Genomic DNA, 57,103 nt, shown 5'->3' on the forward strand with positions numbered 1-57,103 from the left:
TGATATGAGGATTCGAAACTGATCCCATGATGACACAACCTTCTCACCCTGAATATGGCTTTCTCTCTCTCAGAATGGCTATGGGCCTAGAGTTGCATGCATTTGTGTGTAACATGTAGTTTGGCCAGTAAGCAACAAGTAACACTGGTGGGATATTAAGCTAGAAGTATACTAACCAAGTGCTATTTTTCTAGAAAAAGAGGTGCTAGAACTCACCATGAACGCCTCCCTCATTCTCTTAGAATGGCAGTAGCACTCACCTGAGAGGTGCCGGAACTGATTTCTGGTGAGTTCTGGCTGAAAAAAAGCCCTGGCAGTATCTAAGAATAGAAGGCATTAGAACCTCAGGTCCATCCAACGTAAGAGTGCATGTATTGTGCTACTGATGTTGACTGTGATTAAGACTGGGTTATAATTGCCTGCCTTGAGGGTGACAGTAATCTGAGAAGTGTGCCTCAAAGTCAATAGGTTCACAGTAGGCATTCCTCTCCCTTTGGCAGGTAATCCAATATAGCAATAATGATCAACATTAAAATGGTTATGGGCATAAAGAAGTGCCAAATATTAGTAGCAGATCTTATTCTATGTTCATGTAGCTTCGCTTTAAGCTCTAAAACAGTTAACTTCTATGTTCTTGGGCAAAAAGCATTATTGTGAAAAATCAACAGTATCTGGGTTTGGTGGCTAAAAATAATGTTGTCTGATGTGATGAAATGCTCTTCAATCAATTTTTGTTTCCTGTGCTTTCCCAGACACAGTTTTTCTGACTCATACAGCCATGTGAAATTTCAATTTCCATTGAATCTTTGCATGCCTAGCGAAGACTGCTTTCCTGCAGCTATATTTGAAGTTGCCTCAGGCAACTGATTCTGGGGTGTTCTAAAAGGGCAAGATATTATTTATTTAATTGGCTGTATTTTTACAGGGAGGGGAGGGGTATGTGTGAGAGATTTTCTGCCTCAACTGTCAAAACATTTAGGCCAGCCTTGGGTAGTATCCACCTTGATTTGTTGTATATGTGTAGAGATTTCCTAACCTGTCTCAGGCATAAAAAATGTATTGAATTAGCCTACTGAGTAGGAGTATTTTCATGTATTTCAAGATGTGATGGCATCAGTGCAGCATTTAATCTTGCCAGAGATAGACCCATAAACTATCAAAGATATTTTATTCATAACAATGGTGAGATCAGATGTAGCTTTCTAGAAAAGTATTTTACAGCTCAGCTCTATTGATGTGCCCAGTTGTTTATCGTTCCAATTATCTGAAAGGATTTCTGTTTATTTCTTCGGACCTTGTGTCCCGTATTTATGTGATACTCAGCGGCTTGTGTAAAAATCTTGTGTAAACAGGGCATTTTATAACATCTCTGACTAATGGTTAAAGTCCAAATGTTTTCCACATCACAGAGAACATTATTTTCCAAGCTTCTGTTTGGACTTCTTGCTCGAATCATGAGCATTTTTTTTTTTGCTTTGTTTTGACCTGCACACTTGGTAGAGAACCATTCTGAAAGAGTCCTGCTCAGCGAGACCTAGCAAATCTACCATTGGGAAACAAACACCCCAGAATGGAGATCTATACCTGCCTTTTTGTTTTTTGTTGCTTTGCAGTCATGCTTTGCATGGACAGATTATATGCCTCCAAGAATAATATTCTGCTGAAAGACCATTCGACGGAAAACAGAGCCAAAAGGACACTATCCGGGGGAAGTTACTGTAGGCTACGAGGCTGCTGTCCAGGCAGAGATGATGGCTGCACGTTTCTGTACTATGCCAGGAATGCCACATGCTACTGTGATGCTTTCTGTTCCTCAGGCCCTCCTGGCTCTGTAGACTGCTGCCCTGATTTCTGGACTGCTTGCCGGGGCCACCCTATTACAGCTTCATCAGTGCTAGCGGGTGAGTGTTGAATATATCTCCAGCTGCATTTGGCGTAAAACCTATGTGTCCCCCTGAATGTATACTGGCCAAATGCTACAACGTCATTTATTTTTTTAGAAACTGTTATTGGCAAGTAAGGAAGTATGTCCTCTACTTGGGGATGACAGAGATGGAATCTGGGACCTTCTGCATCAAAACAGACGCTCTATGACTGAGCTAAGAACTTTCCCCACAGATAGAATCTGTGAACTTGCAAAATTAAGCAATACATTTGGTAGCATTGCTCATTTGAAACACATTTTAATAGAAATCAAAATGTATCGCAAATGACATTTCTCAAATTTCATCGGAAGTTATTAACAAAACATGCTCTTAGATTTCACACACTGCACTGTGACAGATACCATAAAGTAATTTAGCACGCAAAATTATGTTATGCTTTTACCACCTGTAATCGTAGAGGCTAACATAAGCTCTACTCAGATTAGACCAGTTGAAATCAATGGACTTCAGTTAGTCATAGATTTGAAGATGAATTCAAATAATGTTTGGAAAGTTGATACCTGTTTCAGAAAAAAATATTTAAAGGCATCCTCTGAGATCTAATAAGGAAAACCTCCCTGGCAAATCTGGATTCCCCCCTCTCATCTCTGAAGATGAGTCAGGGCTCTAGATCTATAGACAGAATGTACAGCAAAGCAGCAACAAACAAGTGGCTTTGCTCCTATTTAGATGGAATCTGATCCTCCTTTTTTTTCATTTGTCTTTTCGGTTCTGGACCTGGTGTTTTTGCTTCTAGATTCTAAAACCCTTGTGTAATTCATGGGAACAACAATGTAGGAAGCTGTCAGTCAGGCCATTGGTCCATCAAGTTAAGTACTGCACACACTGCATACTGCATACACTGACGTGGGTGGGGTTGTGGGCTAAACCACTGAGCCTCTTGGGCTTGCTGATCAGAAGGTCGGGGGTTCAAATCCTCACAACCGGTGAGCTCACATTGCCCTGTCCCAGCTCCTGCCAACCTAGCAGTTTGAAAGCACACCAGTGCAAGTAGGTAAATAGGTACCGCTGTGGTGGGAAGGTAAACAGCGTTTCCATGCACTCTGGCTTCCGTCATGGTGTTCCATTGCCCCAGAAGGGGTTTAGTCATGGGTCACATGACCCAGAAAGCTGTCTGTGGACAAACACCGGCTCCCTCGGCCTGAAAGCAAGATGAGCGCCGCAACCCCATAGTCACCTTTGACTGGACTTAACCATCCAGGGGTCCGTTACCTTTACCTTTTTTTTTTTACAGTGACTAGCAGAATCACTCCAAGGATTTCAGATATCTGGAGATGCTTGGAATTGAACCTGTGACCTTCTGCATGCAAAGCCGATGTTCTACCACTGAGCTAAGGCCCAAAATCACTGGTAGACTTTAAGAGAGCTATACCAATTTTACACCAGCTGCTTCTCCTCTCCTACTCCAAACCAAACCAGACTCAAATAATATTAAGGACTATAGTAGCAAGAGTATCACCAGAACATGGATTACACATGGGACCAAAGGTCTACAAATTTCTGATATTGCATGTGTTCTTCATGGAATCCATTGCCAACTAGGTTGGGAGAGGGGGAACTGATGTCCCTCTTGGTATTGCTGGACTACAACTCCCATTATCCCTGACAATTGACCACGCTGGCTGAGGCTGATGGACGTTGGAGTCCAACAACATCACTAGCCCTGAATTAAGCAAGGCTATCCACGGAAATAATGCAAGCACTAGCCTGGCTCTAGTTCCAGCAGAAAAGCATGAAAAGGAAATGCTGAAAGGGACAGGGCTCCGTTCTCGCCCTCCAATTTCCACAGAAAAGAGAATCTCTGCTGAGTACCAATAGCAAGTTGGCTCCTTTCAGTTAAATTGCCGGCAAACAATTCTTCCAGCTGATAGCCTGGCGTGGAGCTGTATTTGCCAAGGAAACCCCATGGAGGAGAATATCTATTCTCTGCTAATGATGACAGAGGCTCCCTCATTTGAGGCAGTGCAGATCAGAAGGACTTTCTGTGAAGCGGCTGTGAAGAGTGGAATTCAGTGAGGCTTGTTCCTCCAGGAAGCTGGAGGAAGAGAAAGACACTTGGCATCTTCCCATCTCAGGCAGCATTCTCTTTGCTGCAGTGAGCTGTGCACATCAGCCCATTAAAGCCTGTTACAGATACAAACATCTATCATCTATCTATCATCTATCTATCTATCTATCTATCTATCTATCTATCTATCTATCATCTATCTATCTATCTATCTATCTATCTATCATCTATCATCTATCTCTATCTATCTATCATCTATCTATCTATCTATCTATCTATCTATCATCTATCATCATCTATCTATCATCTACCTACCTATCTATTATCTATCTATCTATCTATCTATCTATCTATCTATCTATCTATCTATCATCTATCTATCTATCTATCTATCTATCTATCATCTATCATCATCTATCTATCATCTACCTACCTATCTATTATCTATCTATCTATCTATCTATCTATCTATCTATCTATCTATCATCTATCATCATCTATCTATCATCTACCTACCTATCTATCATCTATCTATCTATATCTATCTATCTATCTATCTATCTATCTATCTATCTATCTATCTATCTATCATCTATCTATCATCTATCTATCTATCTATCATCTATCATCATCTATCTATCTCTATCATCTATCATCTATCTATCACCTATCTATCACCTATCTATCATCTATCTATCATCTATCTATCTATCTATCTATCTATCTATCTATCGATCGATCTATCTATATCTATCTATCTATCTATCATCTATCTATCATCTATCTATATCTATCATCTATCTATCTATCATCTATCTATATCTATCATCTATCTATCTATCATCTATCTATCTATATCTATCATCTATCTATCTATCTATCATCTATCTATCTATCTATCTATCTATCTATCTATCTATCTATCTATCATCTACCTACCTACCTATCTATCATCTATCTATCTATCTATCATCTATCTATCTATCTATCATCTATCTATCATCTATCTATCTATCTATCTATCTATCTATCTATCTATCTATCATCTATCATCTATCTCTATTTCTGCCTCTATGAACTGAAAAATAATACTAAATCTATCTCCTACTTAGAAAAGAGAGGGGTGATTGTCTCCTGATCACAAAAAAGGTCAGTATAATATTTTCACCTGGTGGATTGGAGGCACCTTATTAACTATTAGTGGCCTCGATTCATAAATATTATCTAAAGCTGCAAGTCTCTGCAGTTCTATTGATTCAGTGTCTATCGGTTGTATATGGTACTTTAGAGAATACAAGAGGACATGTCTCTGCCCTGATGAGCTTACAATCTAAAATGAAAACTTGGGGGAACAACGGAAGAGTGGTAGAAACATGTTTTGGGGTAAACATGGGAGTTGGGGTAAACATGGTTACATGTGAGAAGGGCTGTAGCTCAGTGGCTTAGCTGATGCACCAAGCTGAACTATAAAAAGACCAGGGAGGAGCAAAATGGCCATGATCCTCTCCTCAGGAACCTGTGTATTTGTGTATTAATGCCAAGCCAAGCCCTGGTTTGGCTTAGCCTTACTTCCAAAAGTGGCCACGGAGTTAGAGAAGATGACTCTGAAATATCAGAGATATGCCACTGGGAATAAGCCCTATCAAGCAGACTTGCTCCTGAGTAAACATGCACAGGGTTGGCCTACACATTAAATAGAGGATGTTAGTTGTGACTAGCGTAAGTCTGTTGCTCTCAACAGGACTGTATCACACAATTATCTTTAGTAGGGTTTTGGCTAATATTCATGACTTCTTTTTCTTTCTTTTTTGGAGACATTCCAGCTCCATTATTTTTTCAACTATACTGTGTTCAGAATTAGCTGACAGGAAAATGCATGTTTCATTCCATGTTTATATGAATCTAATGATGCTTGTGTACTCTGCTTAAATTGAGTACACAGCATAAATTTTTCAGATGGGGAAACAAAGGAATGATCATTAAACCTTCTTAGGAATGTGAATAATTATGCTGGAAGCAGAGGGATATGTAAACAGCATTACAAGAATATATAATGAAATCTTTTCTCAATTTGTACGGGCATGATTCGCTTATTCATCGAGTTCACTGATGCAGAAAATTAAAATGTCTACTTGGCAGAAACTGGGCGGTGGGACAGAATGCTATCCTCTGTCTTTAGGCAAATTATGTACAATCAATTACCTCGCTGGCATTTGGCTAATTATGGCCTCCTTTCTCTATGTACTGCATTGGCAGGATGCTTCAAAGGTGGTCGGTACTATGAAGAAGGAGCAACGATTCAAAACAACTGCAATTCCTGGTAATTGAGAGAAACAAATGGAACATCTTCACTCTTGAGATCAGCCTTAAGAAACCAGCTCAAATCTTGTCTATCTCACAAACTCACTAGCTGGTTTTAGGCAACCCATTCATCTCCCACCTGCAATATAGACAGAATGTGTGGCAAGGATTCCAACAAGATAATGGATGTGAAACACTTCATGCATTTTAAGTCGCTGTATAGATACTGAGTCCTGCCCACCTAGCAGTTCGAAAGCACTTCAAAGTGCAAGTAGATAATTAGGTAGCACTCCGGCGGGAAGATAAACGGCGTTTCCGTGTGCTGTTCTGGTTCGCCAGAAGCAGCTTAGTCATGGTGGCCACATGACCAGCTGTACGCCGGCTCCCTCGGCCAGTAAAGCGAGATGAGCGCCGCAACCCCAGAATCGGCCACAACTGGACCTAATGGTCAGGGGTCCCTTTACCTATAGATACTGAGACTATTTGAAATAGGATTTGGTCATTATTGTACCAATGTTGTTTGGCTGATAGGTGATTCACCAAATTTATTAATTAGAGACTGTGAAGTAAGAGATCACAGACTCCAGTTGCCCTTTCAAATTCAGCTAAGGAATTTAGATGGTGTGGGGGTTTCTTTTGAAAGGGAAAAGAATACTGGAATCTCTGTCAGAAAAGCTGCTGGTGCATTAAAATCCATAATTAAAAGCTTGCTTAGTTATTAGTCATTGACCTTATACAGATCAATGTGATTGAAGAGGAGTAAAAAAGAAAGAGAACTGAAATATTGTCTCTTCCCTGCCCTTTAAATGTAATTCTTGATTACATCTTAAGTTAGGGCAACTAACAGGGTGAGCCTATCTATGTTCAGTGGGGCTTATTACCAGGCAAGTGGGTTTAGGATTGCAGCCTGAGGCAGCAGGGGCATATTTAAACTAAAATCCCACAGCATTTGCCAAGCAATACAGGAGAGAGAGAGAGCATCTACACCTTATTTTGAATGCATTAATAAGCGCATTAACCTCTCTTTCAAATGGATATTAATTGGGCAATTTTCAATGCAGGGCTGCATGCATTACAGAGAGAGCAAAGCACTAACATGACTAACATGACTAATTCTTGATTAGATAAAATGGTGTGTTGTATCTGAGGACCCAGCTGCTGGCTTGGCCAGATTCCATTCCCAAATCCATCCTAACAATTCAGCAGCAGCATTTGGACTGTGAATGGTCTGGAAAGCAGAATGTACAACCCTAGAATGAATTCCATTTCTATCTGGGGAACAGGTCTGCAGGCATGTGACAGTTTATGATTCTTCACTTTAAGGACATTGTCACAAAGGTGAAAAAGGTAAAGGCCCCTGGACAGTTAGGTCCAGTCAAATTTGACTATGGGGTGTGGCGCTCAACTCTACTTTCAGGATACCATGACAGAAACCAGAGCTCACAGAAACGCTGTTTATCTTCCTGCCACAGTGGTACCCATTTATCTACTCCTGCTGGTATGCTTTCAAACTGTTAGATTGGTAGGAACTGAGACAAAGCTACAGGAACCCACCCCTTCATGCGGATTTGAACTGCTGACCTTAGAATCAGCAAGCTCAAGAGGCTCGGTGGGTTCACACCACAGTGTCACCCATATCCCTAATTCTAACAGGTTTCCCTCAACATAGTGCTTTTCATTAAGAAGCTCTGATGAAAGTGGTGTGGAAGATTTTTCTGAGATAGGGCAGGCATCTGTTCCAAAGAACAGCTATATTCTGGGGGGCAACTGTAAATCATAAACTAGATTTAGAAGAACCCATTCTTTTGTGGGGCCCATAAGAGTTACTGAATACCCACTAATCTTGATTATTGATTAAAAAAAACAACACCTGTCACCAAGCAGATAAAACAAAGAAGGAATATACGACAGAAGCCCAAATGTTCTTCACCAGATACACACACAGAGAGGGAGAGAGGGAGAGATGAAAAGAGGATTATAAGATCATTGTTTCAGGACCACGTACTATGTGTTTGTAATTATTCTCCACAAACTTTTCCTATGTACGTCTTACTCTGTCCTTTTATTCCTTTCAGCAAATGCACGAGCAGCAAGTGGAACTGCCTAGAAGAAACGTGCCTCGTGCAGCCCAGCTTAATTAAGCAAATCAACGATGGTAACTATGGGTGAGAAAAATCCTGTTCTGCAGCACTAAGTTGGAAATAGCTCCCATTTTATTCACAGAGAAAAAGATCACTTGAGCCTTACGCAATTGCCTTGATATCTTTTTTTTTTCAAGCACCATGCCCACAGATGTGTGTGTATGCATTTATTATTACACCTCTTCTGTGAGCACAGCGCAAGATATGTGATTTTCTTCTTTCCTCTAAACAGCACAGAGAAGCAACCTCTCTCTGAAGCTCCGAACATTATTCCCCCAATGATTTACATACTGAGAGTAACGGCTTCACACACACAAACTGAATGCTGAGTGCCCCCATGAAGTTAGTTTCCATTTTCAAGAAGGAGCACATTGATTTTTATAACTTTATGATTTGATGACTCTTTATATTGAACATATAGGTCACTTATTCCACTAGGGATTTCTGCTCTGTGCAGCACGACTTGATGAGTCTGTGTCACCAAGATTTTTTCATCTTCACTGAGCCCACGGGAGACAAAATGCAGAAACAGTATTACTTTCTGCTGCGATTCCCATCTCTTGCTGCCTGGGCCTGGCAGGTCTATACATCACAAGCAGCAGATATGTCACAATTAAAAGGTGACTAAATTGAAACCTGGGTTTCACTTTGTAATAACTCCCTCTGCTCCAAAAATGTATGTTTGTATCCATGATTTTACACACACACACTATAGGAGGATAGCCATGCATAAAGTAGACCCTGTCCCATAATAACATTTTTTAATGTAAAATAACTCTGTGTTTGTTAGTGGGGCATTTTAAGTAATGTTCTTGAGCAGTCGCCGGGTGAAACCCTCAGTAAATCAGATTCTATTTCTTAAGATAGGAGGACCCCTGGATGGTTAAGTCCAGTCATAGGCAACTATGGGGTGTGGCACTCATCTTACTTCAGGTTGAGGGAGATAGCGTTTGTCCACATAAAGCTTTCCAGGTCATGTGGTCAGCATGACTAAACCACTTCTGGTACAATGGGCCATCGTGATGAATGCCAGAGCGCACGAAAACACTGTTTAGCTTCCCGCTGCAGTGGTACCTATTTATCTACTTGCACTGGTGTGCTTTCAAACTGCTAGGTTGGCAGGAGCTGGGACAGAGCAATGGGAGCTCACCACCGTTACACTGACTCGAACTGCTGACCTTCCGAACTGCTGACCCAAGGGGGTTGGTGCTTTAGACCACAGTGCCACCCGCTCCCAGTAGATAAGACAAAGAAGGGATGTGTGTGTCTCACACTATGTATGTGTAAGTACTGTTGCAGCAAAAGACGACCCCTTGCATTTCAACTGTAGGTGAGATTACCATGATCGCTGTCCCACCACCATTTTTGTGTCAGCAAAGTTTCATGTGATAAACATGAGCTTGGAAATCTAAATCATCATGGTTCCTGGAAATGGGTTTGCTGTGGGTGATACCTAGTGTTAGCTGTAGAGTAGACCCATTGAAACCCATTGATTTCAATAGGTCTACTGTGAATATGACTAGCCTTGGACATTACCACATATGGATCAGGCATTTCAACACTACAGGGGAAAAATACCTGTGGTGGATGCAAGGGGAACATTTCAAACAAACAAACAAACAAAGAAATGTGAAAGAAAACTTCAAGATAAAATCTGAGTGATAAATCTTGAGAATGGATGCACAGAAATAAATCTTGTGGTTGTGCATATCTATAGCAAAGCTCAATCTTCTGTGATTAACTCACTGCAATTTTGCACATAGTACTAGCTGATAAGCAATATGACTAAGCTATAACATGATAGTGCACTGAATGGTGTGAATTTGTGTGAATGATGAAACTCAGAATGCCATCTTTATGTTGAAAGGAGGGAAATGGCCCAGAATTATCAAAGTATTATCTTAAAAGGAATGGGCAATGTATTCCTTTTTATTGTACGAATGCAGACCCTGAATGGCAGGTTTAAATGCTACCATTTCCCACATCAGTGGAAGATCATTTTCTATGAAGGGAAATCTTATGAATGCTTCATTCAAAACTTTTTAAAAATGGCAACATCTATGATGTACTGCCCATAGAGCTAAACATGCATGACTAACACACTATTTTTTTATCACTGAGGCAGATGGAAAGCTACGAACTACAGCCAGTTCTGGGGAATGAGTTTGAAAGAAGGTTTCTATTATCGTCTTGGCACGTTTCCCCCATCTGCTGCCCTGCTGGACACAAGACAAGTCACGGTAGGTTTTCATTTTCTCTCTTCTCTTCAAACAGCAAACTTCAATGGAGCCTTTCTCCACAGTCATCCTCAAGCTACGCTTCAGATGGATTTGTCCATCATCCTGGGCATGACACTGAAATAAAGTGTCAAGCAGAGGCAATTGGCTAACCAGGTGAAAACCATGATTCTCTTATATGTGAAAATGAAATCTTCCTCTGAGGGAAAGCTGCTCACTCAGATTAGCACAAAGAATCACAGAATCAGAAAACTGTAGAATTGGAAGGAACCCTGACGATCATCTAGTCCAACCTCCTGCAATGCAGGAATCTCAACCAAAGCATCCATGACAGATGGTCATCCAACCTCTGCTTAAAAACCTCCAAGGAAGGAGAGTCCACCACCTGTCTGTTCTATTGTCGAACAACTCTTGCCATCAGAAAGTTTTTTCTGATGTTTAGTCAGAATCTCCTTTCTTGTAACCTGAATCCATTCATTCAGAACATACCCTGCAGTGCAGAAGAAAACAAGCTTGCTCCATCTTCCATGTGACCGCCCTTTAGACATCTGAAGATGGCTATCAAATCTCCTCTTTTCTAGGCTAAGCATACCAAACTCCCTCAACCATTCCTCATAAGGCTTGGTTTCCAGACCCTTGATCATTTCAGTTGCCCTCCTTTGCACAGCTTGTCAGTGTCCTTAAATTGTGGCACCCAGAACTGGACACAATATTCCAGGTGTGGTATGTCCAAGGCAGAAAAGGGTGGTCCTATGACTTCCCTTGATCTGACACTGGACTTCTGTTGATGCAGCCTAGAATAGCATTAGCCTGAAATAACATGTAACAATTAGAAAACATATAACACTTGGAAAAAGTGGTCCTTAGAAATTTACCCATGGGGTCAAATGGGGAAAGGCTGTGGCTCAGTGGCAAAGCATCTCCTTTGCTTGCAGAAGATCCCCATGTACAAATCCCCAGCATCTCTAGTTTGGCCTGGGAGATCCTGCCATCTGAAACCCTAGAGAGTCACTATTGGTCATAATATGTATGTTTGAATATAGTTATCCAGTCAAATGCCTTGGGTTTCTTGTAGGAAAACCTGATCACAGAAACAGATTTCCCCGAATTTTTTGTGGCCTCGTATGAATGGCCCGGGTGGATTCATGACCCACTGGATCAGAGAAACTGTGCAGCATCCTGGGCCTTTTCAACTGCAAGTAATGTGTCCCCCCTTTTTTTCTTGCACCCTAAAGGTATGAGAGAGGCTGTCCATACTTGCAATAGAATATTTCAGTTAGAAGTTCACTGCTTGCTAGAGGAGGTTTGTGCATCTCTTTACTTTTCCAAAAGTTTCAAAAGGGTTTACTATTTTATCTGTTTAGGGTAGTCTTTTTCCCTTTGGGATTCTCCTCTAATTGAATGCCTCCCCTCTAATGCCCCTTAAATGGGGAGGTGGATCGTAAGCTAGAATAAAAGACAGACCCAGTCTGGTCTTTGGGGTGCAGAGTAACATGCAAATGCAATCTTCCCTAACCACATCAATAGAGTAAACAGCATGTCTATAATATGCAGCCAGGCATCCTCCTTAGATGGGAACTCTCTGTGTACACAGGTGCCCATGCAAGAGATCAGCATAAGACAGAGGTCAGTCAACCCTTTAGAGGTCTGTGGACACATCTGCAACATCTGTTGTGGGCACCACACAGATGCCACAACCAAACACACACTGAAACATATTCTGTTTGAGAAAGTATGATACTTCTTTCAAGCCTAATTACAGTGGGGAGCAGGGAACCCTGTGGGTGCCAGGGAAAGGTTCTGTGGATACGTGTGACCCTTGCTGAAAGAGAATGGACTACTCTTCTGATCTACAGGAAGTTGTGGATTTTTGCAAACCAATGGACTAATGCCTGGTTGATTTGGATAACACAGCAATATAGAAATCGGTGGGAAGATAGAATTTGATGAAAAGATGCTCAGAGGTCTCTTTCCCTCATCAGCACCAGAAAGCAGAAGAGCAGCTTGGCCCTAGCCATTGGCTGGAGACCAACCATGCACTGGAGTTGTCTGCTTTTCCTTCCCATCTACTTCTCTAGGAAAAACCTATCTGTAGCCATGATTAGTTGCCCTCTGGCAGCAGGAAGGAGTGGCAGGATGTTCTGGGTGGAATCCAGTGTTGCCATTCCACTTGCTTCATGGCTTTTGAACCAGCAGATGGCTCTGGCAATATGAGAGGAGCAGAGAGGAGTGTTGACCACTTCATCTACCCTCTAGTGCCTCCTGTATCTCTCTCTCACACACACACAAAAATTGTCCCAGACCCTCCACAACACCATGGAAGTTGGCTTGGGGGCCTCCAGGACGAGGGGTGGAATTGGGGGCAATCCCATCTCCTCCTCTTCCATTAGTGGAGGAATCTGCTGGATCAAAGGTTGTTATGGGAGTGGAATAGCAGCACTAGAGTCTGCTTTTTTGCTCCAGTCACCATCCAAAGCAACATGGGCACTAACCTAGAGAAGGGCTTCTCCCACAAAGTCACCAATGGAAGCTCTGGCAGTGGTGTGATACAGAGAAGGAGAAAGGTCATAGCTCAGTGGTAGAGCATGTGCTTTGCATACAGAAGGTCCCAGGTTCAATCCCTGGCATCTCCAGGTAGGACTGGGAATGCCTCCTAACTGAAACCCTGGAATGTGGCTGCAGGTTAATGTGGGGAATCCTGAGCTAGACGGACCAATTGTCCGACTAGATATGGAGCACCTGTGTTCCTAAGGGTCTCTCAGAGTGGATGCACACGTTTGTGTGGAAAAAAATCCTAGGTCCTAAGCCATACAGGGACTTCTCAGGTATACTTTAGGTAGGATATACCCTGTAGGCAAGCAAATTGGGGCATCTTGAGTTTCTCAACTTCCCTTCCAGCTGGCCAAAGGGATTAATCGCATTTGAAGATGCAACCTATCAAAATCCATCTCCAATTGTGTGGGAATTTGAAACCTTAAAGTTGAGGGCATTCCCTCATAGCAATTTGCTAGAATTAAAGGACACTCTGTGGTTCCATATATATTCTGTGACACAGATTTATTATGTCTGGCACAGAGAAAATTCTAACCGTCCAAACAATATAGATTATTTAGTAATCCAACTGTTTCCCATAAAACAGGTGTTGCGGCAGACAGAATAGCAATTGGGTCCAAAGGCCGTTTCACAGACAACCTTTCCCCTCAGAATTTGATCTCTTGTGACACCAGAAACCAGCTTGGATGCAGAGGAGGAAGCATAAATGGGGCTTGGTCTTACCTCAAAAAATATGGGTAAATAAATCATTTACTTACTGTGCTTTTAGAGTTTAAAACAATCAACAACAATAATGTTTTAAGAAAAGCAACTTATATATGTGAACATCCTGAAGCAAAACAAAAACAAAGTCACCAAACTGACATATTTTAAATTTATGCAAAGCATAAATGCAAACCTGATAAGATTTCCCAATAACTTTCTCAGTATCCATAAGAAGTGCCATATGAATTGCAGATCTATTGTCCAGAGAGTGCAATGTTAATGTATTCACATACTTAAGCCATTCATATGCAAGGAACTGTACACAGGAGATGTGAGTGCAAATATGACTTCCCTCATTGACTCACGGATGGCCTTAGGACCCAGCTACATTAGTAAAGAAACAGAGATCTGAATGTGCTATAAACATTCAACACCAGATGGCGCCAGAGAGCAGGAAATTTTAAAACGTGATTTTCCATAGAGATTTTCCCCCTTTTGTTAAAACGAACTAATTTCTGACTTATTTATGTAATTCTTTTTCTGTGTTTAGATCCACCCACAGTTTCTTGGACCAGTTACAGTGCGCCATCTGTAACATTTAAAAAGTAGCAACCTCTTTAGATTGCTATAAAGATGAACACTATAATACTGACGTTACCCTGAGCCTTAGAAATAGGACTGGTGCAAATATAATGGGGTTGATTCCTGGGACGCGTTATGGTCATCAAGCTCTCTAATAACTGTCATAAGCAAATTTCAAAACTAATTTTGAATCAAATTTGACATTTGGCCAACAATTCCTTGATTGTCAGGGTCTGTTTATTTGAATGTGGTAGCTAAATCCAGAGGGGAAGCTGTACTGGCCTGTTGCAACAAAAACAACTTCTGGTTAGGCAAGTAGTGCACTGCATCCAGCAGTGGCAGCAAGTGATGTATTCCTTGGTGGCTGGATCTGCTGTCTCTGTAGATCCTGCTGCCCAAAGTGTTTGCCTCACCTTGCCTCATGGGTGGGGCAGTCCTGATTGTACTGTAAGTTGCTGAAACAACAGTGAGGTCTGTAGCACCTTAAAGGCAAGCAAATATATTACAACATACATTTTCATTTACTAGAGTTTACCTCAACTCTATGATTCTGTGATTCATTGGATATGTCAGCTACAGCGGTCCAACACTGAGGGCCTTTTGGCAGTTCCCTCATGGTGAGAACGGAAGCTACAGGCAGCCAGGCAGAAGGCCTTTTCAGTAGTCACACCTGCCTTGTGGAATGCCCTCCTGACAGATGTCAAAGAGTTAAACACAGCAACTCACTCTCTCTCTCTCTCTCTCTCTATATATATATATTTCAGGAAGCTTTTGTATTATTGTTGTTGTTCAAAGCTTTACTAACATCAACTTCTTCAAAAACAGTTCCAAAATGTTCAAAATGATACATCCAAATAATTCCATAAGACATATGCCTGTCCAAGACATAGGCTCACCTACTTAGAAATAAAATGACTTATAATCACAGCTGACAAGCATAGCGCGCTCTCTCTCTCTCTCTTTATTAGATGATGATTTTATTTTGACAAAGTAAGGATCATAAATAAATAAGAACAAAAATGTGCACTCCACCATCCTTTTCATTTTAACAGTACAAATTCTACAAACACCTTCCATATTTCCACAAAATCATTTCTCCTGCATGTTCCCCATTGGGAAGCTTTTAATGTTTGTTGTTTTGTTTTTCCTGTATTTTTGTTGGAAGCCACCCAGAGTGGCTGGGACAACCCAGTCAGATGAGCGTGTTGCTGTTGTTGTTGTTGTTGCTGCTGCTGCTGTTAAACAATGTATACCCTAATCCACAAAAGCTTTGTCGGAATAAATTTGTTAGTTATTTAGATGCCACTGGATTCTTTGTTTTCTTAGCAACTTAAAACACAATCCTATATACCTCGCCCCCATTCAGAAGTAAGCCCTGTGAGGTACAGTGAAACTTAATGCCCAGATTAAGTGCATCCTACACTTACTTAATTGGGAGAAAGCCCAGTTGACCTCAGCAAGACTTACTTCTGTGTAGACATGTATTGTTTCATAAATGGCTCATTGCTGATTCATACATCAAAACCAGAATGTCACACGAAAGTGACTTTTACCTGTAGCATATTCTTTTTGGAATGAAGGGTGTGATGATTCCCTCAGGGCCTACCATGAAGACTTCTTTACATTAGGTGCATCTGTCACCTCTCAGCCTACTCTGCCCAGGCATGCTCCCTTCAAGTTTGAGGTTATGCATCTCCACTCTGGAGGCAGCAGCACAGTGCAGTAATGAACTTCTCATGTTCCTAAGACACACCCTAGTCTCTTAAAGGGAAGAGCCATAGCTCCATGGCAGAGCATCTCGTTTGTACACAGAAGCTCCAGGTACAATCCCTGGTATCTCTAGGCAGGAGTAGGAGAGAGACCCTCATCTGAAACCCTGTAGGGCTGCTGTCAATCACTGTAGATGGTGCTGATCAGGATTTGGAATCCTTAAAGATGGCTAAGTAATGGCTCAAATAACATTCATTCTATGCCTTCCTTGTTCCCTAATGAGCACAAAATGACAGCCAAAAGGGTGTTGCCAGTTTTCTTAAATAAAGGATTTGCATAAGCACAAGTTCTTTGATCACTCACAGCTCAATATGAGTGGATCGTAGTCACCAAAAGTCATTCTCCTTGAGAAAATGAGAGTATGAAAGCTCAGTCTGCAGTGGATGTTTCTGAACATACAAATCATCACTTGCCATTATAGCACTTGAGGAGGGAAGAAGCTGGCATGGCTCATCTGCCCAGCAGAAGCTGGCATGACAGCTCATCTGCCCAGCAGATCCTATCTTTAGGTCCTCATAGCTCCGGCAACTCTACTTCTCTTATTTTCTCGCTTCCATCCTACTATAATAATGCTGCTAGATTCAGAGACTGTACTCCATACACAGCTATAGCAGGGCAAGACACCAACTAGTAGAGAGTGGAATGGGTGTAGAAGCCTGCATCCAGCAGCCCCCAAACAGATGTGTAGAATCATGTGTCTTGTACCACAAGTCTGTGCAAGTGATTCTGTGTCTGAGCAATTTAAGGGACATGTGCAGAGCATTCGGTTACTTCCAGATTTCTACAGATTTCGGCACATGCTCTTCTACGCTGCAGTTTTTCCTCCAAATCAGCATGGTGCCCTCCAGATCTTATTGGACACCAGCTCCCAGCAGCCCCAGACAACAAGGCCAGCATGATGGAAGCTGGAACCCGGCAACACTGGGAGGGCACCAGATTGACTATCCCTGATCTAAGGAACTTTAAAGCGAGTGCCATATTCCATTTGTAATTAAAAGCACCTTCTAGATTTCCCCTCTCTAGCTTCACTACCAGATCTCTTCCTTCTGCCATTCCTTCCTGCCACCAGTCCTTCAGAGTAGAAAATAATTCTACCTACTGAGTTAAATAATCCCCCTATAATCCTCCTTTAGAAAACTGTCAGAATGCTTAAAAGAATATTTAGAAGGAAAGTGCATTTTAAAAGAAGAAGCACGTTAGGCTTTTATCTCGGGGGGGGGGGAATGTTGTCGCTTTTGTAGGATTTAAATGTAAAGTAATCCTGTGTTGGTAACAAAGCCTAATCAGCACTAGTAATTATGCATGTTGTGGCGATGTGACAGATCTCAGAGATGAAAATTAGGACTCCCTTTCACTGGAGAAACCTAAAATTTTACCTGCTTGTTCACTGCGGTTTAAACGTCCTATTTGCTTAAATGTGACTGATGCAAGACTCATTTGTCAGTATTGCACTAACAGTAGTTATTCTATGCCAGTGGGATGCTAACTTTCTAAATTGATTTGACAAGGCTCTTAATAGGCTCTCACACAAATTTAAACATCTCAAAGCGGCTCCCTATATCAATATTTAATTATCTGTGGTGGTTATCCTATACCAATAAACCTGGAAGGGAATAAGCCTCATTGACCTCAATGCTCCTTGCTTCTGAATAGATATGTATAAGATTACGTTGTAAGTCTGCCATCCTGCAGGTACAGATTTGGCTGCAGAGCTTACAGGCTTAAGAAGCCAGAGTGGTGCCCCATCTGGCATCTTGGGACATTACCATAGCTAGTGGACCACTGTTGTGCTGAGCATTTTGGAAGGCCCATCCTACTAAATGAAAGGCATCTCTCCATGGTTTAGATTTAAGGCACCCAACAGCCCATTATTCTCCTGTTTCAGTAGCAGGGACATGGATGGGGACCTGGACAAGAACTGCCTGTTGAGAGAGACGAAGGGCCTCCAGTTAGAACAGGGATGGCTAACCTGGGGCCCTGGAGATGTTGATGGACTACAGCTCCCATCATCACTCACCACTGACCATGCTGGCTGGAGCTGATGGGAATTGGAGAGTAACACCTTGAGGACCACAGGTTCTCCACCCCTGATTTAGAAGGCAGTGAGCCTGCTGAGATGCAGACTGCTTAACACAACGTGGATGCACCTACAAAGGCTTCTTATGAGAGCATTTCCCATGCCCTGCACCATTCATTCAGCATGTAAGGTGGACTCTAAGATACCTGTTGATCCCATAGATGTCTGCTGAATTTTGGTCACAGCCCATGTGGTGTAGTGGGAAGAGTTAATAAACTAGGACCTGGGAGAAGAAGAGTACAATGCCATGTTCTCAAGGAAACTCAATGGATGACTTTGTGCTAGTCATTGTCTCTTAGCCTAACCTACCACACAGGGTTATTGTGAGGATAAAATGCATAGGGGGAAGGGGCAGAGAACCATGTGTGCCACCTTGAGCTCTTTTGAGGAATGGTATAAACAAGTACAATTTTAATGAGTGGATGAGCCACACATGGAGCTCTTTTTCTCCACCCCTTCTATGCTACCTTGTCTAGCATTATTTTCAATGGCCTCCAGTCATTGAGAACTTCTGCATAGAATGAGTTCAAGCATACAAAATCATTTCTCCTGCATGTTCCCCATTGGGAAGCTTTTAATGTTTGTTGTTTTGTTTTTCCTGTATTTTTGTTGGAAGCCACCCAGAGTGGCTGGGACAACCCAGTCAGATGAGCGTGTTGCTGTTGTTGTTGTTGTTGCTGCTGCTGCTGTTAAACAATGTATACCCTAATCCACAAAAGCTTTGTCGGAATAAATTTGTTAGTTATTTAGATGCCACTGGATTCTTTGTTTTCTTAGCAACTTAAAACACAATCCTATATACCTCGCCCCCATTCAGAAGTAAGCCCTGTGAGGTACAGTGAAACTTAATGCCCAGATTAAGTGCATCCTACACTTACTTAATTGGGAGAAAGCCCAGTTGACCTCAGCAAGACTTACTTCTGTGTAGACATGTATTGTTTCATAAATGGCTCATTGCTGATTCATACATCAAAACCAGAATGTCACACGAAAGTGACTTTTACCTGTAGCATATTCTTTTTGGAATGAAGGGTGTGATGATTCCCTCAGGGCCTACCATGAAGACTTCTTTACATTAGGTGCATCTGTCACCTCTCAGCCTACTCTGCCCAGGCATGCTCCCTTCAAGTTTGAGGTTATGCATCTCCACTCTGGAGGCAGCAGCACAGTGCAGTAATGAACTTCTCATGTTCCTAAGACACACCCTAGTCTCTTAAAGGGAAGAGCCATAGCTCCATGGCAGAGCATCTCGTTTGTACACAGAAGCTCCAGGTACAATCCCTGGTATCTCTAGGCAGGAGTAGGAGAGAGACCCTCATCTGAAACCCTGTAGGGCTGCTGTCAATCACTGTAGATGGTGCTGATCAGGATTTGGAATCCTTAAAGATGGCTAAGTAATGGCTCAAATAACATTCATTCTATGCCTTCCTTGTTCCCTAATGAGCACAAAATGACAGCCAAAAGGGTGTTGCCAGTTTTCTTAAATAAAGGATTTGCATAAGCACAAGTTCTTTGATCACTCACAGCTCAATATGAGTGGATCGTAGTCACCAAAAGTCATTCTCCTTGAGAAAATGAGAGTATGAAAGCTCAGTCTGCAGTGGATGTTTCTGAACATACAAATCATCACTTGCCATTATAGCACTTGAGGAGGGAAGAAGCTGGCATGGCTCATCTGCCCAGCAGAAGCTGGCATGACAGCTCATCTGCCCAGCAGATCCTATCTTTAGGTCCTCATAGCTCCGGCAACTCTACTTCTCTTATTTTCTCGCTTCCATCCTACTATAATAATGCTGCTAGATTCAGAGACTGTACTCCATACACAGCTATAGCAGGGCAAGACACCAACTAGTAGAGAGTGGAATGGGTGTAGAAGCCTGCATCCAGCAGCCCCCAAACAGATGTGTAGAATCATGTGTCTTGTACCACAAGTCTGTGCAAGTGATTCTGTGTCTGAGCAATTTAAGGGACATGTGCAGAGCATTCGGTTACTTCCAGATTTCTACAGATTTCGGCACATGCTCTTCTACGCTGCAGTTTTTCCTCCAAATCAGCATGGTGCCCTCCAGATCTTATTGGACACCAGCTCCCAGCAGCCCCAGACAACAAGGCCAGCATGATGGAAGCTGGAACCCGGCAACACTGGGAGGGCACCAGATTGACTATCCCTGATCTAAGGAACTTTAAAGCGAGTGCCATATTCCATTTGTAATTAAAAGCACCTTCTAGATTTCCCCTCTCTAGCTTCACTACCAGATCTCTTCCTTCTGCCATTCCTTCCTGCCACCAGTCCTTCAGAGTAGAAAATAATTCTACCTACTGAGTTAAATAATCCCCCTATAATCCTCCTTTAGAAAACTGTCAGAATGCTTAAAAGAATATTTAGAAGGAAAGTGCATTTTAAAAGAAGAAGCACGTTAGGCTTTTATCTCGGGGGGGGGGGGGGATGTTGTCGCTTTTGTAGGATTTAAATGTAAAGTAATCCTGTGTTGGTAACAAAGCCTAATCAGCACTAGTAATTATGCATGTTGTGGCGATGTGACAGATCTCAGAGATGAAAATTAGGACTCCCTTTCACTGGAGAAACCTAAAATTTTACCTGCTTGTTCACTGCGGTTTAAACGTCCTATTTGCTTAAATGTGACTGATGCAAGACTCATTTGTCAGTATTGCACTAACAGTAGTTATTCTATGCCAGTGGGATGCTAACTTTCTAAATTGATTTGACAAGGCTCTTAATAGGCTCTCACACAAATTTAAACATCTCAAAGCGGCTCCCTATATCAATATTTAATTATCTGTGGTGGTTATCCTATACCAATAAACCTGGAAGGGAATAAGCCTCATTGACCTCAATGCTCCTTGCTTCTGAATAGATATGTATAAGATTACGTTGTAAGTCTGCCATCCTGCAGGTACAGATTTGGCTGCAGAGCTTACAGGCTTAAGAAGCCAGAGTGGTGCCCCATCTGGCATCTTGGGACATTACCATAGCTAGTGGACCACTGTTGTGCTGAGCATTTTGGAAGGCCCATCCTACTAAATGAAAGGCATCTCTCCATGGTTTAGATTTAAGGCACCCAACAGCCCATTATTCTCCTGTTTCAGTAGCAGGGACATGGATGGGGACCTGGACAAGAACTGCCTGTTGAGAGAGACGAAGGGCCTCCAGTTAGAACAGGGATGGCTAACCTGGGGCCCTGGAGATGTTGATGGACTACAGCTCCCATCATCACTCACCACTGACCATGCTGGCTGGAGCTGATGGGAATTGGAGAGTAACACCTTGAGGACCACAGGTTCTCCACCCCTGATTTAGAAGGCAGTGAGCCTGCTGAGATGCAGACTGCTTAACACAACGTGGATGCACCTACAAAGGCTTCTTATGAGAGCATTTCCCATGCCCTGCACCATTCATTCAGCATGTAAGGTGGACTCTAAGATACCTGTTGATCCCATAGATGTCTGCTGAATTTTGGTCACAGCCCATGTGGTGTAGTGGGAAGAGTTAATAAACTAGGACCTGGGAGAAGAAGAGTACAATGCCATGTTCTCAAGGAAACTCAATGGATGACTTTGTGCTAGTCATTGTCTCTTAGCCTAACCTACCACACAGGGTTATTGTGAGGATAAAATGCATAGGGGGAAGGGGCAGAGAACCATGTGTGCCACCTTGAGCTCTTTTGAGGAATGGTATAAACAAGTACAATTTTAATGAGTGGATGAGCCACACATGGAGCTCTTTTTCTCCACCCCTTCTATGCTACCTTGTCTAGCATTATTTTCAATGGCCTCCAGTCATTGAGAACTTCTGCATAGAATGAGTTCAAGCATACCACTTTTCTAACTGAACAGTTGTGCTGACTAATACTTTAAAGTCTTTTAGAAGCACACTGGAAGCCTCAGAAGATATTTCAAATCCTGGAAAAGAAGAATCAGTAATTGACCTTTCTTAATGTCTGTTCTGGGCATTTGATTAATCTGTGTGAAGCACAGAGTCTTAACAGAATTATGGTTGAGCTAAGCCACTTGACTTTCACTTTTTGTGGCTTCAATTCCTGCTGGGTTAACTCTATCCATTGATTAATTCTCAGGCTCCCTTACCTGTTGATAGATTGAAAAAAACTCACAACCAGTGGTTGCACAGCACACATTAACCTTACTGGGGTAATCTGCCTTCCTCCTAGCTGGCCACTCCTCAAAAACCCTGCTCTGGATCCATTGGTATATAACTACTGTCCAGTCGCAAACACCCCCTTTGTAGGTAAGGTAATGGAGACGGTGGTGGCGGGGCAGCTGCAAGCATTCATGGATGATACTTATTATTCGAACCCATTCCAGTCTGGGTTCAGACATGGTTATGACACTGAATTGGCCTTTGTTGTTATGCTGGATGACCTTTGTTACGAAAGGGACATGGGAAATGTAGCCTAGCTCCTCCTTTTCAGGCTCCTTGCAGCTGTTTATACCATCAGCCATGGCAGGGGCACCAACTACAGGGGGTGGAAGGGGCTTCAGTCCCCTCAGTATTGGTGGGCTGAGTCCCCTCCAATATTGAGGGGATTGCCATCCCCAGTTGCTGGGCAAGGGCTCGCACACCAGGCAGGTGAAGCTCGCCCTCCACATGCCTCAGCCCCCACTGCTGCCACTGAGTGAGCGCTCACGTGCTGAGTGGGGGCAGGATGTGTCACGTGACACTGCCCCCCATGTGTATCTCTACTGACCAAGGTTAGCAGCATGAATTTGGGAGAGATTTTTAGCAGTGGTTCCCATTCTACTTGCATGGTTGAATTCAGACAGTAGTAGCAGATGCACTTTGAATCCTGGCACTTTTGCTGCAGGGTTGTTGTTTAGTCATTTAGTCGTGTCCGACTCGTGACCCCATGGCCCAGAGCACGCCAGGCACTCCTGTCTTTCACTGCCTCCCGCAGCTTGGTCAAACTCATGCTGGTAGCTTTGAGAACACTGTCCAACCACCTCGTCCTCTGTCGTCCCCGTCTCCTTGTCCCCTCCATCTTTCCCAACATCAGGGTCTTTTCCAGGGAGTCTTCTCTTCTCATGAGGTGGTCAAAGTATTGGAGCCTCAGCTTCACAATCTGTCCTTCCAGTGAGCACTCAGGGCTGATTTCCTTCAGAATGGATAGGATTGATCTTCTTGCAGTCCATGGGACTCTCAAGAGTCTCCTCCAGCAGCATAATTCAAAAGCATCAATTCTTCGGCAATCAGCCTTCTTTGTAGTCCAGTTCTCACTTCCATACATCACTACTGGGAAAACCATAGCTTTGACTATACGGACCTTTGTCGGCAAAGTGATGTCTCTGCTTTTTTTGTTGCAGGGTAGTATTTTGTTATTAGAAGTTTTGGAGCACTGCATGATTGTTGTGCTGATGATGCTCAGCTCTTTCCCCAAAATACCTAAATCAGGTGCGGCTATGAAAGTATCATGCAAGACCAGTGTCTAGATGGATGAGGGTCATCAGACTGAGCTTGACTCATGAGGCTCCAGGTTGTATACAAAGTTAGAGCTACTCAGAGTATAATGGGCATCGTTAACTTCAGTCCATTAATTTCAATGGGTCTTCTCTGAATAAGACCCAGCTGAATGCAATCTTTTCAGCCTGATTCTGGTCTTTTTTGCATTCAATAACTTGCCTTCCAGTCCCAGCTGCATTTCTAAATTGAATTAACTAGATGAAAGCCATAATACAGAAAATGATTTGGCATATTATTCGACAATCTTCTTTTGCTCTGAAAGGATCAAATGTCCTTACGGTGCCTTATTATTTGATTTAATGTATTATGCAGGTATTCTTAGGCAACTCTAAAATAATAGATGAGCCTCCCTCCTCCTGCTTTGCACCGGGCATCTTCTACCCTGCCTTTGGCACTTTAATCTTTTCTGCCGCCTTTTGCTCTCCCCACCCCACACTCATTCACCATTTATCGTCAAAGAATTAACACACAAATGCCTTGCACAGAAATAAAATGATGTGCAGTCTGTTCATGTGTCAAATGAAAAAGAAAGATACAGCTGTAGCAAAGGGTTATACAGAATAAACCTGAATTGCCAGGAGGCTGCTTGGCCTAAAAAACCCCTGTAAACCAAGATAGGGAAGATCAAAGAGGTGGATGTCCAGTAATAGATGCCCACAGGCTCCAACTGAATCTTTAAACTCACCACCACCTCCTCCTCAACCAGCATTACAGGACGCCTGCCATTACCTGCGGCAATGGGAGTCTCATGAGTTCATCTCATAGTTCTTAGTAGCATCCACTGGTGTCATCTGCTGCAAGTAGGCTGTTCATATTACAAACAGCCTGTTTGTGAGGATGTTGCATGCCACTCTGGCAGGGATGGGAGACCAGTTGGACCACCAGTGGGACACAGGGGTGGTTGCTCCAGGTGCAAAATTGTTAGGGATACAACATTTCAGCACCTGGTGCTACCTCAGTACAGCTGTGCGCTGGCAACCAATGCTACGCTACTGCTACAAGTCCCATTAGATCCCTGACCATTTGCCATGCTGGCTGGGGCCAAGGAGAGTTGGAGTCCAACAACATCTGGGTTCATCCATACCCAATAGGAAGTGTGCATAGGTTTCCCTTTCCATGCCTGATGTGTTCCTGTGCGTGAGCAGGAAGGAAGCGAAGGAAAGAACTTTCCAAATCAATCAGACTTTATTCAGTAAAAGTCTATATTGATCTTGAATGTGTATAATTTGTTGTTCATTATTGCTAGAGGCAGCCTATATCTCTTTTCTACAGCACATTTGAAAACCAATGGAACAAATTATTCTTTACTGCTCTTTTCACATGGCAGAAATTAATTGACACAAAAAAGAATTAAATACAAAACCATGTTTCCTACAAGCATTTAACATATAAATGACCTTAAGCATTACTTCAGCAGATGCACACACATAACTTTATATATATATATATTATTTTGCCATAAAATGGACTTCTAAGTGATTAAGGGGCAACAGAGCATGCTTATAAAATGTTTAATATAATGTGGGAATTCAGAGCAAAATGACAACAGGATGCTAAGTGGTCCTTCCTAGATGACTCACGGAGGGGAACAAAACAGGCTGATGAGTATATATGGAATTGTAAAATCAAGATGGTGAAATATAGCAGCCCTCAGAAGGTCATGCAGAAGGGGATGTGGACCTCAGTCTGAAAAGGCTCACCAACCCTGTCCTAAAAGCATTGGATTGACCAAGGTGGGAACAATCCTAACCCTACTTACCTGGATATCTATCTATCTATCTATCTATCTATCTATCTATCTATCATCTATCTATCATTATCTATCATCTATCTATTTACAGCCACTCAGTAATAAATTCTGAGTAGACATCGCTGTGACTGCAGCTGTAGATGGCTTTGTGATGAGTCATTATCATAGAATCATAGAACTGTAGAGTTGGAAGGGACCACAAGGACCATATAGACCAGTTCACTGCAATGCAGGAATCTTTTGCCCAATGTGGGTCTCAAACCCACAGTCCTGAGATGAAGAGTCTCATGCTCTACTGACTGAGCTATCAGCAGTTCATCACCATTACTTCATTACTGCTTCATATCTACTTTGTTAACTCTGTCTTTATTGTGCCACAAGGCTCTTTGTTGGTTTTGCTGCAATGGGGCTTCCCCTCTGGAAAGGCAACACACAGGAAATATTTGTAAATGGTTGATGGCTGAGATATGTGCGTCTATCGTTGGCTCGATATATGTTTTTAAAAACATGTGTTTCTCTATTGGCGGATGACAAAATAGAATAGAATAGAATTTATTATTTATACCCCGTCCATCTGGCTGGGTTCCCCAGTCACTCTGGGCGGCTTCCAACAAAGTATTAAAATGTCTGTTAAACATTAAAAGCTTCCCTAAAGAGGGCTGCCTTCAAATGTCTTCTAAAAGTCTGGTAGTTGTTTTTCTCTTTGACATCTGGAGGAGGAGGAGGAGTTTGGATTTTATATCCTGCTTTATCACTCCCCTTCAGGAGTCTCAAAGTGGCTAACATTCTCCTTTCCTTTCCTCCCCCACAACCTCTGTGAGGTGAGTGGGGCTGAGAGACTTCAGAGAAGTGTGACTGGCCCAAGGTCACCCAGCAGCTGCATGTGGAGGAGTGAGGAAGCGAACCCAGTTCACCAGATTACGAGTCTACCGCTCTTAACCACTACACCACACTGGTGGGAGGGTGTTCCACAGGGCGGGTGCCACTACTGAGAAGGCCCTCTGCTTGGTTCCCTGTAACTTGGCTTCTCACAGTGAGGGAACCGCCAGAAGGCCCTCAGCGCTAGACCTCAGTGTCCAGGCAGAACGATGGAGGTGGAGACGCTCCTTCAGAAAGACCTGTGCAAAATAAGCCAATTGCAGTGGAATGGAAAATGGTGGATAAAAGTGCAAGTGGACTAAGATGCAGTCACATGATGGCACATTCACACATCCTTAGACCCTTTAGATGTTGCCCTTCAACTCCCCTTTGCCATAGCCAATATGGCCAACAGTCAGGGATGATGTTAGTTATAGCACAAAAACATCTGAAGGGTCATAGATTCTCCATCATTACTCCAAAGCAATTGCTTCCAAACTATGGGCAGGATTCAACTAATGACTCCCAAACCCTGTGCAAGGATTTCCACTTGTGCAACAGGGGATTTCCCCCTCTCCCCATGCATCCCCAAAATTTGGCTCTGGCAGGTTCAAGAGGAATTAAAAATTAAAATACAGAATTGAAAAAATAAAATAAAAAATAATGTGTCATCTGATCCCAATAGGCTGGTGTCTCATGCTTGCTACCCATTATTCTGGAATCAATCTGACCCGGCTGCTTGTGGAGTTTCAAGTGTGGCTGATGCTGCTGGGAAAAGGCAGGCTACGCGACCATGTCCAAATGCCTTAGAACCATCCAACCGCATTTATCAGTGCGGTTCTCCCTACAGAATCTCCTCACAGGTAAGTGCAGGCAACAGGGACTCAGCTGCAAATAAAACATTTTAAGTGTATTTTAAGTGCAATATACAATGTGACACTAGATGGCGATGGTGAGCCATGGAAAATTCAATGTATTTTTTAAAACGCTTTTTTAAAAAATAAAAGTGTTTTCAAAGTGGTTTTTATATGTGTCTAGATTCCACCTAGGTGTCTGGTACCTTTCTTGAACTATGGAATGAACCATAAAGTTAAAAACAGATATACGATAATAAAATGCATTACTGCATTACAGGACTGCTATAATATATGTGAAAGTTCTTTCAAAACTTTACAGCACTGGATAAAAGTTTGCTATTATATCATCACTGTGAAAGTAAACTTTGTGTCCCCTGAGAGGAAGCATTCAGGTAAATTTCCTTTAAAACAAGACAATAAACAAAACTCAATGAAATTCTAGAGATAAAATCTTTAGTTTGAAACAACAGTTGAGGCACTTACAAATTTACTAATGCACCAATAAGCATGGAAATTGAAAAAGCATTAAGTGGCAGCTAGTCATTCACATTAGCCTGTGCAGCCGGAAGATCAGACCATTTATCGCAGTAGTAAATTTTGTCCATTGTAAAAACTTTATATCCAACTCATTCTGAAATGTTAAACGTGGGAAAATATATGCAAAAATAGTATATGTCTCTTCCCTCCACTTTTAGGAGACGGACATAATGAAAGAAATTAAGGAGAACGGGCCAGTGCAAGGTAAAGAAAACAAATGCTCTTGATTGCAAATCCAAAACCAAATTATTGCATCCTGCCCACACATAAAAGCAAGCACTGTGCAAGGTCCTCTGTGCCAACACCACACGTCACACCAAGCATCAGACAGATGTCTGTATCACTGATAGGGCTGCTTACCTCTGTTTAGAGGGAGGGCTCTGATAACATCCCCACCAGTACTATAATGGCAATGTCTTCCTTGCACATGTTGTCTTCCTTCCCCTGGTCCTTAGGAACATAGGAAGGTGTCTCAGACAGTCAGGTCATTGGTCCGTCGAACTCATTGTCTACACTGATTGGCAGGTGTCAACCAGGATTTCAGAAAAGGCATCTTTCTTGACCCTATCTGGAGAGGCTAGGAATGGAGAAATGAAAGAAGCTGCAGGAAACACCAGGAATGGGAAGACAGAACTGTTTTGCTTCCACTTACACCAATGTTTTACACTTACCTTATTTGCTTATGTTTCATACTTCAGACGTAAGCAGGGTTCCTTGTTAACCTGTCAGCGACGAGCCATAGGTAAAATTGAAAGAATAAGGAAAATGAATATTGACTTTGCTTGCTGTTTCCTTTTTTAAATCCAGCTGTCATGCACGTGTATCGTGATTTCTTCCTTTACAAGAGCGGGATATATAAGCACATTTGGAGGACAGGTGGGCAGCTGCAACATGAAAATCACAGGAGAACCCATTCTGTCAAGGTTGTTGGGTAAGTCTGAAAGCATGGATCCCTGCTGAGGCCGGAAGAGTGTCCTGTTGCATGGGACCATGGACACTAAATGGCAGACTTATAGTTGAGGTCATTTTGGCTTCTGAAGCACAGGGGTGGGGAATATAATATACACACACCTTGTTTTGCTTCCCCTTCCACTTCAGAGCTATAGCCCATAAAGTGGACACAGTGGCTGGGCACAGACCTAGGCCACATCCACACCAAATATTTAAAGCACTCTTATACTACTTATTTTAAAAATATTTTAAAAATTAGTTTTTACTCTTACGCTACTTTAATAGCTATGACTTTCCCCCCCAAATCATGGGAATTGTAGTTTTTAAGGGTGCTAGGTATTGTAGCTCTGTGAGGGGTTTCTAACCACTCTCAGCATCCTTAACATGCTACGGTTCCTAGCAATCTTTGGGGGAAGTCACAACTGTTAAAGTGGTATAAGAGAGCTTTAAATGTATGGTGCGGTTATGATTCTTCAACATCTCCTCCTTTCCACTGTTTTGCAAAATAACTTCTATTGCCCTGGTTGATGCTTACTCTTAGGACTTGAGAGTCTTCCAATGAATAAATTAAATGTATAAAACTCTACTTTAAAAGTAATTGCTTCTCGCCATTATTGATATGCGGTAGAAGTGGAGGTTTACAGATCACTGAGTGGATCGTTAATGCTACAAGCCTGCAGTTAAAATACATTTCCAGTTCCCTTAAGTTTCTTCACAGTTGCACTTTAATAAGTGATGTTTCATGATCTTATGTATGAGTGGGTATCAGCTTCCCAAGAAATTGTCTTCTCTGTTTTTTTTAGCTGCCAGAAGGCCAAGAGAGGCTTTGTGCTGCTACAGCAGCTAAAACAGCATCTTCTGTGAGGGCAAGCACTTCACAGCCGTGCCTTGCCTCCCTGGTTGTTGTTGTTGTTTAGTAGTTTAGTTGTGTCCGAGTCTTCATGACCCCGTGGACCAGAGCACGCCTGTGGTGATCACACAGGGCCCCCGGACGTTTGACGGTCTATTGACCCTGTGCCATCACTGTGATTGCTTCGCTGCCACCATCCTGCTGCTCACGGGGACACATGGAGTCCAGACAGTTGTTAACATGAACAAATAATCAAGTTTATTTTTAAATGCAGAAACAAGCATATAGTTTCAGTTTATTTTTCTCTTGTCAGTTTCTTAATCTTATTTCCTAATAACTCCACACTGATTATTCCAACTATCTATCTGATTCAACCTAACAATTCCTCTCACTCTCTCACAATACAACTCAACCAACCCACTGCCTATTCCTCCCTCTTACTTTTCCAACTCCCAAACCTCAATTCTCAACTCCCAAACCTCAACTGACTCTCAAACAGCTCCCACTCTAACTTTTACTCCCCCCTTGCATTCTCACTGGCCAATCACATCACACCCATTTTAACCCTTTCCTTATGACCCATCCTAGGAGGCAAACGCCACATTGCCAGGCACTCCTGTCTTCCACTGCCTCCCGCAGTTTGGTCAAACTCATGCTGGTAGCTTCGAGAACACCATCCAGCCATCTCGTCCTCTGTCGTCCCCTTCTCCTTGTGCCTCCCTGGTAGCTTTTATGAATTCCCACAACTTTCTTGTCACTATTTCTCTGGTGCCAACTTGTTCCAGCACTAGGGGGAGTTATCCTGACACATCTTGGGATAAGATTGGAGGCCAGGCCACTCCAGTCAACCTCCATCCCTTCTGAAGCCCAAGGTGGCTTGTGATGGAGTTGCATAGATGCTGCTTGGATGTGGCTGGGGGGTTGCTAGTGTTTTACATAACTGAGCAAGCATCTAAGTCTGGTCCTTAGTGAAACTAGATTTTCTAAAGGGGTCATCACAAACTGGCTGCTATGGACACTGTAGTCAGGAAAATCAGGAAACCGAGCTTTGCTGAAAGTATGGAGTCTATTGAACTGGAACCCTTCATGCAACCAATTTCAAGAGGGATTCATCTGGTCAATGACAGCAGAAGGTACCATGGTATCTGCATAGCTGGTTATTTAATCCTTTGTTCCCCTAGCAGTCGCTCCTTTATAGTTAGAGGCTGGTGATAATCCATTCTGTAGTCTAATCAGTATCTGTAAAGGTCTGTAGTCCCAATTCTGCTAATTTTATCATGAGCCAAGGAATGGGTAGCTGAAATAGATATGTAGAGGGCAGAAACTCAGGGGAAAGGTCTTCACATTTACTTACTCTCGTTCTGTTTAACTTTGGTTCAGTGAGCTGGCAACTTCCACACAGAAGAAAGCCCATTAAAGAAATTAAAAAGCTATTTAACTGACAAGAAGTCTAAGCTCTAACATTGCCTGCAATTTCCATGTTGACACTGAAAATACACGTCTCATCAGCATAGCCATGAGCAATATACTTTCAGATTCACTCTTCTGTTATGATTTATATTGATTGCTTGCCATTTAAAAACAAAACATATCAAAGGGTGTATACAGATACACACAGCAGTAAGGTGCCTTCTCTGCCATGTGGAGACACATTTTTTTGGCCAGAGTTCACTCATTGTAGTCTTCATATTGTTGGCTTTGGTGTTTTTAAAGTGTCTTTTGCTATAATTTTGCAATGCATTCTGAAGTACTTGTGGAAACTGAGAGTGCCTTCTCTTGGGTTGGTAGTCTTCTGGCCAACTTTTCTTTAAAAGGAGCGTCAGTGGGTGCTGAAAGGGGAGGGAGCAAAGAAACTCATGTGTGCTAGACACACCTTCTGTGTGTACAGATGACAGTGTTTCAACAGCTTCTCATGCTGCCTGCATAGTGCGCAGGTGTAGACAGTTGCAAAATGATTTCTGCAAAAGTGCTTTTAGAAAACACCAAACTGCAGTGCTTCAAAGCTTGTACGCAAAGGTGTACGCAGTCAAAAGCTCCTCCTTCCTTTGATGTTTATTTCATCACCCCCACCCTGATGTACGGGGGAGGTGGAGAAAAAATATATAGCATGTCTGATGAATGCCATCTCTTTGGATAGGTGGGGTGCACTGCCAGGTGCAGATGGACAAAAGCAGAAATTCTGGGTAAGTGTACTTGGGCAGTAAGATAGAGCAAAGACAGAGGACCCCAACCAGAAAAAGTTGCTTGTGCTTAAGTCCCACTGAAAATGAGTGGGTCAAATTGAAAATTAACTAACCATCCCTTTCAGTGGAACTTACTCGAGCATGACTACCTTTCTCTAGATTGGGGTCATAGCCTTCTTTGCTCATGTAAATTATCTAAATTTGTCTTTCCCTCCTCCTCCCATTTTACTGTTTCACATTCATTGGTTCCATCAAGTCCATGTGACCTTCCATGGCTACCAAAACTGGAGGCTTACATTGTGGTTGGGTTGCCAATAATGCCAGTTGTCCCTAGCAAAATGTCATTGTTTTCCTTCTGCTTTCTCACCTTATATTAGTATAGCAATGTTTGGTGGCAGAATGAGTGAAAGTTCTGCTGATATTTCCAGTGACTATCGATGACTGCTAGTCATGAGGCCTAAGTTCTTCCTCTACAGCTGGAGGCACAAATGCTTCTGAATACCAATTGCTGTAAACCACAAGAAGGGACAGGATTCTTGTGCTCTAATCTCACAGGCATCTGGTGGACCACTGTGAGAACAGGATGCTGGACTAGATGGGCCACTGGCCTGATTCCGGTTTGAGATATGGCAAACTAAGAGATCAGCTGCTTTAACCCTTCTCATACTACAAATATGCATGCCAACCATACATATTGTCATGACCTTTAAGGTCTAAAAGATCAGTGTTTTATAATTATATCATTTCCCTTAGCCAGCATAAACAGGATGCCTCATAATACCTTTCTCAGAATGCAGCAGGATAGATGCAGGATAGATATGGCTAACATTGTAAGTGAACTGCTTCCCAAACCTTAGACTACCACATGTCAAAGAGAGTTCAGCGTGTGGGGGGGGTGTTGGAGGCTAGCCAGGAAAGACTACAAGTTGGATTGGATGGAGAGAAGCTGCTTAAGCCCTCCCTCCAGCCATTCCCTAGCTCAAATAACCCTTGACAGCTCCATTGGACAGTGGACAAGACACCGCCCAGAGCAGGGAGTATTAGGTTACAAGAAGGAGATACAGAACAACTTCAGCTCATGTCTTCTATAGCATTTAGTCTAATCTTGTAATGTCTGGGTGCTGTCAGTGTATCACTAATGGGCTAGATATACTACAAGTTTCACTCTATATAAAGTAGTTCTTTATAAGATATGGGGGCAAGCGGCAGACCTTTTGGAAGAGGACAGTACTTTTATTGCCACTGGCGATATGACTCCTTTTCTCCTTTCACTACATCCCTGCTTCACTGCGATCTGGGCATTCACAGTAATAAAAAGTTATTTCTTTCCCCTCCTGTAGATTGCTGCAAATTCTTGGGGGAGCTCCTGGGGAGAAAATGGCTATTTCAGGATTTTACGTGGAGAAAACGAATGTGATATTGAAAAGCTCATTATAGCTACTAAATGTCACCTTTAGTTGATTTTCATTTATATCATTATTACACTCCAAAAGCTTTTTATATACCCAGAATGTACCATCTATAATGTCTTTGTGCATCCTTATGTTTTCTTTGAGTGGCTGTTTTACCACGTACTGCATTTCTGTGTGAATTAAAACATGGCTGTACATCCAGCATGATCAAATTCTGTTACTTGCTTTGCTTCCAGCTCCAGGGATATTGGCGGTCTGGCTATCTTTTTCTTCATTAATGGCATAAATGAAAGGTAGCATATGTGTATAACAGTCAGTTCTCATTTCCTTCTCCTTCTGTAGCAGCTGTGTCATTACTCAGTGGCTGCCAATAATGACTGTGATGCCACAGGCTGCGCGTGGCATATATATGCCAATATACCTGCTGCTTGTGTACATGGTATCCAATTAAGGCTGTAATCCTATGCACTTCTACCTGAGAATAAGGTAAAGGACCCCTGGATGGTTAAGTACAGTCAAAGGTGACTAGGGGTGCAATGCTCATCTCGCTTTTCAGGCTGAGGGAGACGGCGTTTGTCCGCAGACAGCTTTCCAGGTCATGCGGCCAGCATGACTAAGTTGCTTCTGGTGCAATGGGACACCATGATGAGTGCCAGAGCGCATGGAAATGCCGTTTAGCTTCCTGCCACAATGGTACCTATTTATCTACCTGCAATGGTGTGCTTCTGAACTTCTAGGTTGACAGAAGCTGGGACAGAGCAACAGGAGCTCACCACCGTCGTATGGATTCAAACTGCCAACCTTCCAATAGGTAGGCCCAAGAGGCTCAGTGGTTTAGACAACAGTGCCACGCGTGCCCCTTCCTGGAGAGTAAGTCTCATTGAACACAGTGGTTATTCATGAGTAGACATGTATATGATTGCACCAGGGTGCCAACTTGAATAAAATATTGTGGGGCCCAGGTAAGCCAGTCCCCTCCCCCATAACTGATCATAAGATCCTGCACACGAATACTATTTGAATGACAATGCTTGTCAAATTTTGGTGGGGCCTGGCCCCCTCAAATATTTTACTTGGGGAACCAAGGGAACTTGGCCCTAGGAATTGGCTCCTATGTAAATCCCATAGATTTCAATGGAATGAAAAAATCAAACATGTCTATTTTTTCTCCTGAATTGTGACCAATGGCTCCCATCCAGCTCTTGAAAGCAACTGGTTGTAAGGAGTGGTGCTTCTAGATATATCTACTTTAAAAAAACAACAACCCCACAGCCACTCTGCTCTTTCTGACCCAATGAGCATCCCTATGCAAAAGGTAGCTGTGATTCTAAATCCTCTACGCTTGCAGAAGGCTACTTTGCATGGCCTTATCTTGGATAGGTGGGTACATGTAATCAAATGATTCCACTCTCTGTTATCCATATGCCATATTAGCAGCACATGCATATAGGGGCTTGCGCAGAAGTAAGTCCTGTTGCATTCAGTAATACCCCCAAATAAGTGTGCTTATGATTGTCGCCTAATTCTCTGGGTCTGCAAAAGAATCTACAATGTTCCAATAGCATCTTGCCAAAATGGTATTGATAACTACAGATGCTTTTATGCAAGGACTAATCTGTTCACATTACATGTCTCTGGGTGAGAGCAATTATTTTCTTGAAGTAGACATGCTGGAAAACAGGTGAGTTTTCACACACACAAATGAACACACTGATTATCAGGCCTTGCGACACACACAGTTTACAGTTACAAAACTGCAGTATAGTCATATAATTATTACCTTAAGTTGGAACAAAAACCCTCTATCTTACTTCCAGAAGTACTGTTCATATTCCAAGCCAGTAAGAAGAAAGTATCCAGTCCATTCCAGGGTGCAAAATCCTTGCCACACTTTTGTACTTGCAAGACTATTCAAATGACTTACTGGGTCATCAGAAGCAGGTGTGTAAGAGGCTGTTGTTGAATTTCCTGTGGGCCTGGAAAGGAGTCTGTTTCTCTTAGGTTAGCCAAACCTAGTGGGGTGGATTTTGGCCTTAATCTTTCCATCTCTTGAGGAGTGGCCATAATGGCCAAACTTCTGGTTTGTTTTCTTTCTTTACACATAATGGCATCATAATTTTTATAAGAACCACTTGCAGATGCTGATTCGGTGTGATAGAGTTGTTATTGTGCATGCCAATGGCACAGTTATAATAAACAGTGGAGAATGATAGGTTTAGAAAGAACCTTGTATTTTGTATCAGGGATTTCTGATGCCAGCACCTTTTCCTAACTATTACCTTACACACTATCTCTCAAAACAGCCTTTCCCTTCGAAACAAACAGATAAGGAGCAACAACAAATCTTGCAGTTTGTGGACCCAAATGCATGCCATATTGACTTGAATCAAGTTGCTCTAGAGTCTAGACATTATCAGGATACTTCTTTACCAATCATTCTTAAATCGCATTTCAGGCATCATGAAGTGAAAATTGGCTGTTGTCAGTGTGAGGCAACCTTTGGAATAATTGCATATGTCAGTTTGAGTTTTACCTCTTCAAGCTTCTCAACTGCTTGAAACCAAATAGGCTCATTTCCTTCAGATGTTTTCAAATCCAATTGCATTCATATGCTTTATTTGGGAATATGCCTGAGTTAAACCTCTGCTTATAAAACCTTCCCCTAAGCTTTTACTGATATATTTGAAGGCTGAATGACCAGAAACATCACTATAATACAAAAGTCTGCCAAGTGAGCGGGGAGGGAATAAATGGAACTGCACACTTGGAAAGTAAAGAAATAAGACTAGCTCATCATTTCAAGAAAATGGAAAACTCTATCACTCAGAGATGGGTGTTAAATTGATCAATAAAACTGTCTGTTACAAATAGTTGTAAGATTAAGGTTGCAAACTTCCCGAGTGCCAGAATGAATGTTATAGGAAGCTCTGTTTATTTATTCGCATATCTACCCCATTCATAAAGTAGAAATCGTCATCTAATTATTATTATTATTATTATTATTATTATTATTATTATTATTTATTAAATCTATACTATCCTTCATCCAAAGATCACGGGGTGGTTTACAATATACAAACACAAAAATACACAGCATAACAACAAACAAAAACAATAATTCCACACACAATAGTTTACAAGTCCATAGAATGTTAGTCAGCCAGAGGCCTGGTTGAAGAGAAACATTTTTGACTGTTACCTAAAGAAATGCAATGAAGGTGCCAGGCAAGCCTCCTTGGGGAGAGCATTCCACAAGCAGGGAACCACCAGAGGAAAGGCCCATTCTCGTGTTGCTGCTCTCCAGAGCTCTCGTGGGGGAGGCACACGAAGAAGGGCCTCAGATTATGAGGGTCAGTTCATGTGCTGTGAGGTAGTCTTGACAGTGCCACATCACCACATAGGCAGAGCACCAGCCTATGGGCCCCATGCCTTTGAAGGGCCCTGAGACAATGATCAAAATCATATTGATTTGATCTTGAAAGAAAATTACAATCAAGCTTTCTTAGTTCATTATTATCCCACTAGAGCTCATGCACAAATCGTCCCCGTTCCCTGTCCCGCCCCCCAAGATTTTGTCTGGCTAGGAGCCTCCGCAGGATTTAATCAGGACTGCCATATGTCCGGGATTTCAAAGGTGAAATTGATGACTGAGGGGAATTTCCTAAAGGCGGCGTTAAAAAAAAAGAAAAATCTCAACAATTTTGAGGTCTTCCTAAAAAATGTTCAGCAACTTTTAGGGTGTCCTGGTTTTTATTTTTTGAAATAGGGCAACCCTAAGCACTGCTCCCTGAGGTATTGCAGTCCTGAGCCATTTAAGGCTTGGTATCTAATTTGGAAAAGAGCCTGATGTTGGGAAAGATGGAGGGCACAAGGAGAAGGGGACGACAGAGGACGAGATGGTTGGATAGTGTTCTCAAAGCTACCAACATGAGTCTGACCAAACTGCGGGAGGCAGTGGAAGGCAGAAGTGCCTGGTGTGCTCTGGTCCATGGGGTCACGAAGAGTCAAACACGACTAAACGACTAAGCAACAAATCTAATTTTTATAACAAATAAATGGGTGACTAAGAGAACCCTTACCTGAGAGCTAGACTGGAAGAAATGGGGCACAGAGAAGAATCAAGGGAAGGGGTGAATTTGGCACCTCTTTGGGTGGAAAATCAAAAGCCTCCCCACATCAGCAGGAAACATGATTGCCTCTAGCACGTTTAGTTTCTCAAGGAGTTTCAGTGTCTCCATTAAGTACAAGCAGGCTGAAGATCACGACCATTGATCAAGGGGTAGAGAAACTGGTGGTGTCTGAGAAGGAGTTGTACTCTGTCTCCCATCACTCCCAGTCAGCTTGACCAAAGATAAGGGATGATGGGTGTTGCAGTACAGTAGCATCTAGAAGGCTACAGTCCCTCACCCTTGTCTTATGTTAAGCAGTGCTGCCTATTAAAATTCATCAATGAAGTACAAATGTATTATTTCTGTACCTAGTACTTTCTCTTTTTAAGCAGGTGGCTGTGATGAGTCACTGCAGTGAACTGTGCCCTGTGAGCTGGACTAAATGAGGGACATTTTGTCAAAAGCATACATACAAATGAATAAATAAGCAGGCACCTTCCTGGAGCCAATTTTGATGTACTTTGATTGCTAAGTAAAGAAAAGTGTGTGTCTGTGTTTGTGAACACTTATGCAAAAAGCCTAGCAATTAGTGCCTATGCAAGTCGATGCGAGAGACAGGTACTGCTGGAAACAATAATTACAGAAAAGAGATGATGAATAGCTGTGCTGTGACATTTACAGATAGCGCCAGCCTTCATGTGAATATCATAGGGAAGCTTATGGTATGAGAGAAGAACATGGAAATTATGTATTCCCCCCACATTCACCCCGATTGAGAGCACCTCCAGATTGCTAATATTCTGTGGGAGTATTTAATTTGCATACTAGAACATTGGGTTTGGACAGTTAGAGTGGATTAAAGCGCTCTGTTGCCTAACACAACAAATGCACGTGCGCGCACACACACAGCAATTTGGAAAGTTGCAGGGAGATGCATTGAAAAGTGTGGGATGAATGGCTGGCTCAAGGGTAAAAATGTGTAAAAACATTAAGAAGAAGAGTTTGGATTTGATATCCCGCCTTTCACTCCCCTTCAGGAGTCTCAAAGTGGCTAACATTCTCCTTTCCCTCCCTCCCCCACAACAAACACTCTGTGAGGTGAGTGGGGCTGAAAGACTTCAGAGAAGTGTGACTGGCCCAAGGTCACCCAACAGCTGCATATGGAGGAGCGGGGAATTGAACCCGGTTCACCAGATTATGAGTCCACCGCTTTTAACCACTACATCACCCTGGCTCTCATTTCCAGTCCTTAATGTTTGAAACCCTCTTTATAGAATAACTTTGCAATCTGAGCAAGAGTCATCAAACATTTGTTCAAAACATTCTGAGACATTATCTGAGGCCCTTCTTCATGTGCCGCCTCTGTAGAAGGCCTGGAGGGTGGCAACACGAGAATGGCCCTTTCCTGCAGTGGCTACACATTTGTGAAATGCTCTCCCCAGGCAGGCTAACCGGGGACCTTCATTAAATCTCTTTAGGTGCCACATGGAAATTCTTCTCTAGAATCAGGCTTTGGGCTGGTTGAACATTCTATGGCCTTTTAAATGCATTTGTGGGAGGGGATTATTGGTTTGTTCTGGTTCTGGTTTTATTATGCATGCTGTGTTCTCATTTTGTATTTTTATGTTTTAAACTACCCTGTGATCCTTGGATGAGGGGCATCATACCAATTTAATAAATCATCATAATCATAATCCAAAGTTTCCATTGATTTCAGGAGAAGCTACATCAACCATGCACTGAAACTTTGATTAGCTTATGGCACAGCTGATATGAGAGTCTTGTAGAAATGCCTTATCTATGGGTACACAGACACTAGCTAATTAATTCTGAAAGATATCTTGGGCCAACTGAAAATACAGCCCTGCCCTAAATTTCCAGTTATAATTTTACAAGATGTGGGCCTCATCGTGCTTCATTGAAGAGGAAACTCCAATTATTTTTACAGGTTACTATGATCTTGGGTTGCTTATTTGGGCATCATCTTGAATGGGATAGTTCCCACACAAGATACTAAGGAATGCAGCATTGGGTGGCAGAAGATGAGACAGGTTTCAAAATTCAAAGCTAACTTCCAGAATGTCGCTAATTTGCATGTGGGATTCAACCACACATCAGCAAGTTAAGGTTGTACAATTACTCTGGTTTTTGCATTCTTGCACAACAAAGCACAACATTCCAGCCAAGCAAAAGCACTTGAGGAGGAGACAGAGGAGAGCTGGTGATAAGCATGTTGTGAGATGGGGGAGGAGAGAGGCCTGGAAGGCTGTGTCTGATCCCTGACATTCTCCACTCCTGGGCTAAAGATTTATTCCGTCAACCCATCTGTACACATGTTCACTTGCCATGCCAGAGACCCAGGGCCGGATTTAGTTTTGATGAGGCCCTAAGCTACTGAAAAGAATGGGGCCCTTTATATGTCGAGCTGTCCTTTGTCAACAACAAATTGTCGCTGTTTTTTGTGTTGAATATATGCTATATGGTAATTTATGGACCTAAAAGGTATCTAAATCCATTTGCACATAACAAAATATGTATTTTATCAAAGTAATTGTTGAACTGAAATACAATTACGAAGAAGTATATTAATAGTGAAATACAATTAAGAAGTATATTAATAGTGAAATACAATTAAGAAGTATATTAATAGTGAAATAATTATTAAGCCAGGGATGCGGGTGGCGCTGTGGTCTAAACAACAGAGCCTAGGGCTTGCCGATCGGAAGGTTGGCAGTTCAAATCCCCGCGACGGGGTGAGCTCCCGTTGCTCTGTCCCAGCTCCTGCCCACCTAGCAGTTCGAAAGCACATCAAGTACAAGTAGAGAAATAGGTACCGCTCCGGCGGGAAGGTAAATGGTGTTTCCATGCGCTGCTCTGGTTCGCCAGAGCGGCTTAGTCATGCTGGCCACTTGACCCGGAAGCTGTCTGCAGACAAATGCCAGCTCCCTCGTGAGTGCATAACCCCAGAGCCATCTGCGACTGGACCTAACAGTCAGGGGTACCTTTACCTTTAATTATTAAGCTCTAACTTAAAATGCTTTTTTATTCATAACATACTTAATAATGCAAACACATTGGCATTTGGCAATAACAAAAGTTCCTTTCGAACCACAATTTACAAAGACCCATAATTTGGGGGGGGGGGGGCAAGAGAGTGGGGCCCTAAGCTATAGCTTGTTTAGCTTATACAGTGGTACCTCGGGTTAAGTACTTAATTCGTTCTGGAGGTCCGTTTTTAACCTGAAACTGTTCTTAACCTGAAGCACCACTTTAGCTAATGGGGCCTCCTGCTGCTGCTGCGCCGCCGGAGCACGATTTCTGTTCTCAACCTGAAGCAAAGTTCTTAACCTGAAGCACTATTTCTGGGTTAGCGGAGTCTGTAACCTGAAGTGTATGTAACCCAAGGTACCACTGTACGTAAATCCGGCACTGCAGAGACCACAAGCTTTGTGGGTGTTTTTACTGCCCTCCGCTATTTGTGCATTGACAAAGGGGGTCAAGGCTAGGAATATCCAGAGTAAAAACACACCATCAACAATGCATTAGCGCATTCCTCTTCCATTGCCTCCCCCTTCTCACTTCTCAAGAGGCAGTCACTATGTCTTCTGGAAGTAGTTCACGGATCTAAGTATCCGTGGGGCACAGTGAATGAGAGCAGTGGAGCAGGGGCAGGAGAGGACCTCTTGCTTCACCCCTTCCACCTCCTAGAGGTGTCAGAACCAGAGAGTGGGAGGAGAGAAGGATCAGGCTCTTCCTGCATCCCGCTGGCTGTTTACACAAGCATTCCTGTGATCTCTTGAGCCACTGTCTCCTGCTTTAATTGTTGTGTTGTTTAGCAGGATTGTTCCACCGCACATTTTAATCATGGCCGTTTATGTTTTAATGGGATTGCTTTATTGTTTATTTTAATTATAGTGCATTTTTAAATTATTCTGTGTTTTAACAATGTCGTGCGATCGGTTTTTTAAAATGCTTTGTAAATTGCTTAGGAGGCATCTGAGTATTAAGTGGAATATAAATTATCCAACGCCACTTCGTTCTCCCACATTTCCTCTACATCGATGGCACGGGGAAGATCTGTGCCAACCAGCCTAAGACCATAAGAGCTGAACATTGTTTCTTTGTTTCTTTGCTATTGACCCTCCGGTACCTGCTCTCACATTTTCAGGTCCATCTTTGCGAAGGGTCCTTGAGGGGTTGAACCATGTCACCATTATGTGTTTTTCTTTTAAAAAATTAAAATTGGCATGCTCGTAACACTAGGAGCATCAACTGGCACCAACTGGACTCCCAATGAAATTTCAGTTTTTGGTATTTTATGATGCAGTCAAGTACAAAATGCAATCAATCAATCTATCTATCTATCTATTAATCCCAAAAGATCAATCAAATTAGTCTGCATCTGCATAACTGGCAATCCTACCTACCTGAGTGCAGCCCACTAGAGTCTCAGAAAACCCCCTGCTTCCTGCTTGGGACTTTTTGAAAGGGTATGTATGCATTCGTGGATCAAGTAGCTGCCTGCAATATGTGGCTGGAAAATGATGTTCCAGTTTGTGCATTAACAAATAGTTCTGACGGCAGATGAAGAAGAAGAAGAAGAGGAGGAGGAGTTTGGATTTGATATCCTGCTTTATCACTACCCAAAGGAGTCTCAAAGTGGCTAACATTCTCCTTTCCCTTCCTCCCCCACAACAAACACTCTGTGAGGTGAGTGGGGCTGAGAGACTTCAGAGAAGTGTGACTGGCCCAAGGTCACCCAGCAGCTGCATGTGGAGGAGCGGAGACGCGAACCTGGTTCACCAGATTACGAGTCTATCACTGTTAATCACTACACCACACTGGCTCTCCAAGTGAGCAAGTGAGCATCTTTACTGCCTTGCAATAATGTCTACCCCCAGAGAGATATCCACCAACGGCTCAGATATTGACCCTGGAGTTATTCCCTATTCAAATATGGATTGCCAGTAATTTGGCTGCTGTTTAGCCATTTCTCCACTGATTCGATTTTGGCTGATTCATGTTTACAAAGCAGTCTTACATACAATTCATACATGTCATTAATGGATGAACCACATAAAAAAAGCACACAGATTGTGGTGCTATTGGTTGTTCAAACAGAATGTTATGTGTCCAAAACACATTGTGGTTTTAGGTTCCAATCCTTTACACACTTACCTGGGAGTAGGTCCCAGCAAACACAGTGGACAGCCAGTAAAGGTGAATGTTTGTTGGAAGCTTCGAGGTGGAGAAAAGTGCTTCTTGATGCAGCAAATAGTTAAATGATGGAGCTCTCTCCCAAAAGCGGTAGCAATGGCTGCCAACCTAGATGGCTTTAAAAGAAGATTTGACAAATTCCTGGAGTAGGAGAGGGCTCTCCATGGCTACTAACCATGATGGCTATGCTCTGCATCCATCCTTGAAGGCAATAATGTTTCTGAATACCAGTTGCTGGAAACCACAGGAGGGGAGAATACCCTTGGGCTCAAATCCTGCTTGTGGATTTCTTGTTTGGCCACTGTGAGAACAGGATGCTGGACTTGGTGGGCCATTGGCCTGATCCAGCATGCTCATTCCCAATAGACCATCATAAGATGGCACTACTCTTGATTTTAATCTCAATTGCTAATAATGCCTTGCTAAAGACAGACTTCATACACTGGGCTTGTATGTTGTGCATTGAAATTTACCTGGCCATTGTTATCTTCATCAAGTTATAGGGTTGTGTAATGGTTCTAGGGGTTGCTCGTGCGTCAGTCGTCGCCACACCTGGCTGAGTTACCTGGGTGAACCCTATTCTGTCCGGACAGCCACTCACCCGTGGCTGTCTCAATCACTGGCAGAATCCGTCAGTGGGCGTTTCTTGAACTTCTTCCAGCAAAGAAGCTCTTTGACGCCTAGTCTCCGCCTACTCTCCCTGCGCGGAAGCCTTCTGCGCAAGGAGGGTGTGGGCAGTGGAGGACCCGTGCTCTCCCTGCTGGTCTCCGGTGAGGAGTCATGGAGCCACCTCACCGATCCCCCCATCTGCCCCCCTTCTCCACTGGTGTTACGCTGATTTCCTTTACCAAAGATGGGCTGCTTCTCTCCCTCCCGGGACACTCTCCATAATACCTCTGGAGCCCTCCCTCTCCCTCTGGCTCCGATGGCAGTTCCCTGACAGGTTGCAATCAAATGATACACCACGACATGGTAGCATTTACCCAAAATGTTCTGTTTGATGTACTTGTTACCAAAGCTTTTTGATCATATGTCTTATTTAAGCACTAAAATTAGCATCTGGGGTAATATTGATAGCAGAATTAAGCTGTCTTTGATCTGTCTCATTGCTCTAAGCACAAGAGCAACTTTAATGATAGTTTAATCTGTTTTGCTGGGAAACCATTCATTATTTTCTTTCACCGTGTAAGCCAGTCTGTAATTTTGCACTATACTACATGTCTCCAGGGTAATTTGAAAAGGATAACATCACACTGGCCGTTGCCCAACTCCTTTGGGCTACTGTGTGAGTGGGAAAAACTGTAGTTAAACTTGAAGTTAGGAAACATACTGATTGCATATAGCAATGTAACTCCTGAATTCACTTTGCGGAAGATTGATCAGTCTGTATTCCAGTACATTGAGAGTGAAACGCTTTGTTTTTTCTAAGAAATACAGTCTGCTGTAACAAACGGATGAGCTTTTCACAATAACAAGCCCAATTATAAAGTGTTTGACGTGTGTAATTCTTTTTCCTTTTTTATGACATTTTCAAATGCTACTTGTGTTATTACCCCATTATTTCTACTGTTTTCAGGAATCACAGAAATGTAATAATGATTCTGAAATTTTTTGAGTTTGGCAGGGAGGGGGAGACAGTTTGGGGCAGTGCTGGTTATGTACAGTGGTACCTCAGGTTACATACGCTTCAGGTTACATACGCTTCATGTTACAGACTCTGCTAACCCAGAAATAGTACCTCGGGTTAAGAACTTAGCTTCAGGATGAGAACAGAAATCGTGTGGAGGTGGTGCAGCAGCAGTGGGAGGCCCCATTAGCTAATGTGGTACCTCAGGTTAAGAACAGAACAAATTAAGTTCTTAACCCAAGGTACCACTGTATTTTAGTTTAGCATAGTCTGACCAAACTAAGTCTTCTAGAGCATATTATACATCAGGATGCTAAGTTTGGTCAGAATCGAGTATACACTTCCAGAGTTAATGCGGTAGATAAATCTAATAAATACTACTAATGAAAATATATGCCACAAAATTAGACACAGGAACACCTATATCAACCTTAACTAGTGACAATATTGACTTTTCCAAGGATACACTTGAAGTTTCACAATGACTGTATGCCACATATTCTCTCCGTCTTTGAAATACAAAATAATGCAAATAACTTCCCTGTTAGAAAACACTCCTCTGGGGTCATTACAAAAGGCTAGTGATGTTGTTTTGAGTGTTTATGCCTTGACACCTGCTTTCACAGCAAAAATAACAGCCAATTCACAGTCCCTAAATAATAATAAAAAAGCCTGCACTAGATATCAAAACAGCAGTGAGAGAAATAAAAGGCAAATGTCATTTTAGAAACTCTAAACATGACATCTCAGGAGCTTGTCAAAACACTAACTGAATCGTAAAGTGGTTGTTAAAAGGGCTGTTTTTCATCTGTTTCCTTTATGTTTGCTAGATCTGTTGTAGCCTTTTCTGACATGATTTGTGATTGGCTATTTTATTGCAATTTTTCATGGTTTCCTCAGTGTATTGATGAAAAAAGAAGTCAGGGAGCAACTAAAGAGGGAGCGGGAGTTGAGCTCATCATAGATTAAGGCTATTATCCAATATTATGTATCTGGAAGTAAGCCCCATTGAATATAAGGAGGCGTACTTCTGAGAAGACGTGTATAAGATTGCACTGCAATCCATTTGAATTAGGCTGGGTACACATTACTGACTTAAAATTCAGCCACATTGTTCTTTTTCTCAATTTGAATTGAAGCTGGTTTTGTGGAGGGAAAGACATCAAAACACACTATTTTATAAGGAACGACATGACAGATACAGAATAGATATGGATTATGGTTAACATCATGTGTAGACCAGTTCCCAAACCACCAGTGGTGGGAGAGCAATAGTTGCAGAGTAAATGGGAGTGTGTCTGGACACCTAGTAGCTTAATGGTGACGGCAGAGAAATTCTCCCATCCAAATTGCTCCCTGGTTTGGTGTTGTGTATAATGGTTCTGAATTTCCTGATCCCCACCCCAGTGATATCAATACATAAGTGACCACCTGAAGGAGCGTCTCCACCCCCATCACTCAACCCAGACACTGAGGTCTTCCTCCGAGGATCTTCTGCTGGTTCCTTCACTGTGAGAAACGAAGTTACAGGGAACCAACAGAGGGCCTTCTCGGCAGTGGCGCCTGCCCTGTGGAATGCCCTCCCATCAGATGTCAAGGAAATAAGCAACTGACTTTTAGAAGACATCTGAAGGCAGCCCTGTTTAGGGATGTTTTTAATGTTTGAAGTTTTATTGAAGTTCTGTTTTTAGTGTTCTGTTGATAGCCGCCCAGAGTGGCTGGGGAAACCCAGCCAGATGGGCAGGGTATAAATAATAAAATTGTTGTTGTTGTCATTCACTATTTCCAGATGCTACTCAGACTCCTACGCATGTTCAATCTGTTGCAGTTTTTCTTTAATCTCTCTTTTCACCCTTACTGATTACTAATGTATTGGGATGTGTTTGTACATTGATTTTGTACATTGATTAAAGCCAGTGCTATTTTTCCTGGGTGTAGCCAGGACTTTTGTTAGGACAGGGGGCAATACTTTGTTGGGGGGGGCAGGGCTTTTGGTGGGGGGGGGGAGAACTGACGTGATTGGTCAGTTAGTTAAGTATTTTATTTTTTTTACTTGATCCAGGGGAGGCATGCCAGAACTTACCTTGTTCTCTTAGGCTAGATCTATATACTTCAAAGAAGCTATTCAGCTAAACACGTTGTAAATTCATACAGGGAAATCCAGTAGGGAAAGACGGAACTCCCCAGTGCCATCTGGTGTCACAGTGTTATATCACATATACAACGCATATAAAACACTTTCTCTTTACCAATCTAGCTGAGTCCAGAGAATGGCAATGACGTCCACCTGAGAGGTGCCAGAACTGAGTTCCAGTTAGTGCTGAATGAAACAGGTCTATGTTTTCTGAGATTCATGGCACTAACCTGGGATTGTCAACACTGAATAGTCACTGTGTCATAAACAGGAACTACTTTGTGGTGTATTAGTGTAAGTATGGCTGTGGTCACTAGAGGGCTGTACAGTTAAAAGAGCCACGTGGAACTAGTGTTGCTGAACTTGTCCTGCAGGCTGCAATCTGGCTTCTTGCTACCTAGAAAGCAAGTGCTTCATAATCCCACTATACTGAGCACTCCCACAATGTGGGTGAAAAGAGTGGCAAAAGCAGCAATACAACAAACAAAAATCAATAAAAGACCACAGAGCCAGAGCATTTCAACAATGCACTATATTCATCCATGCCAAGGGGAATTTTGCAAACATTTCTGTAAGAAAAAATGCTTGCCCACCAGACCCCAAGGCCATCTTGTTTAACTTCCGGTTTTTTGCTGCAACTGACTGGAAGCTTCCAGGAAGCAAAGCATGATGAAGGCCATGGGCAACCCCTGTTCTCATAGAATCATAGAGTTGGAAGAGACCACAAGGGCCATCGAGTCCAACCCCCTGCCAAGCAGAAAACACCATCAGAGCACTCCGGACATATGGTTGTCAAGCCTCTGCTTAAAGACCTCCGAAGAAGGAGACTCCACCACACTCCTTGGCAGCAAATTCCACTTTCTCCCTTATGCAAATGGTATCCTGCGATACAGTGGTACCACGGTTTAAGAACAGCCCTGTTTACGAACTATTCGGTATACGAACTCTGCAAAACCAGAAGTAGTCATCCGGTTTGCGAACTTTACCTTGGTCTACGAACGAAAACCGAATGGTGGAAGGGCATTGGAGGTGGGAGGCCTCATTAGGGAAAGCGAGCCTCAGTTTAAGAATGGCTTTGGTTTAAGAACAGACTTCCTGAACGAATTAAGTTCATAAACCGAGGTACCACTGTATATTGTTTCTGGACAAGGAAGTTCCATCTTAGCTAGCATACGTAATAGTGTTGACAGATCGTTCCTCCATGAAGTGTTTGAAGTCTGTGGCAACCATCAGACTGATTTTGTGTTCACTTCTTGAAAGCCTGTTTTGAGCACGAAGGAAAAGGAAAATGTTTGTCAAGGCTGGGAAGCCAGTCTTCTTCAAGAAGTAAAACATGGACTGCACAGAAACTGAATCACAAAGCAACTCATTTTACAACCAAGATAAGCCATCACAAGTTACTTGCTGCTGTATGATGAAAACATCTCAGTCCTAACCTGCAGGGAGTGCCCTGGGTGTATCTGGAGGCCTGCCTCTTTCACATTGCTTAACCAGGCAAAAAAGTCTCTGGCAAAGAGAAGTTTTACCAGTTCTAAACAATAACAGACCCTCCAACACTGTTAATTGTTACGATTTGTCGTCCATTGACAATTTTGTTCAGAAGGTTTGCCAAGATCACTTCAGTTCAGATCATATACAGTGGTATCTCAGGTTACATACGCTTCAGGTTACATACGCTTCAGGTTACAGACTCCACTAACCCAGAAATAGTACCTCAGGTTAAGAACTTTGCTTCAGGATGAGAACAGAAATCATGCTTCGGCGGCGCAACGACAGCGAGAGGCCCCATTAGCTAAAGTGGTGCTTCAGGTTAAGAACAGTTTCAGGTTAAGAACGGACCTCCGGAACGAATTAAGTACTTAATCCGAGGTACCACTGTATTGGGCAAAAATGTGAGGGGTAGAAAATCATCAAGGAAATCGTGAAAACAATGACTGAGGCTCCATCTGCACCATACATTTAAAGCGGTATCATACTGCTTTAAGCAGTCACTGTTCCCCCCCCCAAAGAATCCTGGGATTCTGCTAAGAGTTGTTAGGAGACGCCTGCTTCCCTCACAGGGCTACAATTCCCAGAGTACTTTAACAACCAATCCCTAGGAATTGTAGCTCTGTCAGGGGAATGGGGGGGCCTCCTAATACTCTTAACAGCACTCTTAAACAACGACACTTCCCAGAATCCTGGAAAATCAGGGTTCTAAAATCTCATTGAGAGTCTCTATAAGTGCAGCTCCTCACTTCACAAGTTCAGCTTATGAACGCCAGTGGAAGCAGCCGGCTGAGAGAGAGGCAAGGGCACAGCTAGTGTGCTTCTCCCCAAAGCCCCCACCCCACCACTGCCGCTTTGAGTGTCAATTCAATTCCTAATCAGGATGCTGAAGAGAGCTGCTGCAAACACTCCATTACAAATTTAAACATACCTTATCTGGGATTGCGCAAAGTTTTGCAGAAAGAAAATCAGCCTTTCTCAGCTACCAGATAATTGCCCTAAAATATTTTGTGTTTCACTACCATTATATTTTTCCCAAATTAAGAAGCAGGAATATTATGCCTTTGATTTCTTCCTGCCAGATGTCATACTCTCCAAATGAGTTGCAATTGGGAATTCAAACTATGTTTAAATATACTGCTTCTTATTACTTATCATCTTTCTTCAGATACGGGGATTTGTTTTCCTTTATTTATGATGGAGGCGGTGCTGATTTCTGACAGCTGCAGGTCTTAAAGTTTAAGATTTTAAAGCTTTCTCTGGCATTTCACAAAGGGCTGCTGCTCAGGGTGTAGGTTGCTTGCTTTGCATTCAGAATGTCCCAGAATTAATCCCTGGAATGTGCAGGCCAGAGTCTGGAAGGAAAGATTCCTCTCTGAAGCCTCGGCAACTGCTGTTAGTCAGTGCAGACAATACAGTGGTACCTCGGGTTAAGTACTTAATTCTTTCCGGAGGTCCATTCTTAACCTGAAACTGTTCTTAACCTGAAGCACCACTTTAGCTAATGGGGCCTCCTGCTGCCGCTGTGCTGCTGGAGCACAATTTCTGTTTTCATCCTGAAGCAAAGTTCTTAACTCGAGGTACTATTTCTGGGTTAGTGGAGTCTGTAACCTGAAGCGTATGTAACTGAAGCGTATGTAACCCGAGGTACCACTGTACTGAACTAGGTGAAGCAATGGTCCCTTACGTTCCTAAACTTGTTGCTGGCCGACTTGCAACAAATCAAATGTGTCAGAAGCTGGAAGTCAGGGCTCTGAGGCAATAACACTTCAATTCCATACTCAACAAAAGCAATGAGTAGCTTGGGAGCAGATTAGTTGAATGGCCCTCTCTTCCAAGATGATACTGCCTGCCCAGGGAGAGACTTTACCCCATATCCTGCCACTATCAGATATGGGACTGACTAGAACACAGAAGAGAGTCCTCTCCAAGGTTGTGAAACAACTTGCACCATGAGATCAGCCCCCTTCCAGATAACACTAAGATGACCATATAGTGCTAATGTACCTCTGGTCCAATGGGCCAACTCTTAAATGGTTTCTCCTAGCTCTGTTACTGTTGACCAAATGTCTTGTTGATTCCTTGCTGCAATGGCTTACACTTGTAACATTTATTATGCAATTTATTTTTAAAAACAATTGTTGATGTTCATTTCCCAGAGTGCCTTAGGACTCAGCTACACTGGACTAATTAAAACATCATATGTGCGTTATAAACATGTGACACCAGAGGGCGCTGTAGAGCTGCAATACGTCCCAAAGAGAAAATGCACTGAGAGCTTTTTTATAGAGAGAGTTTTTAAAAAATAGCATTTTCCAATTCAGTATAGGGCTGGATCTATACTGATTGTAAAGACGTTTAAAAAAGAAACATTAGTGCAACTTTACATTGACGATTTTACACTGCTCTACAGCGCCCTCTGGTGTCATAGGCTTATAACGCATTTATAACGTTTTAAGTCGACCAGTATAGATTAGTCCTAGATCAATCCTTAATCTTAGATGGAATATGGCATGTATATATTGGGGAAAGCTCTGTAGCTCAATAGAGCAAGTCCAAAGTTCAGTCACTGGCATCTCCAGGTAGAAAACCCTAAAGTGTCCCACCACTAGTTAGTGTAGATATCACTGACCAAGACTACTGGTCTCACTCAGTATAAGGGAACTTCTGGGTTTGGCATGTTTGGAATAAATATGATGTCAGGGACCAGGCAGAGGAGGAATAGTGGAGACTGCCTCTTCAGCCCAACCCTTCCAGAGAAGAAGAAGACAGTTCAGAATTACAACAGGGGTTTGAAGGAGATCACAGCTCAGAGGCAGATGGGGGGGGGGGGAGCTGGGAAATAGTGGGAGAGGAGGAAGAAGAAGCACCAGAGGGGGGACAGCTGATGGACACAGTGTCTTTAGAAAGAATTCCAAACTCCCCCTCTCCCAGAAGCCGGCAGACATTGAAAGTAGGAGAGCAGAGAGCTCAGAGGCAGAGGGCACTTCTCAGCACCCGTAGTGATGACGCATGAAGGGAGATAGAGAGGAGGTGGAGACTCACTCAGAGCAACACCATTACTCCAAGAGGCTGCATTTCTAAGCTGCTCTCTGTGAATATTGAATAAATAGCATTGGTAAGAACTTTCCTTGTCTTATCTGTTCCTGGCAGCCTACTGTGGGGGGTTGGATCCTCTCATGCCTGGCTTACATATATAATTAAATAGCTGCAACTTCATCGGAATAAATAACTGATAACTGCTTTCATTTTATATAAAACGAAATATATATATATAACTGCATTGCAATCACTTTAGGGGGATTTGGGGGGGGGTTAGTTCAAAATATTTCACGCGTGATCTGAATTAGACTGGGATTGCTGGAGGCGTCTCTCTTATAGTTAGCAGGAACGAGGAGGCTCGTTCTTTTTTCTAGAAGAGAATGCCAGTCTTTTGAAACTGCAATGAAACTAAAGCAGGACAAGCCCAATGGTACCTAGCCTTACCTCAAGGATATGGAGACAGCAGCCAAACAAGTCAAACCTGTCTGCTTTCCCATGCTGCTTTCCCATCTGGCAAGATGTGGGACCTCAGCATCAAGGAGTCGTCCGGATTCAGTGTTAACCTTCCACGTTAAGAGTTTGAGACTGTGCTAACAGCGAGGGCGATTGAGAAAGAGTGTTTCAGTCCCATATCCACACACCCTATTCATTGCTGTATAATTCAGCTTAACTGGGAGAAAGACAAGTGCTGATGAAATATTAGTCCAGAAATCACAGACGTTACTTTGCAGGTAACTTTTCCAACAGCTTAGTGAATGAAAACCCATAGAAACAGGCAGTCCCAGGTCTGTGGGGGCTTTAAAAATAATAATATTATACTATGCACCTAGTGAAATTCTTTGTTCTTTTGCACCACAAAGGATTTTTATTACCTGCAACTCATGTGGCCTTAATTATGCTAATTTTTTTTAATTGATGCATTCAATTCTCTTTAGCATTAATTTTAGATGCAGTGAAAACTGTCTCAATGGATTTTCTCCCTGTGTGGACTTAATTTCCTGCCTTCATCATCCTGTTCATAGATAAGAGAGCAGATGTGATTTTTTAAGAGCCTCTGAGAATCTTTATTTTTTTCACCTTACAAAGGGGGAGCTCTTTGATATGTAGAGGAATATCCTGAAAGAAGCCACGACTGGCTTCAGTGCTGAACAGGAACATTCTATGCTGCAACATTCTGTTGGAGGTCCTGCTTGTTACGACGTGTGTGTGCTTATTATTTGTTCCTCCTGCAAATACTGCTCTGTCTTTGGAAAGTTCAGAGCAATTTAGACAGGCTCCCAGGGCTTCCCATCTAGGCATAGATCAAGTTCTCATTTCCCTCTCAAATCATTCTCATGAACGGACGAAGGGAGTTTATGTTCTGCAATAGACTGGATATATACTTTGAACACCTTTTCTCTGGTTGGGGGTAAATGCTAAAATAGATTGATCTGCATTTTTTGGAAATGATTTTACCTTGCTGTTATCTGTCTCTTTAGGAATAGTAAATGTTAAGACAGGTTTCCTTTAAATAGTTCAGCTTTAGAGCAATTGGTTTACTCATGTGTAGGAGCCACTTATGAGAATAACAGCTGTTGAAGATACATGGATTGGCAACCGATCCCCTATATAAGAGTTCAGCCAAATGTCACTGTGTAAGGGTCAGTACGTGAACATTAGTATGAACAAGGAGTATTTGCTCCTTGCCTACAATTCAGAAATGGTTCACTTTTGGACTACAGGTTTGAATTTGATTTTTTTAAATATACAGTATGTTATCTAAGAAAGTTTGGAGAACTTGTATTTGTGTATTGTAGTTTTGTATCTTATACATGTATACCTATATATATTCTTACACGTGTAGCTGTTTTTTTGTTTAAAGAATCATTATTTCTGGAAACATTTCATTGTCAGTTGGGTTACTGTAACTTTGTCTTTTACTACCTGAAATAGACTGGAAGCGTATTTCCTTTTCCCAGAAGTTACTAATCTATAGTTCAGTATCAGCTACAGTAGAATAATTCTTATAAAATATATAAAGTCTGAAAGCTTTTCTTGTGGTTTTTTTTAAAGATATAATGAACAGAAAATGATTCCAGCTAGCTGATTTGATAATTTCAACCAGGAAGTCTCACTGTTAAATAAAAGTTGGCAAGGATGACTTGAAATGAAGCCAATCCATGAAAATCAGACACACCCTTTAATCTATCGCTTCAACGTATTCAGTATTTCACAAAGTCCCTCCTTTAGTGCCAACAAACTCCAGCTCAGGTGATTACATGTTCTGGACATAAAGGGAACTTTTTTTTTGCTTTGTGGTAAACAACTGTTTTATCTTGCAGTGTACTATGTTATTAAATAGCTGTATCCCAGGTATGGACTTAATTTCTGTTTTCTGATTCTATTATTTTATTCATTTGGTGGCTATAACAGCATTTGGATCTGTAGACGAAAGAAAATGAAAAGAAGCAATTTGTGTGATATAGACAGGCACCAATGGAAAAACTCCCTATGTGTAGCCACTTCCTGTGTACATGGGTCTGTACACAAACACACACACAAACACACAACAGATGGTGAGTGCTGTTTGCTTTGCTATTGCCAGGCACCTGTTGGAAAGGAAGGGAGTAGCAAAGGTAGCAAACACTATCACAAAATAGATATGGCCTACTTTTGGCTGAGGTAAAAGACGTGGAGATTCAGTCAATGAGAATAACAGACGCATCATGTTTTTGCGTGTTGAGTTTCCATTATGGAAGGGGACCTAATTCAGTGCTTGGGTCATTCTTGCTGGACTAGAGTGATGGTGTTTAATATTTTGTTATTGGGGTCAGGAATGGGGAACTATTGTCTGAGACGATGTAGAAATACTGATGAAGTCATCTGACCAGTAGTGAAACTGACAGGCACGGAGCATCAGAATAATATTATTGGAGTTCTAGAAAAACAAATGATCCACTTCCATCGCAACATGAAATATCATAACTTCCAGCAGGGAATGAACCACTTGGCAGTATGAAGCAATTTAAAATCCAATCAATATGACACAATATATCTAATGATGTGAACAGCAGATGATCAGGAATTATTTTCTGTTTTTCTTTAACAACTGCATAATCAAGTTTTTAAAAAACAAACATTTTCTTCCTGTTTCTCAATCCATCTTCAGCCCATGACAAAATTTAGGAATACAGGAAAGACATGTTCAAATGACTAAGCAGGAAAATTGGCTATTGTCTTGGGGAAATTCTGTTGTTCTTTTACAATTGCAGCAACTCAGGTGGTGTTTTTTAATGGTTTGGAAATGGTGAAGAACGCCTTTTGTGTCTATTTACAGTAGTTTTTATATATGGTAAATAAGAGTAATTTTATAAAATAAAATTCATTTTTGTAACTTTTCTTTACATCCTACAGCCCCCTCCCCGCAATATTTTGTCAACCTCTGTGAAGTTGGATAGACAGATGATGACTGGCCCAAGGCCATTCAATGAGCTTCATAGCTGTGCAAAGAATAGAACCTGCGTTATGCAGATCCTAGTCCAAAATTGCAACTGCTACACCACGCTGCCCTCTCAGTAAGCTTTATGGCCAGGCAATTTGGCACAGGATTGCAGCCCACATATCTTTTTTCAAATGTTTTGAACGGATGTTATACAATATGCTGAAATCATGCGATAGATCACTCCAAACTATCACAATTGGTTTATCATTCCAAATTAATTAATATTTTGGTGCTTTACTTCTTGATCATATTTACAAGAAGTATGTATGAGATGGAAGTAACCACACATTTTCTTTTTGATTGTTACTACTTCTGTTGCTGCTTGTTATATATATATATATTTAAAAAGTTGCTTTCACATCACAGAATTTCTTGAACTTCACTCCTAAATTAGGGAATCGTGTTCTCTTTGGGATTCTGACTGTGAGGCAAGAATTTCTGCTTTTCATTAGTTTTTTTAATGAAAAAAGCAACAACGACAAAAAGGATTGAAGTCTTTCGGTGACCACAAGTACCAATAATACTTGCAAGCATGTCTGTACATGAATGTTTAGAATAAAGCCGGCATAAAACTGGTTAATATTTGCATTTATCAACTTTCCTCTGTTTGCCTAAGGAGGAGAATTTTGCAAAATAGAGATAAGACAGCTTGAGCTTACATAAAAACAGAAATGAAAACAGGCAACTGGTATTTCTTTTAACCTGAATTTCCAGTGGCTCAGAAAAGCCTTATAGGATACATCTGAAACAGTCTTTCAGTGGTGGTTCTTAATAATAAATATATATGTTCTGCTACATTTCCAGATCAATCATAGGAGAGCAAGGATAAGCAAACAATGAAAGGGTTGCCTCTCTTGTATTAGCTTCTACATTTGGCCTGAAGTCAGATATTATCTCTTTCCTCACTTTTTTATGCTGAGAAAACAACATATGATTTGTGTCACTCTCATAATCATCCTGATTCAGGGCCCAATGAGATGGTGTGTTAGCTACCTATCTGTGTACCCTAATTCTCAATGTGGGCCCCTATCAAGATCAAAATACTACTGTGGAGTTAGGGGACTTTGACTCTCCCCTCCCCCTGGTCCTGATCAGTGGTAGTTTACCTGAAATATTCACAAGAAAATGGCAGTGGCATCAACAGATTTCAAAAGCATGTAGTCATTACAAAATTATGGGAAATCTAGATAAAACCTACATTTTAGAAAACAAATATGCAAGTTGTTACTAATTTATTCCCAAATTGGTGGCATAAAAAAAAAAAGCATTTGCAGCACATTTATCTCCAGTAATAGCAGGCAAAATGCCCCTGAGGCTTTTAGGGGTTCCTGTGCCTTTCATTGAAAGATTCCTGTTTATAAGACAGTCCACTTTATTCCATTGTGTGCTAAATAGACTGGGAAATTAAATTACTGATTTCCTTCCATTACATGTTCGCTTATCTTATAGTTAAATACCACCACTTGTTTAAAAACAGAGCTCATGTAATGATATAAGGAAATAATGTAAGGAACGAAGTTGCACCCAAAGAATCTTGGAAACAATTCCCAGCACTCTTAAAACTACAGTTTCCAGGGTTCTTTTGGGTAAGCTGGATAATTTAAAATTATGGTGTAGATATGAAATATGTTGCTGAATGAGCACTCCCATCATCTCTGACCATTACCAATACTGGCTGGGGCTGAGTTCAACAACACCTGCAGTAAAAGGAAGGGGGTGAAAGAGATAAAATGAGTTAAGCAATTGTGGATGCCATGCATTTGTTACATGAAACAATACAGCATGGGTGTTAATAAGTACAGAGTATTCGCCTTATTCATCTAATATCTTAGATTATGCCGGTGCGTCATCTTGCCTGCATTAATCTTTATAAAAAACAAATTAAAATAATATAAATGCAAATTAAGCAGGTAGCACCCATTAATTATATGTTATTAAGACTATTTTATCAGTTAGGATAGAGTGTGCATTTGTGATAGTTTTGTGTGTATTATGTGTATTTAAAAAAACCTGAATTATCAGTGTAGGTGCTGGGCAAAAGACTTTATAATATATGCAATGCAGTTACAGCTATCTACCTATTTTTGCTCCAATCAAACAATGTTACCACAAATAAGCCTTGTGATCATTCTAATAGCTTCCCTTTGTATAGGTTCTCCTTTGATTTCACATTCCAATGGGATTTTATTCCCAATGCATAATCTAGCCAAATCTTCGTTACATTGGTTGTTAAATGATTGCCTTGCTAATCAACCAATAGAACAATAGTCTTTGGGGAGGCGACCCTATGGCGTACTTGCCATCTCCCAATGGAAATAGCTGTGGCTGATGTATGAGGTGAAGTGGAAGGTTTTCCTGTTTTTACAAAAATATCCTTCCAGTGGGAGGTATATTACTGCCCTCTTGACCCAGGATTCTGGGCCCCTTTCAGAGGCACATCAGGGGAGCAAAAAGGCTTGGGATCCTCGGGATCCTGGCTCATAGCTATCAACTTTTCACTTTTCTTGTGAGGAATCCTATTCGGAATAAGGGAATTTCCCTTAAAAAGGGGGGAAAGTTGACAGCTATGTCCTGGATCCATAATGCCGCCATTTCAGTCTCTGCTTACAACAGAACATTGCCAGCAGGACACGGTGGCAGTGGAGCTTCTTACTGGTGTCTAAGGTGCTTCTGGCACCATAAGTGATGTTCTGGTGGCATCACTCCTTCTCCACAGGAGAAGTAACACTTGCACAGCTTCCTAGGCAGCTGAAAGTCAGCTGTAAGGTTGTTCTCCAGAATTCACTCATTTAT

The 57,103-nt window shown here is 42.1% G+C and overlaps 1 protein-coding gene across 2 annotated transcripts; it reads left to right on the forward strand.

Moving 5' to 3' along the window:
- Positions 1–1,382: 1,382 nt before the first annotated feature.
- Positions 1,383–33,448, forward strand: TINAG (tubulointerstitial nephritis antigen). Of its 2 annotated transcripts, none has more exons than XM_083730565.1 (11): positions 1,383–1,901; positions 6,211–6,274; positions 8,331–8,410; positions 10,518–10,636; positions 11,709–11,832; positions 13,773–13,923; positions 27,108–27,285; positions 27,975–28,020; positions 28,624–28,747; positions 31,755–31,800; positions 33,141–33,448. In XM_083730565.1, exons 1-11 carry the CDS (start codon positions 1,571–1,573, stop codon positions 33,255–33,257), a joined length of 1,380 nt encoding a protein of 459 aa, XP_083586691.1. In that variant the 5' UTR covers positions 1,383–1,570; the 3' UTR covers positions 33,258–33,448. The 2 variants fall into 2 exon arrangements, with proteins under 2 accessions (XP_083586691.1, XP_083586692.1); XM_083730566.1 differs by having other exon boundaries at positions 1,614–1,901; positions 8,331–8,420; positions 10,522–10,636; positions 33,141–33,440.
- Positions 33,449–57,103: the final 23,655 nt, after the last annotated feature.

The sequence above is a fragment of the Podarcis gaigeae genome (assembly GCF_964106915.1).
Source record: "Podarcis gaigeae genome assembly, chromosome: 3".
Taxonomy (NCBI): domain Eukaryota; kingdom Metazoa; phylum Chordata; class Lepidosauria; order Squamata; family Lacertidae; genus Podarcis; species Podarcis gaigeae.

Coding starts and splice junctions, on each gene's coding strand:
- TINAG (XM_083730565.1), top strand. CDS start 1,571: ATGGAGATCTATACCTGCCTTTTTGTTTTTTGTTGCTTTGCAGTCATG. Junction 27,286..27,974: donor CCTACAGAATCTCCTCACAG/GTAAGTGCAGGC, acceptor CTCCACTTTTAG/GAGACGGACATAATGAAAGA. Junction 28,021..28,623: donor GGAGAACGGGCCAGTGCAAG/GTAAAGAAAACA, acceptor TTTTAAATCCAG/CTGTCATGCACGTGTATCGT.